General features: G+C 42.1%; 1 protein-coding gene across 1 annotated transcript; it reads right to left on the minus strand.

Moving 5' to 3' along the window:
- Positions 1–36,061: 36,061 nt before the first annotated feature.
- LOC132209100 (probable G-protein coupled receptor 139) lies at positions 36,062–46,513 on the minus strand. The gene is made up of 4 exons (XM_059644288.1): positions 46,442–46,513; positions 40,466–41,302; positions 39,326–39,389; positions 36,062–36,155 (listed from the first exon to the last, which is right to left on the minus strand). Exons 1-4 carry the CDS (start codon positions 46,509–46,511, stop codon positions 36,062–36,064), a joined length of 1,065 nt encoding a protein of 354 aa, XP_059500271.1. The 5' UTR covers positions 46,512–46,513.
- Positions 46,514–72,089: the final 25,576 nt, after the last annotated feature.

Here is a 72,089-nt window from a genome sequence, read left to right on the forward strand (position 1 = left end):
CAGAGGTCGGGGTGCCTGAACTGGAGATGGGGCAGAGGTCCCATTGCAGTGAACATGGACAAAAAAAAACACTTGTTCAAAGTGAAAACAAATGTTTCAGGTTGTTCGTCCATGCATTCTGACTCTGAATGGTCCTTCAGGGCGTAAAACTTCTGGAAGCAGGGATGTGAAGTATTTTAGACAGCGCTGAACAGATTCAGGTGAATGTTGCTGTATATGAGGAATGTCTGCAATGAAGATGGATTCAAAAGTTGGGAATCCTCTCCTTGGAGAACAGAAAAGGTGAAAGCTGGTCTGTTTGATGTCTTGAACAGAGGGTCTATCTAAAAATACTAAAGATGCAGATTCAATCAACATATAAGGGAATTTGACAGTTATGTTTCAGGTATCAATGCGTACAGTTACATGGAAAAGGCAAGCGAATTACACTAAAAGAGACATTCATTTACTCATTGTGGTGAGCAGCACGACTAAGGTGGGCTGCATGGCCTCCATTTGCATTGTGACAAATTATGTGATTCTGAGTGAAATCAGAATGTTCGACTAAGAGACCGTGGGACATTAGATGAAGGTTATGTTTACACAGGTTGGACACATCTGCACAACAACAATGAAGGTTTTTCAATTGATTCTTGAAAGTGCATGCCACACGGCAAATGAAAAGCAGAAAAAGCACATGGCACAAGCAAACTGAGTGGTGAAGTGGGAGTGTGCTGGGCCCATGATCTAGAGTTTGATGGAGCCACCCCATCCTCTGCTGTTCACTGCAGGCACATGGCATTTTGTTCTGCACTCTTTGTTATGATGAGCTTTCTGCTTCATGTGTCTGAAATTAATCATTCATACTGATAGACAGGTGAGGTGACACACTTATCAAGGCCTCAATACATTACTCCTGTTCACTGTCAGTCTCCTGTAAAGTGCTATTAAACGGTGTAGCTGAGACACATTACTTCCAGTTTTCTCCCAAGAAATGCAGTAATTGCACATGCTGTTTCAGGCATGAAGAACAAGACGACCATCATGTTGGAGCCACGTTCACGACACAGACACAGTTCACCACTTTTCGGACAGGTATCACTGATTGTGAATAACTACAAAGAAATACAAGAGGCAGAGAGTTGCCGTGGACTCAATAGGCTGAATGGCTCCTTTTTACACGGGAATCACACCATGGGTTTATGACATTACTGTCCCTGTCTCTTTGAGTGGGGAAGAAACAATGCTTCATTATTAATCCTCCCTTACACGCTGTACTGTTTGCAGCCCCGCAACTCAAGGCCGTTGGGGATGTCTCTCAGTGAGTGAGTGCTTCACTCAGATTCTCTTATTCCGGGACTGTTCGTGTCAGATTTTGAATCCTGCTCTGGATGCAGCAAACGAACATACAACCGCGTTGCTGAGGTGATAGTTGCAGTGTTTCCGTGTGCAAACGTTTTCTGAACACCAAAAAGGCTGCATCGAAAGATCCCATTTTAAATTGCTGAAGGGATGCGACTCCAGTTTCATGTTCTCTTTTTCTTGGCAGTTCTTCAAGCTTCTGTCATTCTCTGGTAAACGTCATTCGACAAAAGTTCCAAATAGCCATTTTCAATTTGCCGCACAAGCCAGATTCCACTGCTTCTGCTGCTTCCATCTATCAGTGCTTGAGAGGGAGTGGTAGAGCATCTGCTGTCTCCCAGCACTGCCCTCCCGTGGAGGAAAATTATTTAATGCATCTGCCAATGGAGAGTACCCTCACCCAGCGGAAGGCAAAAACAGCCCCGTCCCAGGAACAGGGAGACAGAACGAGATGTTTTTTGCTGCTTTCACTGTCTGAAGCAAAGCGGAATAATTGTCTAATCAATATGTTCAGATATGTTATTACGCACCTCTGCAGCAGCTAGGACTTGAACTCTAGTCTCCTACATCTGAGGTAGGGACACTATCACTGTCTGAGTAGTATCTGATTTATTGTTAAGGGGAACATAACTAGACTGATTCGTTGGCCTCGTGGCCTGATTGCCCCTTCAGCTGGATGTTGTGAGTGCGAGAAGTTGCAAGTTTGAATCCTGTATGAGGCCTTGATGCCTTTGACGTGTTTTTTTTAAATCTTTGGGAGAACATGGAAGCTCATTATGAAATCGATTTCAGTCTCTTATCTAAAAGGGTCTTTGCTGCTGTGAATGTATCACATGCACCCTCTTTACCTGATGAAGGATCTGTACTTCGAAAGCTTGTCATTTTAGATAAACCTGTCCATCTGTAACCTGGTGTTGTGTGACTTCTGACTTTATATCACATTCGGAGGAAAATGAATCAAGTTTTAAAAGATGTCTCCTCACTGTAAATTGGCTTCCTCACTGGTGGTGATAAGCGCTATATAAATACAAGCCGGTCTCCTTTAAATGTCCTTGAATGCAAGTAGACTGTTTCCTGACCCTGGTCATTGGAAAGAATTCCACGCTGTCAACTTAATAAAACTGCTGTCAGCACCTCCATCATCAGCCCCACCCTCAAACACTCTCGGACTTTTAGGCTTTTCAAAGAGGAGAAATCGCAAATGAGGGATATGGACAAATGGAGACTGGGAGAACATGAAAGGGCACTGAGTTGGGTGCAGAGCGACAATGTGAGACAAACAGAGATACATACTGAGGTAGACACTGAAAGGAACCAATTCTCCATTCGGCATGGCTACTAACTGACAGAAAAGGAAAGGAAAAGGCAACCATTTTCGCAGAATCTTTCCCCACCCCAGGGCAACTGAATCAGCATGACAGCCGATATAGTCCTTTTAAAGGAGTAATGTTGATGGTTGGAAACTACCGACATATTTTGATAATTATGCTGATTCTACAGATAAAAGTGATTATTTCCCCGATATTATAATGTGGAAGTGCACAACTGATCCGGGTATAACAAAGCCTCAGTGGATGAGAAGCATGAACTCTGTTTCTCTCCACAGAAGTTGCAAGAACTTCTCGGATTGTCGATCAAATCATTTTATTTTGGTTTCAGGTTTCTAACATCTGTTGTTCTTTGTTATAATTTTGGGATAAAATGCATGAAGTCATGAAGAACTAGCAAACCATAGTTTGAAGCGCCTGATCGGGAATCAAATCAGGGCCACGGCGGTGGCAGCACTAAACCCTAATTACTAGACTACAAGCGTAGAGGCTGAGTGCCCTGGCAACTTTTCTCAATGGCATTGTTTTTGTCTTTTCATTTTATTGCTCCTTTTGGGGACAGTTTCTCGCTGTCTTCGAGCTCCTATCGTGAGGAAGAAGACCAATCGGACATTGTGTCAGTGCGTGTCCTTGGGCGTCCATCTATTCAAAGCATTCGCCTTGTGTTTTTTGCTTTGGTTGCGCATTCAGGCTTGTCTGTGTTGGGCTTTACTTGATTCATTAGGAACTAGTACAATGAGCTTCTTTTAACCAAAAGACCCCTTGGATAGCGGTCATCTAGGTTAAAAGAGAAGGAGCATATTGTCCCTGGAGGGGCTTGAAGCACCAACCTTTCAGTTAACAGCCGAACGCTCTAACCAATTGTGCCACAGAGACTGGCTCTGGGAGCACTTGCAAACAGTCAATTGTGTTCTTAATTTTCGAGGGCAAATTAAAATGTGTTTATACCTGTAATCAATGAATGGGACTGACGTTTGAGATGTTAAAACTATGTTACAGCCCCGTTGAAGTAATGATCCTCATGTTCAGCCACAGAGAGAGATACACAAATATATCCCCCGAGAGTGACAGATGCCTCAGGATTATAAGCACTCTGTCTCCTTCGTGTCTGCACTCTGTCGCCTTTCACAATGTTCCCAGACAAAAGGCAGCTTGACGTGGAACCCAAGCAGTTTGCCCTGACAATGGAAACCATTACCATGAGCTGGGATATGTAATGGATAGTGAGCTGAAATAGTTCTACACTCGTGTTGCTCATGTGCGACTTTTAATTTCCAAAACCCAGCGATCCAATCACTTCAGCTGCTGGGAATCTGACAAAAACAGCGCTGGGTACACATTCTGCTTCGGAAGCAACTGTCAATTTGCAAGGGCAGAAAAGCTGAGAACTTCACTCGAGCGAGAGAAGATATAACATTTCAATCCTCCAAACCAAATTCAGACGCTGTATCAATTGCCCCACTGGCTCCACACGACTTGCTGCAGCTTTCATCCTGTCGACTTGTGATGTTAACAGGGACATCAGCGGAAAAAGCATCCTCAATGTGAATAACCAGCAAAGGCAGTCACCTTCACTGCTGCACCTCAATGTTCTCCACCTTGCAAAGCGGTGAATGTCACTGGCAAACGAAACACATTTCAACTCACACGCCTGCTTCACTACCACCTGTTTCTCTGACACCTGTTTCTCTCATGGAACTTGTCATTTTTTTTGTTCACAGTCATTGCGAATATCTTTAAAAAAAATCTCCTTGCAACTTAAAATGCCCCCCGAGTCGAGTCTTGAAATCTCCCACCCGCGGGACAAGACAACTACCACAAGTATTATCTACACGTCTCATTATTTTATAAAATTCTGTCAGGTCACCTCTAAACCTCCGAAGCACCAGCGAAAAAAAGTCCAAATCAATCCAACCTTTCTTTATAAATCAAAGCTTCCATACCAGTCAGCATCCTGGTAAACCTCTTCTTAACACTCGCCAGCTTCATAATATGCTTCCTGTAATTGTGCGACTGAAAATGCCCGGTGTATTCCACAAGAGGCCTCATCAGTATCCTGTGCAACCTCAGTATGACTTCCCAACTCCTAAACACAAGGACAAGTGTGGCCAAAGGCCTTTTTAACCACCCTGTCTGGATGTGACGTAAACTTCAAATAGCCGTGGACCTACACCCTCGGTCCCGAAGGAAGCACCTTAACAGTTATACAAAGTCTGTGGGCGGATGGGAAATAGTTTTGATTTTCTTTGACTTCACGTGCAAAGAAATTTATTGTACACATGCAGCTGAATAAGATTGCATTTTAAATGAAACTGAACTTTTTTTTTCAATTATAAAGTAAAGGTGGATCCTGTCGAGTCAAAAAGTGACCGTTGCTTCTAGTCACAATTCCTACTTTTAAATGGTTCCTTAATTGTTTGACCACATCCTGATGATGTTGGGTGCATGTCATACTGTCTGAACTCCACCCAAGAAATCCACAAACAAGTCTCTGACTTTTTGCATTTGAACCCTCCCTTCTCCCTTTATGATAAGCTGATAAAAATTCTGAACAACATTGAATGTAACATTCGCATACTTCAATGAGATAAATCTAATTCCTAAATAAGCACCAAAAGAACTGCAGTTGATGAAAATCAGGAACAAAAACAAAGTTGTTGGAAGAGCTCAGCAGGTCTGGAAGCATCTGTGGAGGAGAAAATAGAGTTAAGGTTTCGGGTCCGGTAACCCTTCTTCATCACTGATGGTGGCTGGGAAGTCGTCAGTTCATGTGCAGAAATTAGGGAAGTGGGAGGGGTAGGGAGTAAACAACAGGATAGAGCCCAAAGAGGGAGAAAAAATAAACATTTGGACAGACAAATGAGTTGCGAACGATCAGGCTGGGAGGGTGAGTAGTTGTTGATGGGGACTGTTAGTGGCTAACAACAGGGGCTGTGTAATTGCAGGCTCTGTGGTAACAAGGCTTGTTGTGAGGGTGGGTGAGGAGCTGGGACATGTGGGAGTTTAGGCCGTAAAAATATTGAACTCAACATTGAGTCCGGAGGGCTGAAGGGTGCCCAAGCGGGTAATGAGTTGTTGTTCCTCCAGCTTGTGCTAGGCTTCACTGGAACACTGTAGCAAGATGGAGACTGAGATGTTGGCCAGGGAGCAGGGTGGCGCTTTGAAGTGGCAGGCAACAGGTAGTTCAGGGTCTTTTTTTGCGACCAGAACATAAATGTTCTGCAAAGCAGTCACCAAGCCTGCACTTCATTTCCGCAATATACAGGAGACCACATTGTGAGCAGCAAATGCAGTAGCCTTGATTCTGGGAAGGGCAGGTGAAGTGTTGTTTCACCTGGAAGGTATGTTTGCGCCCATGGATACTGGGGATGGAGGGGGTAAATGGGCAGGTGTTGCACCTTCACTGGTTACAGGGAAACGTACCGTAGGGCTGTGGGGAGGTGTTGGGGGTGAAGGAGGTATGTCCTGTGTGTCCTGGAGGGAACGGTCCCTGTGGAAGTTGGACAAGGGAGGGGAGGGGAATATGTGTCTGGTGGTGGCATCTTGCTGAAAGTGGCAAAAATGGTGTCTGATGATCTTCTGGATGGGATGGTAGGTGAGGATAAGGGGAACACTATCCCTGTTGCAGGAGGAAGAGAGGGGTGGGGGCAGAAGGACAGGAGATGGGCCGGACCTGGTTGAGGTCCCTGTCGACAACGGAACTGGGGAATCCTCGGTTGAGGAAGAAGGTAGCCATGTCAGAGGCTCCCTTGTCGAAGTTGGCCTCATCTGAACAAATGTGACAGAGATAGAGGAACTGAGAGAATGGGATGGAGTCTTTACAGGAAGTGGGATGTGGGTATGTATAGTCCAGAGAGCTGTGGGAGTCGGTCAGTTTGTAAGGGATATTAGTGGCCAGTCTATCCCCAGAAATGGAAACAGAAATGTCGAGGAAGGGAAGGGAGGTAATGGAGACAGACCAGGTTAAAGTGAGGGCATGGTGGACATTAGAGGCAAAATTGACGAAGTTTTCCCATTTTTGACGAGAGAAGGAAGCAGCACCATCATTGATGTCATTGATGTATCGCAGAAAGAATTGTGGATGGGGATCGGAATAGGACTGGAACAAACAATGTTCCACACACCCCACGAAGAGACAGGCATAACGAGGAAAATTTCAGGAGTTGAACGAAAAACTGTTGAGGGTGAGGGCAAGCTTGGCTAAGTAGAGGAGGTTGGTTGTGGGTGGAGATGGTTCAGGTCTTTGCTCCAGGAAGAAGCAGAGAACCCTAAGACCGTCCTGGTGGGGAATGCATGTGTAAAGGGATTGCACATCCATGGTAAAGGTGAGGTGGCTGCAACCAGTAAACTGGAACTTTTGAAACAGGCACAAGGCGTCAGATGAATCATGGGTGTGTGTGGGTAGGGATTGAAGTGTGGGGAGAAGACTGAGTCAAGGTAGGAAGAGATGAATTATGTGTGGCATGCGCCAGCTGAAACAATGCGTCTACCTGGACAGTCCTGTTTGTGGATTTTTGGCAGGACATAGAAACGAGCTGTGTGGGGCTGGGTGACTATTAGCTTGGAAGGGGATGGCGGGGGGGAGATCACCGGATGAAATGAGATCCATAAACGTACTGGATACAATGGCCTGATGTGCCATGATGGGATCATGGCCCAGGGGACGGTAGGAGGAGATATCTGAGAGCTGGCGCTCAGCCTCTGCAAGGTAGAGGTCAGTATGCCAGACAACAACCGCACCACTCTTATCGGCAGGCTTGGTGAGCAAGTTAGGGTTAGACCTGAGAGCACGGAGTGCAGTCAGCTCGGAGTAAGATCGGTTGGAATTGGTGAGGGGGCAGTGAAATTGAGGCGACTGGTATCAAAACGACAGTTCTCAATGAAAAGATCAAGTGCAGGTAAAAGGCCGGAGGGAGGGTTCCAGATGGAGGGAGAGTATTGGAGTTGGGCAAAGGGGTCTGTGGGATGGGGAGGGCACTCTTACCCAAAGAAATAAGAACAGAGACAAAGGCAGCAGAAGAACAGTTTGGTGTCATTTTGTACCCGAAATTCATTGAGGTGGGGACTTAGATGGATAAAGCTGAGGCCTTTGCTGAGAACAGAGTATTCAGCATCGGAGAGCGGAAGGTTAGGAGGGATGGTGAATACCCGACAGGAGGTGGTGGATTTTGGAGGGAAGGGGAGGAGAGGTAGGTTCCAGAGAGCCATGGGTACTTTTGAGTTGGTGCATCTTGTTGGCCTTGATGCCTGAAAGAAAAAGAAGAAGTTTTTGTTAGCATGGCGAATGAGCCGGAGGATGAAGTGGAACTACGGACCTGTGCAGCCCTGAGCCAACACGTTGTGGTGTTGTTGGAGAGAGAGGTTGAGAGAGTGCATGTGACGCTGATTGGCACTGAGTGTGGATTTCAGGATGTGGTTAGAGCAGCTGTCCGTGGAGCCCAATTCGTCTCTGTACCTCACGCAATGGACTTTATACCCATTTTCACTCTGACCCGTAAGCAATAGACAGTGAACCCATACCCACTTTCTTCCTCTGGCAATGACCTGTGAGCCCACCCGCAATCTGTTTGCCCAGCAGTGTACCATGAGCACACCGTCACACAGTTCTGCTCGCAACAGTTGTGAAAACATCCCAACTCTGTTCCACTAGCAGCAGCCTGTGAACCTGTCCCCGCTCTTTTCCCCGAGCAAGGGATGATAAACCCTTCCCCATTTTGTGTATTTGCAACGGCCTGTGAACAGGTCCCTAGTCTGTTCTCCTCACAACATCCTGTCAACCCACCCATTTTGGTACTTTGCACAATTCAATCTGAACTCATCCACACTCTGTTCACCACATAAACATTGATGTCTAAGCAATGGACTGATAACCAATCGCACTTCTGCTCGCATTGCAATTGCCTCTGACCCGTTCCCCACTCTGTACTCTTAGTAATGGCCTGGCAACACATCCCCACTCAGTTCCACTAGTAATGGCTTTGAATCTATCATCTGTCTTCTTCTAGCAATGTCTTTGAACTCATCCCCATTCTGTTCCTCTGGCAACAGCCTGAGAAGGCATCCCGACTCTGATGTCCGAGCAAACGCCCATGAATTCAGCTCCACTGTCGCCCCCGAGCAACCATTCCCTCTCTTTGTCTTAGCAACAGCCAGTGAACCCAATGCCACTCTCTTATCCCGGCACCAGCCTGTGAATCTACCCTCAACTGTTCCCCAAGCAAAGGCCTGCGAATATATTCCCACGTATTTCTCAAAGCAATAGCGTGTGAACCCATCCCCATCCTGTTCTTTTAGTAACAGTTTGTGACCCATGTATCCAATCTTTTCTGCTAGCTTGGGACATAGAACCCATCATCACTCTGTTCTACGAGCAATGGCCTGTTAACCCGTCACCCTTTTGCTCGCCTATCAACGGCCTATGAATCAATCCCCATTCTATTCCCCAAGCAATGGTCTGTAAACCCATCTCCTCTCTGTTTTCCAAGCAATGGCCTGTAAACCCATCCCTGTTCTGTTCTCCTTGTAGTGGCCCTTTGAATCCACTCCCATTCTGTTTTTTTAGCAATGGCCAATAAATTCATCCCCACTATGTTCCCTAGAAATTGCCTGTGAACCTACTCCGACTCTGATCCCCAAAAACTGCCTGTGAAGACATCCTCATTGTGTTCCCCTTGTTATGGATTAAGACACCATCTTGATTCTGTTCTCTAAGCAAAAGCCTTTGAATCCATCTCCACAATGCTCCCTGAATAACGGTCTGTGAACGCATCCCTAAACTGTTCCCACAACAATGACCTGTGAACCCATCACTACACCAGCCCAACCAACTCTCTGTGAATCCATTCCCTGCAATTTGTTCCCCTCGCAACGGCCTATGAACTCAAACTCACCCTATTTACCGAGCAAAAGCATGTGATCTCATACCAACTCTGTTCCCCTGCAAAAGCCTTTGAGCCTATCCTTATTCTAATCTTCTTGAAACGGTATTTAGAACACATCACCCGTCTGCTCATCTAGCAATGGCCTATTAACCCATCCCCAATCTGTTCTTCCAGCAATGGCATATGAACCCATCTCCACTCTGTTCCCCCAGCAATGGCGTATGAACCCATCCCCAAACTGTTCTTCCAGCAATGGCGTATGAACCCATCCCCACTCTGTTCTCCCAGCAATGGCGTATGAACCCAACCCTACTCTGTTCTCCCAGCAAAGGCCTATGAACCCAGTCCCACTCTGTTCTCCCAGCAATGGCCTATGATCCCAGCCCCACTCTGTTCTCCCAGCAATGCCCTACGAACCCATACACACGCGGTTCTGCCAGAAACTGCCGGTGAACCCATCCCCGAGTTTTTTTACCCCCTGGCAACAACCTGTGAACCTATCGACAATCTATTCTCCTAGCAATAGATTAGAGTCATTCCCCAGTTCTGAGATCCAAGGAGCAGTTATTTTTTTAAACCATCGTCCACCTGGTCTCCTAGCAATGCCCGAGGAGCCTATCCCCATTTTGTTCTCCTAGGAACAGCCAATAGATGCATCCCCAGTCTGTATCCCCGAACAAACATCTGTGAATACATCCCCATTCTGCTGTCCCAGTCTGTTGCCCGATAACGGTCTGTGAGCCCAGCCCCACTCTGTTTCCAAAAGAATGGTCTGTAAACCCATCGCCAATCTGATCCCCAAACAATGGTCTGTAAACCCATCCCCACTCTGTTCCCCAAACAATGGTCTGTGAATCCATCCCCACGCTGATCCCCAAACAATGGTCTGTGAATCCATCCCGACCCTGATCCCCAAACAATGGTCTGTAAACTCATCCCCACTCTGTTCCCCAAACAATGGTCTGTGCACCCACCCCCACTCTGTTCTCCAAACAATGGTCAGTGAATTCATCCCCAGTCTGATCCCCAAACAATGGTCTGTAAACCGATCCCCACTCTGTTCCCCAAGCAATGGCCCGTGAATCCGTCCCCACTCTGACCCCCAAGCAATGGTCTGCAAACCCATCCCAACTCTGTTCTCCAAACAATGGTCTGTAAACCCATCCCCACTCTAATCCCCATGCAATGGTCTGTAAACCAATAACAACTCTGTTCCCCAAACAATGGTCTATAAACCCATCCCCACTCTGATCCCCAAACAATGGTCTGTGAATCCATCCCCACTGTGGTCCACGAGAAATGGCCTATAATCTGTCTCCACTCTGTTCTTCTTGTAACGGTTTTAAACATATCCCCAGTTTATTCCCCGAACAGTGGCCTTTGGACCCATACACAGTCTGAAAGCCTCTCAACTGCCTGTGAACTGAAACTTACTCTGTTGTCCTCCTTTATTCCTTTACTTATTCTTGGGATGAGGGCACTGCTGGCTCAGCAACATTTATTTCCCATCCCGAATTGCTCAGAGAGCAGTTAAAAGTCAACCCAATTGCTGTGGAACTGGAGTCACAATATAGGGCAAACCACGCAAAGACAGTTTCTTTCTCTAAAGGATATTAGTGAGCCAGTTGTTCTTTTTTCTACAATCGACAATGGATTCCTGGTCATCATTAGACCCTGAATTCCTGGAACGAAATGTATGCAGGGTGTGAGGCAAATGCAATACAGGTAGTTTAGTAGTCCCAGAATGTGCAGGAGTGAGATACTGTGAAGGAGAGTGGAGAAGGGAAGGACATTGAAAGAAGCTATGAAGAATGCAGGAAGAATAAAAGGTCATTGTGAGAGGGGGAGGGAGACATGGAGGGAGAGGTGACAAGACAGAGAGATGAATTCTGCCGAAGCCATGTCAGGGTGAGTGGCTCAGAAAAGAAAGCAAAGTTGGAGTGATTTCATAAAACGCGTGATGTTGGTCCCTGTCCCCTCCCCTTCGCTGAGCACCAGGACTGGGGGCCGAGTCTGTCTCTCTCCAGCTCAGCTTCTTCAACACAAAGACAAACAACAATGTAGCTCAGTCTGCGACTTGACGCTTTTTAATGAGCATTTTTTATTATTTACAAATTGAAACTCTCGGTACAGTCAGTGGAATGATGCCTTTTCTCACTGCCCCAAAGTAGAGAGGAAATTGAAATGTCTTTTTTACACCTGTGGGGAATAACGTCGGACAAAACAAAATCGACCTCAGAATGTTGCATCAGTGTCCGGCTGCTTCATTGCTGAAACATTGAACTGAAATGAGAAAATTCTGGATGGATTGATGAATGAGTGAATTTGATTGATTGATGAATTTGGGTAAAGGGATATTTCAGGACATTCTTCATCTGCTGCCTGAACTTAGTCTGGGTCACGGCATAAATCGCGGTGTTTGTGCAGCAACTGAGGAGCTGCAGCATGAAGCCCAATTCCTGCACGAAGGGATGTACCTGTGCAAACTGAGACCCTGTAGCCCACGTCCGGTTCCATATCGAAAACACCATTAACATTCACCATAACAGGATGAAATTGGCCGAGATCACAAACAGTAAAATAAGGGATTTTTTTTCCGATTTTGCATTTCTGTGTCACACTGACCATCTCCATTGGTGTGAGCCCGGAGTCTCCTGCGGGCTCTGCTGGTCACTAAAATGTGTCTGACGGTGAAAACATTGAGCAGCAGAATCAGGAGAAATGGGAGAGTCGGGGTTAGAATGTTGTGGAGGAACTCGATTGTGACCCAGACACGAGAGCCATAAACATCATCTGTTACATGGCAAAACCAGGGGCTGTTCATCAGCCAATAGCGAGCTGTGAGCATAAAATACCAGAAAATGTTCTTGAAACAGCTCAGCACAGTCACTGTTCCCAGAACCACAGCCGCCGTTTTCTCACTGCAATATTTACTTTTCAGCTTCTGGCAACAAATGGCCACAAATCGATCAAAGGTGAAAGTGACGGTGATCCAGACAGAACAGTCAGTGGCTGCATAAAGCAGGACGGCGTGGATATTACACGCGGGGATGGAGAACAGGAAATAAAACTGTTGCCGATAAACAATGGGAATGTGTCTCAATATCAGATCGAGGGTATAATCAGTAGATCCGCCACTGCCATGGCCCCCAGGTATCACAATCCACAATTCTTACAAAGCAGCAGGTAGATCGTCACTACGTTAACAGTGAGGAAAGAAAACAAACAAATTAAACATCGGCCTGAGGGCAAAGTTACCCGTTTCATTGATGACCCAGTGATATTTTCAAATGTATCATTGATTTATTGAAAAAAAATTGAAAACGAAGTAACAAGTTGAAATGTTTCAATGCTTCCTTTTTCACAAAAAAAATGTAAAACATAAGAAACCCTCCCTCCAGAAAGACACAAATGCAGATCCATTGCAACAGACAGCTTCTTAAACATTCTCACACATTTGATCAGAGGTGGATAGGGATAGGTCACTGCTTTACAGTTCCTAATACAGAGGTTGAAGATATTGTGTTCCTTTAGGATTCTCTCCCACTTCCACTCAGGCACACAATGAGTTTCTATCATTTATTCGAAATTGTGGTAAATTTTTGGTTGGGAAGAAACATGAACACGGGGAAAATATATTCACCCCTTTATCTGACTGAGGGGATTTTGAAACTGTCTTCTTCTCCCCGGAACATGATCTTTCCCCTCCAGATCTAACCTTTTCTTCAATTCACTGACATCCAACCATTCACTAATAACGTCGCTTACAGATTCTTCCCGGGAATGTCTGTTCCAAAATATTCCGGGCGATGTCGGTTATAGAATGTGACGGGGCCATAAAGATCCACATCACAAAGGCCCTTCTGTCCATCAGTTTTGGTGAGACCCACTCAGCCTCGCGGTGGAAATCTCTCCCCAAACTCAACACAACTAGCAAACACAAATTAAAGGCGTTGCCAGATCAGCTGAAGTGGTCAGTTATCTCACATTCTCAATCCACCTCACAGAACCAGCCCAGACACCACAAACACAGATGGAATATCTGTTCAGCATGGAGCACTGTGCAGACCAGGCTAGTGTCCTGCTCAATACAACCGGCAATCTGTCCAGAGTGGGACACTGTGCAGGCCTTGCCAGTCAAATAGATATCAGTGCAGCACGGGGAGTTGTGCAGACCACACCAGTGCATTGATCTATAGGCCGGAATCAGGAATGTCTCCAGCACAGGGGTCTGTGAAGTGAACACCACTGAACTGATCTGTAAACCCGGAGCAGTTACCCTTCCAGCTTGTAGATCAGTACAGACCACCCCAGTGCAGGGCTCGGTAATGCTGTGTTAAATCGGAGCCCAGCTTGGTTTCATCCACAAACTTACTGATTGTGCCTTCTATAATTCATAGCTAAATCATTTTCATAAATGACAAACAAATCTATATCCAGTACCGATCTCTGTGGATCACCGCTCGTCACAATCTCCCAGTCTGAGAAACAACCCTCCACGGCCACCCTGTCTCCTGCCGTTAAATAGCAATACACAGAAACACACACACAGGCATTCAGGGGCACAGACACAGTTGTGTCTTAGAGACAGAGATATAAGTTTTGATTAAAAAGGGGATCAAGGGTTACATTGAAAAGGCAGTAGAATTGCATTGAGCAACGTATTAGGCATGATCGAATAGTAGGGCAGACTGCTCCAGTGTCTTATGCTGTATGGTCTTAAGGTATCAGGAATATTTTCCCATGAGAGCAGTGGAGGCTGAGATTGATAAATTCTTTACTGAAGAGAGTCAACAGGAACGTGGAATAGGTTTGAGAGTGTGAATGGTCGCATCTGCTCTTATTTGTTGTGTTCTTAAAAGAGGAGGTAACTTACTGTGAGGTTAACACGCTTTAAGGAGTCCCCCAATTAACACTGAGATGAGGATATTGCTTTCTCTATAATATTGCCCTGCCTGCAGTGTTCTCATTCCCAGGGAACAGTGAAGACTCGGTTATTGAAGATATTCAAGGCTGAACTCAACTCACCTTTGATGGACAGAAGAGTCAATATTTATTGGGATTAAACAGGAAAGGTGTGTTCAACCGCAAAGAGAGCATTCATGATCTTTCTAAATTGAGCAGCAGGCTCGAGGGTCCAAATGGCCACCTACAGTTCCTATCTGATGTGTTCTCTCACTCCATCCGTCGAGGATGTTACAGGTGTAACGTAAGACCCATTCAATCAGTCAGGATTACTACATTTAGATGGGAGGAGACCATTGTGCCCCTCTCAGGAGTTACATAGGAATAGAATGAAATATTCAGCCTTGGAGTCATAGAGATATACAGCGTGGAAAGCGACCCTTTGATGCAAATCATCCATGCTGTTCAGATATCCTGAATAAATCTAGCCCCATTTGCCAGCAATTTAGTTCATACCTCTCTCAAACGTTCCTATTCATATGTCCATCTTGATGCCTTTCAAATGTTGTAATTGTACCACACTCCACCACTTCCTCTGGTGGCTCATTCAGTCCACACATCACCCAGTTGCCCCGCAGGTCACATTTAAAACTTTTCCCACTCATGTTAACTTTTGTCCTTTAGTTTTGGACTCCCCCCACCCTAGGGAAAAGACCTTTACTCTTTACCGTGATTTGCCATGATTTTACAAACCTCTATAAGGTCACCCCTCAGTGACAATTGTTTATTTTATTGTGTAGGGACTGCAGCAATTTTTCCACACAGCACCCACCGCCAAAAATGTCATTAATCGTTAAGATTATCTGCATTGGTGGGACTGTTAAAGGGACAAAAGTCAACCAAGCTAGCAAGAAATTTCCCCTCCTGTTCAATACATGTCTGGGGAAAACTGAGCACAGCATTGAGAGGGCAGACAAGATTTATTACTAAATCTGAAAGACAGTATTTTTGACCGTGCAGCATTCTACTCGCCTTCGTCTATATTCTATGCTTGTCTTTTATTTGCTCAATAATCAGTATCATTGACAGTATAACCTCTGCCTGATTATCTGACAACAAATGCCCCTAATGGTGGATTCCTGCACTCAGAAACACCTCGACAACCAGCTGCACACCACAGGAGAAGGCCATGCAACCGTTCTAGGCTGCTAAACAGGAACAGGGAGACCTGCTTCGCAAAAATTAAATACAGAACAAAAATAACTACTTACTTTACATTGGAATACTGTGCCGAATGGAATTCCTCAAGTACCAGTGAGACGCCATCAACAATTTACAATCTAGATTAACGATTTTGGAGGTAGTGGCGTGAGTGTGAGGCATAGGGAAACCGGTAAGGCAAGCTTCCACTTTTAAAAACTTAGCTCATGAGTCGGCGGCCTACTTGATTCGAGCAGCGGGATTGGTGAGAGCTCGAGCCGGGAAGTGAACTAATATATTCAAGCATTGTCCGATATTAATGGTTTAGATAAATGCAACAAAATGTATTCTAACTAAATTTGTCATTGATACTAAGATAAGCAGGAAATTAAGCTATCAGGAGGAAGTAGAGAGAATGTAAATGGATAAGCAAAGGACAATTTGGCACATGAAATATAACATTGCTAACTGTAAAACTGTGAGATTTTCAGGAAGAACAAAAGGCTATGTATGACATAAGTGGAGAGAGATTATGGGACCTAGTGATACAGTGTGTGCCAGAGGGTTCTCTCTGAAACTTTGAAACATTATAAGTGTTGTTCTATCATCCCAATGGTCTACTCTCTGATGTTCCAAGTTGCCTCATTACTCTCAGTACACACGGGATATTTTGATGTGGTTGGCTGGTGGTGGGGAGGCGTGACGGGGGGGGGGGGGTTGGGTGTTTTGGACCGTGTATCAAGGGATCAACCTTTATCCACAATACCATCCTTTCGTTTTACATGGAGACGCGAAGATAATGGGAATGGCTGCCTGCTTCTGAATGAAAGGGCTGTGGCTGTTGGTGGGTATTCACCAACATGATGTACTGTGCATGGTCACACTGCAACATTACTGGAGTGAGGGTTCGAAGGGTTCAATCTCAAGAATGAAAACATTAAATGCAGGTCGTTTCAGATCAGTTGAAATGGTTAGTTATATCCCATTCTCTATTCACATCCCAGAAACAGCCCGGAGGCTTTTCTCTGATCACTCACAGGTTGTGGGGTTCACTGCCTGGGCCAACACCCATTCCATCCCCCATTGCTCAGTGGATGGTTAGAGCCAGTGACATTATTGGGTGTTTGAGGTCAAGCAAAGGCCACAGCAGGGAAGGATGGCACTTTCCTTCCCTGCAAGATACGAATGAATTGGATGGGTTTTCCCAACAGTTGCAAATAGTTTCATCTTCATCATTCAACTTTTAATTCCAGCTTTTTATTGAATTCAAATTCCAACATCTCACTTGGCAGGATATGAACTCAGGGCCTCAGAGTATGACATGCTTTTTTTGGATTAATAACCTAGTAATAATACCCTCGGCCATCACTGTAAACACAGATGAAATATCAGTTCAGCATGGAGCACGTTGTAGACCAGATTGTGTCCTGAGCTCCATCTGACAGGAACTTTCAGTCATTCAACTTCCCAAATCCCTGTCACTGACCAAGTGACTCTCAGACATTTTCTTTCACCAGTTATCTTCAAGCACGTGTTCGAGAGCCATGTCTCATGAACATGGGCTCTCCAAACAATACATTACAGGAGCGTTATGTTGTCATGTAATCATAAGTACGCTTTATCCAGTCCAATGAAAAATATACACTTATGTTATGGTTATTAATAGTCAATCACAGTCAGTAATTCCAATTATTTTGCTTGGTCACCGTATTGTATTCAGCCAATGACACCATCTTAACACAACTAATTATGAACCAAAACTTCAAGCAGACATTTATTTTGCCCTCAACCATTATATTGACCGGTATCTTACTTGCACGTTCTTCATTGTCATCAAAGTTTCTATTGTCCCTTATCTTTGACATTGTTATTTGATTAGGGATCTCCAGGAAAAGTTTGCATGATTTTACATGGCAGAACATCAGTTACCTTTCACAATACCATGTTGACTCCGATTGCATGAAGGTTCTCGAAATGTGCTGCAGCACTTTCTTTAACAATGGAATCTAGCAGATTCCCAATGGTGAATGTTAGGCGAACTAGCATATCAGCTCCTGCTTTCTGTCTCCCTCCCTCCTTGGGTTATTGGGCCACAGAGTTATACAATACGGAAACAGACCCTTCAGTGCAACTCATTTGTACTGACCAGATGTCTCAATCTGACCTCGTCCCATTTACGAGTATTTGGCACATAGTTGTCTAAACGCTTCTTATTCAAATAACCATGCAGATGCCTTTTAAATATTGTAACTTAACCAGCCTCAATGTCTTCTACTGGTACCTCCTTCCATGCATGCACCGCACTAGTGTGAAAATGTCACCCCTCGGGTCCTTTTTAAATATACCTGGTTTCATGATAAACCTATACTGTCTAGGTTTGGACTCTGCTACCCTGGGAAAAATATATCAGTTATTCACCCTGTCCATGCCCCTCACTGTTTTATAAACCTCTTTCTGGGCACCCTCAGCGTTTGACTCTCCAGGGAAAAAATGAAGCCCAGCCTATTCAGTGCCTTTCTATAACTCACACCCAATATAATACGAATCCTGCCATCATCCTTGTAAATATTTTCTGAGTGTTTCCAAATTTAACATCTTTCATACAGCAGGATGACCAGAATTAGATGCAGTGTTCATAAAGTGGCCTCACCATTGTCCTGTACAGCCACAATATCAAGTCCCAATGCCAAGACTCAATACACCGACCAAGATCGCAATAGAGGATTTTCAGTTTTGTTGGAACATTCATGGAATACAGAGTGCTGGAATATTTTGAAAAATGTCCCCTTCTTTATGCATCAAATTTTCTCCACTAGCCAATATACTGATAGCTGACCCTTTATACCCACTGGATACTCCTGCTCTCCCGTCATCCCTTTTGTTTCAATAAATGGATCCACTTGATTCGAATTGACATTCAGAGCCTTGGCTTCCACAGTGGTAGTGAATTCCCCAGGTTCACCAGTCTCTGAGTGAACACATTTATTCTCATCTCAATGCAGTGATCTGCTTGTACGTCAGACTGTAACCCCTTCTTTGGGACATCCCTGCCAGGAAATCATCATCCTCCCTTCCATTGTGCTTCGCTCTGACAGAGTTTTGTATGTTTTACTGAGATCTCCATTCATTTTTGCGATTCTCATCGAATACAGGTCCAGTCAATTCAAACTCCACTCACACCAAAACCTCACAAGGATCAGTCTGGTTATACTTTGATATATTCCTCTGGAGCAAGCGTGTCCGTTATTCGGTATGAAGGCTGAAGCTGCACACAATACTCCAGAATATTCACGATGAAAACCTCACCCGTACAGCCACAGTATGACAGCATTACACCTCTGCACGATTCTCTTTGAAATGAATACCAATTGAAAAATTTATCCTGCATTATTCCTTTAAATGGCTGATGTACAATGATATCCAGATCCTTTTCAGCATTATGAGTGCCCACTTGGTGCGTGCTTGTGCACTGACCAGTGTACCAATGCCATTCACAGTGTTGACTTTTAGCTTCAGAAGTCACTGCCCTGCATAGATCTCGGAGGTCTGCGCAGAAGATCACAAAAGAGAGGGAGCACAAGTCCCTTTATAGATCAATATTTTTCGAATAATCCCTTTTCAAATATTAGGCTGTTGTTCTATTACTTCCCACCAAAGTGCACAACATCACATACATTCTCATTGCTCTTCATCTGCCATATATTTTTCCAGTCATTCCAGTTGTCTCAATTGCCTTGGAGAATCTTTACATCCTCCTCACAACTCACAATCCCAGTTTTGTACTGTCAGCAAATGTGGTCACATTGCATTTGATACCCTCAAACAAACTTTTAATATGTTTTGTGAATATCTGGAATCCCTGATTTACACCATGAAACTTTCAATCCAAAACAAAATCCATTTTTTTCCTGCTCAGTTTCCTTTCAGCTCCCGCATTATGACACCATATATTTGGCTCAATTCCATGTGTTTTTACTTTACACACCAGGCTTGGGACTCTATCAAAAGTCTTTCCAAAACTTCAAATGCATTCTATCCATTCCATCTCCAAAATCTATCTCCTGGTTGGCTTCTCAAATACGATTCCCAGATCATAAACTGACATTGACTTTGTTTATGCCAATTAAATCCAGTCGCAGTAATTTCTGCAAATTAGTTTATTTCCTAATTTCATTCTATTTCCGTTTCCCACCACACTTAAGTTTCCTCGTATTGCTCAGTAGGTTTTCTTTTTATCTTTTCTTCTGTGAATACAGAAGTGAAGGGGTTATGTCATACTTCTGCTATTTCCTTGTTATTCATTCTCCACTACCTGGTTTTAGACTGTTTTCTCATGTATTCCCTACTATCACCCTTTAAGAAGCAATTGCAGTTCATCCTTACAGCCTTTGTCATTATAGTCTCCAGGAATCCAACAATTCCTGCCCTATGCTGCTCAATGGTTCAACTTCCACATCCATACAATCACAGAAGCATGGACTGTGTTCTGTAGGAAATACAGTGCAACATCCATTTGTCCCACTTTCGTACACGAGGCCCGTAGCCCTGAATATTATTACACTTCAAGCAATCATCCAATCACTCTTCAATGGGTTGTGAAGTTACCCGTGACAATTCCCTCTCAGAAAGTGCATTTTAGGCCCCAGCACTCTCTCGGAGAAAAAAATCCTTACGTTTTCTTTCACTCTCAAGCCCTTCACTTTAAAAGTATGGTCCCTTATTCTTGGCCCTTTTACTAAAAGGAGGAGCCGTTTTCTATTGACCCTGTTCATACCTCACAATCTTGTATACCTGAATTACTTACCCGCTCAACTTTCACTGCTCCACAGCAAACAACCCGAGATTAAACAGCCTTTTTTTCAGAGCTGATGTGCTCCATCTCAGAGAACATCCTGGTGAATTTCCTCTGCACTCCTTCCAGTGCAATCTCATCCTTTCTGTAAAGTGCAATACCTTATTGCCTCACACTCTCTGTCTCCTCGGCAATACCCCTGCAAAAATAACACTTCATGGAGTCTACACTGTGGACTGTCTCACTCTGGACACTACATCATTTCGGCCAACCTACACCAGCTCCGAGAGCAGTGTCATCCTTCCACCCTCACTCAGTAGTCTCCCTTCCCTCATTCGAGGAGAAACAGCCTGTAATAGGATGGAAACAGCCAAGCCATATGGCCCGGTGCAAGAAATACATACCTTTATCCTCCCCTAGCCCTCCCACCCCCATTGTTGAGCGGACCCTGGCACAAGCTGTAGACGACCGGAGCGACTCATGTGGCGATTTTGAAAGATCAACGCTCCCCCAACTAAGGACCTTTGTTCATTGAAGGGCAATTCTCACATTAAACCCACTGTCATGTCCGACAGGATTTGTTTCACCCCCAAACCAGATAACACATTGCACAGAAATACAAAGAAACATCGGTTAGCACCCCAATATAGTAACACATGCAATACACACATGGAGGTACGCACGCGCGCGCGCACACACACACACAGACATAATCACACGCAAATAGACATAAACACATACAAGCTGATACGTAGATGGACAGCCATAGACACAAGTACACAGACGCATAAACACATGAGCAAAGAGGCACATACACACATACAGACACAGAGACACAGACACTTCTGTATTTAAGAGAGAAATAGATAGTTTTTTTCAGTAATAAGCAATCATGGGTTATGGGGGAAGGCAGGAGAATGATGCTGAGAAATATGGAAGATATTATTGAACAGCATATCAGATCCGATTGGCCAAATGGGCTAATTCTGTTCCTTTTTTGTTCGCATGGTGTTATTCTATTTGATATTCTCTTTCCAAGAGAGCAGTGAAGGCCGAGTTTGATGCATATTTGATTGGAACGAGTCAGTGGTAATGTGAGTCAGGGTTTGAGAGCCAAATGTTTTACGGTTATTCGAATTATTGTGTCCCTATGTCTCGAAAGAGTTGGTCGTTTGATGTTAGGTCAACACATTTAATGAACGTAACAGATCCCCCATTAAAATAAGGATGTCCCTTCCTCTTTGTTGGTGTGCTATCTGTGGTAGCCTCATCCACAGGAAGCAGGGAAGACTCGGTTATTGAAGATATTCACGGCAGATCTTTGCTGAACTGGACAGTCAATGTTTATTGGGAAGAAAAAACAGCAAAGGTGTCGTCAGACACATTCAGATGGTCTGAAACAAATGGAACCGCTATTAGTAACTAACTGCTGCCCCTAACTAATGCATTGTTCTCTCAAACCACCCCTCACGGATATTACAGAGTACAGGACCACCCCATTCCGCCAGTCAGGATCATTGCATGCGATCCATGTTCGCCATGGAGGTCAGAAGCTGGTGGGAATTTTTAACTGATTTAGAACGAAAGTATTGTGGCTATTGCTGGGATTGCAGATAACGTAACATACACTGCAGGATCACCCATGAACTTCACATTAATGTGGTGAGGCTTTATTCAAAGCCTTGATCTCTCTCTCTCTCTGTGTCTCTCTGTCTCTCTCTCTCTCTCTCTTTCTCTCTCTCTCTTTCCCTCTCTCTCCCTCTCTCAATTGACTGGGGAGTGGGGTTTGGGATGGGAGAAACATCCTCAGAGGCAATTAAACTATCCAGCAACCACCCTTCGTCAATAAAAAAGTAAGCCATGGAATTTATCACTCTATCAGTGTCTGTTTAGAAAATAATGACCGTCCACAACCCTCAGGTTTCAATGCAATCACCTTTTATTTTTCACAGTGCTTCAGATTAGTCTTCACTCTTCCTCGTGGTACTATCATCCCAGAGATTAGTCTGGTGAAGCTCCTTTGCATTCTCTCTGTAGCAAGGATATAGTTCCTCATTAAAGAGAGAAAAATCTCTCCAAAATTACCAAAATACTGCCTCAATAACACTCCCATGTTGATCACAATAGTTTGTTGTCCTTACTTGTGCATCTACAAAACAGGCATGAGCCTGAGGACACAGTACGACTGAACATACCGGCCACACTACACTACATCAAGAGCATATCAGGATTGACAACAAGACTCTGAAGACCACGAGGAATCATGGTAGGTCACAAACCCAAAGCCACACTATGACAAGCACTAAAGACCCTATTCCCACAACATGCAGAACCAACGTGGTTTACAAAATACTAGGCAATGGCCACCAGTATTGCTTCGGACGTCCAGGAATCAAATTAGCCATCACACTATATGAACATCAGCTAGAAGCAAAAATGGTGCGATGAACTCTCCTTAATATCTCGACATTCAGACAATGAAGGCCATCAATCTAACTCAGGCAAGGTAACCATAGGAGCTCAAGTCAGACATAGACGCGCACAGGAGTTGCTAGAGGTACAGTTTCTCCACCCATACTTCAATCAACAAGCATACAGAGTTGGAGCCCATATACAAACACAGCATGCAGAACAAAACCGTAAATGACAGCACTAACCATAATAAACCGGACAGTATAAGTTCCAAGCAGTGTAGAATAACATTGTTTCATTGGAGGCTACACTGATATGTTACCTGGCATAGTGACAAAACACCTGAACGAAAACAAACCAGCTTGGCGAGCAAGTCAACAACCTCATCCACAATCCAAGCTACAGGTCTTTGCAAAAACTTAGGCCTCTCTGTTTATTTCCTGTGGTGGGTAAGGCCATTCCTTCTCTATGCATTGCGACTGACACAGAATGTAAAAGCTCCTTGCATGTGTATGTCAGCTTCAATAAAGCCAGCACCAGAGGTGCCTATGGAGATAAACATCACTCTCAAGGAGAGACTCAGTGAGAGAGAATGCACCTGAAATAGGGAATTGCCACTTACCTGAATGGAAATGAGTTGTAGGAATATGGTAAACAGGCGGAGGAAGGGAGCTATCTTTACTTTTGTTCTACTTTCACGTGATGTATGCAGCCCTGGTCATGCCAGTATCTTATACCTATTCTGAACTGAGTGGCTGGTTCAGCTGTTCCACATAACAAGAACGGATAATACAGTTTGCTGTGGGTGTGGGAAGCCACATTACCAGGGAAGGATGACGCATTGCCTTCTCCAAAGAACATCTGCTTGGGCTTTCTTTAAATAACAAAAGTGATGGATTCATTTAAATGTCGCCAATTTCCTTTATGAGATACCAACAGACTTTTATTCTGTGCCTCGAGGGTATGAGTCAATGACTTGAGCACCAGGTACTGTCTTCCCGTCTGACAGATTCTGTGGAGAAAACAAGTTAAACATCTCTGGTGTAATTATTTTGTGACAGATGTGTAGAAGGGACTTGAAAGCTGTGTACAGACTTAACAAAGGCACCAAGGATGGCTTATTTAGAAGTTGCACTGAGGCTGAGGGGGATACTGGGATATAATGATGGTGGTACTGGGAAAGATTGGTGAGTGGGGAGAATAGGAAGTCGTAAATCTGTGCAGGAAAAAAAGAATGGTTATGGAATTTGAGAACAATCTGGCTCCTCCTCGCATATTGGTGAGTAAACTTAAAATAGAAACCTGTTGGTTATAATTCATAAGGAATAGCATTTTTGACTGGAATTGAGCATGTTGAATTCCACCTTTCCAAAATTTACACATAATGAGCAGCAAGTCAGTTCAACCCGGCTCAATAGACAAAAAGACTTAACGGGAACACCAACTATAGCAAGGATGGGATAGTAACTGGCTTGAATAACGATCAGTACATTATGAATACGCGATGCTGATGATAACCAAGGCTGAGAAAACCCATAAACACCAAGGATAAACTCCTGTCCATTGTTGGAATATTTCAGTCTACAGTTCACAGATTCTGATCTCTCTTCCCCTTATCTGGAGCTGTGGATCCCTGTCAGTGCTGTCGGTGATGTTTCCGTGCATAGAATGGAATAACTCGTTGAAAGGAGTCCCTTAATTATAGAACAGGCAAACCGCCCAGTGACACACTTAGGATCCACAGAGATTGACATGAATTGAAAGCACTGAACAAACAGCTCCAATTAACCCCTTTCAATTCAATAATGGTTGATTCAAAATCAAAATAACGTTTAACTTTTGCAAATGTTGGATGGTACATGTGAGGATTGCTGAGGGAAGGAATGTTAGAGATGGTCAACCAATTATGTGCAATCATTCAACTTGCTTTGGATGTGGGAGTCATACCAAAGGATTATCCGAGCATAAACATACTTATCTGTTCATAAACATCCTGTAACTACTGATCAGTCATGACAATATCAGAAGCATATTGAGAGAACTATGATTGTCTGTAATCTGAGGGGAAGATGTGCCTCAAAGAGATAAATGGTATGGATACGTTCACAGAGAACTGTACCTGACAAACATGGTGGAAATAGTTGTTTCAGGTTCAGAGGAGACAGATGACGGTTCTGCTGTTGATGTTATCGAGGTCAATGGGCAGTGATGAAATGTTATTTATTGGAGATCAAGTAAATTGTGATTTCTTTCTATTCATTTGTGGGATGTGGGCTTTGCTGGCTGGCCAGTATTTCTTGCCCATCCCTAATGGCCCTTCAGAAAGGGGTGGTGAGCTGCTTTCTTGAACCGTTGCATTCCTCCTGCTGTTGGTTCACCCACAATGATTGTGAAATTGGAGAATATAAGGAAAACTGAGAATTAGAGGACACGACAGCTGAGACTGGAAGGAGTGACAATGATATTTCCCAGTCATCAGTCTTGGAATATTACTCTTTATAAACTGTATGATGTGCAGACTCAATGATACATCTACAATGAGAAATGAGGAGAAACAATATTAATGAAATGTATTTATTCAAAACAAAATACAGGACAATATGACTTTCCATACATACCAAAATATAAAAGGTACAAAGAGATACGACTACAATAATGCACTCATGATCTCGAGCTATATGAATTGAAATGTGGATTACAAAATCTGGAATTGGTGTGCAAAATTTATCAATCTGATACTGCTTTGCCCTTTGACAGTGATCCTCCTCACTGAGATTCTCTTCCTCAGTCGCTCACTCAGTGTGCGTATGTTATCAGATCTTGCAGCTGTTATCCCAGTCTATTTTAATAATTGAAAAGTTATATTTCGCAGGTTGGGTTCTGTTTAGCTGTTAGCAACTCAGCTCTGTGGTTTTATTGGAGATCTATGATCTGGGCTGACAACGAATATCAGCGTAGTGCTCACCGGGTACGGCATCATACAAAGTGTTTGCACACCATGGGAATTCCTGAATAAAATTACCATCTCTTGCCTGTCTGCGTCTACCTCCTCTCATTCTGTTTTCTGATATATTTAACTTCCACCTCTTCTAGCATCCCTTTCTCTCTCACGTGGTCCGGAGCTCCCCTTTCTCTCCTCTCTCAGTTTATCTCCCTTCGCATCCTTTCTCTCTGTTTATATCTCTCTCTCCGCTTGTCTCTCAGTCCATATCCACAGAATCTCTCCGTTTCCAAATTATACAGTTGGATAGCTCACGGGCCACCATGGGCTGATTGGCGTCCAACTGTGTTGTAATAACTCTAAGGTTTTCTGGTACACAATAAAAACTGTCGATCGCTGGAGAGTAAAGCTGGCCCAGTGACTGTGCACAATCATGCATGATCTCTTCCTATTCTTCTGATGCGCAGCTGCCTAAAAATTCCTGTTAAAATCGATTGAACGAGAGTTGAGTGGGGGGACGATGTTCACCAAAGAATATTTCAATTAATGAAGAATGAGATTGCAGAATAGTACAAACAATAAAACAAGAACACAGCAGCGGAAGAAATGAGAACAGGATAGAACTTATCATTGCAAGTAATTCCAAGTTCAACATCTTGATGTGATAAGTTGTCTGAATTGAACATAAACAGGAAAACAGTGATTCTGACTCCGAACACTATGTCAGAAAAGATTCAGCATCTCCAGTTTAGACTTTCCTATAATTTGAAAGATTGCCAATATTCCACAATGTATTCTTGCTGAGAACTGTGATAAATTTCACCTACGGTGTTGAATTCAATGACACTGGCATCACATGATTGATCCTTTGAAAACAACAGAGTGAAAAAGACAATCATTGTGGAGACAATGTACTCCTCGCAGAGGAGGCTCACTGATGGTACCCAGGCACACAGCACATTATGGGACTGCTGGCTGATACTGAATCCTGCCACTACCTGTATCATAGGGCTTACCATTGACCTGATCGTGAAGTTGAATTGAAATAAAAATACATGGTACAAGAGCAGGTCAGAGGCTATCAATTCTGCAGTAAATAATGTACGAAAGGACCGCTATGACATGAGAGAAAGCAATATATTCCAGACATTCGGCCCAATCAAATCAGCTCCAACATTCGACCATTGTGTATATGTTTCTAATCCCCACTTTTCTGCGTCATTCCATAATGCATGATCTGCTTGCTAATGAAGAACTGATTTATCTCTGTCTTAAATAATGTTGCCAGTGAAACCCTTTGTGGCAAAATGTTCTATAGATTCACCACCGTCTCCCTGAAGAAATTCCTCCCATTCTCAGTTCTCAGGGGTCATTCCTTCAATCTGAGGCCGTGCTCTTGCATCATATTCTCTCTGACAAGTGGAAACATCTTCTACATGCTCACTGTATCCACTGTATTCTGTCAGTTTCAATCAGACCCCTCCCATTATCTTTCAAAACTCTATTGAGTACAGACTGAGATTCCTCATCTGCTCCTCATATGACAAGCTGTGATCTCCAGGCTTATTCCGGACCTCGCCCAATATCAGCACATTCTTTCCTAGATACAGGGCCCAAAACAACTCACAATATTCCAAAGGCAGTCTGACCACAGCCTTTATACAGCCTCAGCAGTACAGCTCTGCGCTTGCATTCTCACCCTCTTGAAATTAATGGTAACATTGCAACCAACAGAACCTGCACGTTAACCTTAAGAGAGAACGAGGAATCCAAAATCCCTTTGATTTCATGAAGCCTTTTAGAATGTAATGTGTGTTCTATTCTACTACCAAAGTGCATAATTTCACATGTTCCCACGTGGTACCCCATCTGTCATTTGTTTGTTCACTGTCCCATCCTATCCAAGTCTTTCTGCAGCCTGCCCACTTCCTCAACATCTCCTGCCCACCCAACTATTGTTGTATCATCTGCAAACTTGGTAAAAATGCCATCAGGCCCTTCTTTCAAATTGTTCATGTATATGGCAGATTGTAAGTCCCTAAGGACTGTCCACCATCAACAAGGTACAACACTCAGCGTGCGTGATGCCATCCAAGTTAAAGCAGTGGCTTGACAGGAATCACATCTGCAAAATTTCCACTCTCTGCCCCAGCGGCACTCAGATAGAGCACATCCTGTCCCCGTTTTGTTGTGAATTTGCCCCTTTGTGGTGATGCAGAACTTTTTGGACCATGGCCCTGGACTATTGATGCCTCTCTGTCTCGACACAAACAGTGTGGAGCTCACACTGACCAGTTCTTCCATGTGATGTTGATGACTGAGGGAGGTGGGTATGGGGAGCGATGTCTAAAATGAATGACTGTGTGAAAAGCACTAATTGAGGGCTGATGCGTGCCCCGACAGCCTTGTGCCCGCTGTCACACTGCAGGCGTCTGATCAGTCCTCCTGGGAGACAACCCAAGCAAAACATGGGGCTCTGACTGTGTTCCCAGCCAAGCACTCAGATCGTGGGAAGGCCAACTGGTGTGAGGTATTCACCAACATTTTGGACCTCCCGGTTCTACAGGCCGAAGTCTCCATTTGCTTCAAGAAGACCACCACACATCCCCTCCCTTTAAGGGACGGAGAGGCACAGGCTCTAGAGACTGACTCCCCACCATTAACCCATTGTCCAACCTCTCAGAATGTAAACCCTGGGGGCTGTCAGAAAACACTTGCCCTTTAATTCCAGTTGAAATCTGTTCCTAATCTCTGGGTTTTAAATCCAGGGAAAGTGCTGTTAATTGGGTGAGATTTTGGAAGTCAGTGAGAAATGGGATCTCTGTTTCTATTTATTTTTGTTTCAAACCATTTTAACTTTGATTCAATCAATTTCTATATCACTCCTTCGATCTTCTTGAAGAATTTCTGAGAGACTGAAGCTTGGACACAGGGAGTGGGAGACACACAGACACTGGGAGTAGGAATGAATGTAAGCCTCTGGAGGAAATAACTTTTCTGCCCTACCCTTCATGCAGAAACACTGGTGCAGTTCTGAGGCAATATGAAACACTTCTGTGAGACCTGTTCTCTGGGTTTAATATCAGGGGCGATGCTGGTTAAGGGAAGAAGCTGGGTGCGAGATGGTGGAAGGATGGGAGATGATGGAAATATTGTTTGGTTTTGTTAGCAATTTTCTTTATTTTTCCCCTGTTGGGGTTAAATAAATAAATTATTACTTGCTGCTTATACAGATGATATCAGGCATTTTATTTCATTTCATCTGTCTTTTTAACACACCATACACGGGGAGGCAAGCTTTTCTAGGTGACTCAGGTTTAGTCATTAGAGAGGAATCTCTACTCCCTCCGTAATGGAATATGGCTTCTGTTTTGGTTCAAATATCAGAGGGATGCCTTTCTTCCTTCTTTAACAGACTGGGGACTCGGGTCTGGGATCTGACCAGTTCATGTACTGGATCTGAATGGATATGAACATATTTGGACAGATTTAAACAGAGTGGGAGATTTGTGTGTGAGATCATTAAATAGAACTTAGGGGAGAAAAATCTGTTTAATTTTGGTTACTTGTCGAGGGTAAAATTAAATGTGAGGGAAATTGCTCTTACCATTACTAAAGAGTTTCTGGGGTTTGGAGATGCTTCTCAAATTTGCCCAAAAACGTTTAGAAAGACAGAGGAAGGGTATATTTTTAGAATGAGCATACAGGCTAACATTGGATTCAAGGGAATTGGGTAGAAGGAAGGCTGAAATTGTAATGGAGTTGGTGAAGCACTTAGGTAATCAGAGAAACAGGCAAGTTCAGATGAATGAGAAAACAAATTGCAAATGAGACAACTGGAGTTAGAGAATGAAAGGGAAGAGAGACAGTTTGAATTATGGTTGAAAGCGGTAGAGAAAGAAAGGGAAAGAAGAACCATGTTGGAAGGTAAAGAAAGGCAAAGGCTGTTCGAGTTGGAAAAGATGAATTTGGAACTTGAAGCAAAAAAATTGAAAGAACAGGAGGTAAAGTACAAGCTAGAAGATGGGATGTGCACACTCATCATTACCAACAGCCTAATAGGGATACATACAAATATATCCAAACATTACCAACATTCGATGAAAAGGATATGGAAGCCTTTTTACCATTTCCTTTCAAGAACTTGCCAGGGATTCTTTGGGTACTGTTTACCTTCGACCACATTGGTAGGCAGGGCGATTGAGGTGTTTGCAGTGCTGTCAGATGCGGTATCAAGAAATTATGGAGATGTCAAACAGGTTATTGTGAGTGCCTACAAATTGGTACCAGAAGCACATTGACAACAGTTCAAAAATATAAGGAAGGAACCTAGTCAGTTCTTCTTTGCGATTGAAAGAATTAAATAAAATAACTTCAATAGTTGGGTGAGAGTATTAAAGACAGAAAAGTCATTTGAGGGGCTTAGAGAGATTATGCTGTTGGAGGAGTTTAAAAACCCTTTTCCAGAAGTGGTAAGAAGTCGCGTTGAGGAACCGAAAGTTCAAACACTGAGAAGAGCTGCTGAGGTGGTGGATGAATGCATATTCGTGTATAAATTGTAATTTAACTTTTGACAGCAATTTCATTCCATGAGGGGTGTGAATAGGGAAAGAAAGGGGAGACCCTTCAATGAAAAAAAGTGAATCACACTGTGACTGGTTTACCATAGGTGAAAAAATAAATCCTTGCGGGTGAAAAGGAGTCAAGAGGCAACAAGTGTTTACACTGTATTGCAGGAGGGTACGGAAAATGACAGCACCATTGGTTTTAAAAAGGCACCGGGCAAAGGCTTTTTCACTGTCATAAGGTGGGACACACGAAGTCACAGTGCTGGTTGCTGAAGAAAGGCACTGGGGAAAAGGATGTGGTGAATGAGGCTAAACCATTGCCATTAGTTGAGATAGTGAAGGAAATCTCAAAAAAAAAATCCCAAAGAGCTGGAGGAGAGTGTGCAGCCGAGTCACAGGCTGGATAGTAAGGTGATGCCTGACCTCTATAAAGGGTTCACCTCTATGGCTAAGGATTACTCAGGAAGAAAAGTGGGAGGAGGGAAAGATGTAAAAATATTGACGAATATGGGAGCTTATCAGCCTCTAATAGTCAGAGATGAATGTATTTGCACTCCTTCTGAACTGTTACCTGAGAGAGTGATAATCTGTGCAATAAATGGAGCGAGATTTGGCGTTCCCCTGTGTAAGATCAGGTTGGAAAGTCGTATCAAGACAAGGGAAGTGACCGTGGGAGCAATTGAAAAAAATGTCAATACCAGGAATACAATTGGTTATTGGAAACAACCTAGCAGGATCAAAGACTGGAGTCACACTCTTGTAGTGGAGAAGCCAAAGGAAAACGAGGGAAGAGATGAATAAAAAGAAAAGTACCCTGGAAACTTTCTGGAATGCATGGTAACAAGATCCCACAGTCATAAATTACAGCAGGAGGAAAAACTAAAGAGAAAGATGTCAGCCCAGATAGTTGACAGCCTGCTTGATGAAATGGTAAGGGAAAAATCTGAACAGGGAGAAGGCGGAGGTGTTTAGTTCTGATGATTACTGGAGCTACAACAAAATAGATGAGACAGTAAAACATACAGATCATAAAGCCTACTCAGGAAAAAACAATCAAAATGTATTCCCAAAGGTTATTACATTAAGGTTAGCATCTAAAAGCAAAATGGAGACCACAACTTGTTCATGCAGCGGAGAAATGGGCAGAAATGCACCAGATTGTGTTGCTGGTAGCGTACAGACAGGAAGTAATGCGGATAGCACATGCATTACCGTGAGGAAGTCATTTTGGAGTGAGAAAGGTTGAGGTTAAAATGCCAAAGCAATTCTATTGACCTGAATTATATGAAGAAAATACAACATCGAACATAAAACATAGAACAGTACAAGTCAGTACAGACCCTTCGTCCCATGTTGTTCTGCCGACCTATTATCCTACTAAGATCAATCTACCCTGCATACCTTACATTTTACTATCCCCCATGTGCCCATCTAAGAGTCGCTTAAAAGTCTCTAAAGCATCTGACTCCACAATCACTGCCAACTGTGCATTTCCACACGCCCACAATTCTGTGTGAGGAACCTACCTCTGACATTTCCCCTATACCTTCCTCCAATCACCATAAAATTCTGCCCCCTCGTAATAGACACTTCCGCCCTGGGAAAACTTCTCTGAAAAAAGAATCTATCTTTGCCTCTCATCATCTTGTAAACCTCTAGAAAGTCACCTCTCATTCTTCTACGTTCCAATGGAAAAAAAAAACCCATCTCCCTCAACCGTTCCTCATCATACCTGTCCTCCATTACAGGCAGAATCCTGGTAAAACTCCTCAGCATCCTCTCTAAAGCTTCCACATCTTTCCTATAATGAAGTGACCAGAACTGAACACAATATCCCAAGTGTGGTGTAACCAGGGCTTTATAGACCTGCAGCAAAACCTCATGGCTCTTAAGATCAATTCACCTGCCAATGAAAGCCAATACGCCATACGCCTTCTTTACAAACCTGTCAACTTCGGTAGCAAATTGGAAGGATCCATGAATGCGTGCCCCAAGATCCCTCTGTTCCTTCACAGTGCTGAGAATCCTGCCATTCAGCCTGTATTCTTCATTCAAATTCAACCTCCCAAAATGAATCACTGTACACTTTTTGGGTTGAATTTCATCTGTTGCTTCTTTGCCCAGCTCTGCATCCTGTAAATTTCCCGTTGCAGCCTAGAACAACCCTCCACAGTGTCCAAAACTCTAAGAATCTTCATGTCACAAGCAAACTTACTAACACAAACCTTCCACTTCCTCATCCAAGTCATTTATAAAGATAACAAAGAGCAGAGGTCGCAGATCAGATCCCTGCAGAACACCACTGGTCACCCAGTTTCAGGCTGAATACTTGCCATCTACTACCTAACTCTGCCTTCTGTTGGACAGCCAGTTTTATATCCAGACAGCCAAATTTCCAAGAATTCTATGGCTCCTTACTTTCTGAATGAGCCTACCATATGGAACTTTATGGAATGTCTTGTTAAAATTCATACACACCACATCCACTGCTCTACCTTCTTTCATGTGTTTTGTCAAATCATCAACGAATTCAATAAGGCTTGTTAGGCATGACCTGACACTCAAAATGCAAAGCTGACTATTTCTAGTCAAACTGTGCTTTTCCAAACCATCATAAATACCATCTCTAAGAAACCTCTCTGATAATTTGCCCACCACAAAATTAAGACTGCCTGGTATGTAATTTACAGTGTTATCCCCATTCCCTTTCTTGAACAAGGGAATGACATTTGCCACACTCCAATCTTCTGGTATTACTCTAGTGGACAGTCAGGACGCAAAGATCATTACCAATGGGCAGCAGTCTCTTGCCTCGTCTCCCATAGTAACATTGGGTTTATTCCATCTGGTCCAGGGGACTTATTTATCCTTCTGTTTTTTTTCAAAATATCCAGCACATCCTCCTTCCTAATAATAACCGATCCAAGCCTGTTTCAAGCTGTCCTCACAATCATCAAGATCCCTCTCATTGGTGAATATTGAAGCCAATTATTCATTAAGGACACCCCCTGCCTCCTCTGACTCTGAAAATAAGTTCCCTCCACTATCCCTGATTGGCCGTACACTCTCTCTGGCCATCCTTTTGTTCTTCACAAAAGTGCAAAAAGCCTTGGGATTTTCCTTGATCCTACATGCCAAGGTTTTCCCATATCCCCTTCTAGATCTCCTAAGTCTTCTTCAGTTCCTTCCGAGCTACCTTGTTGACCAATTCAGCTTCATCCGATCCTTGCTACCTCAAACTTAAGTGAGCATCCTCCTTCCTCATGACTAGTTGTTCCACATGTATCGTTATCCAAGGTTCCTTCATGTTGCCATCCCTTCCTTGCCTTAGTGGGACATATCTATCCAGTAGCTGTCACAGCTACTCCCTAAACAACGTCCACATTTCTGTTTTGCATTTCCCTGAGAACATCTGATCCCAATTTATGCTCCACAGTTCTTGCCGAAGAACATTGCCAGCCCCACTCCACCAATTAAATGCCTTCTCAATACTGTCTGCTCCTATCCCTCTCCATAACTGTAGTAAAGATCATGGATCTGTGATCACTATCACATAAATGCTCTCCCACGAAGAGGTCTGACACGTCGCCAGGCTCATTCCAATGTGTCCTCCCCTCTTGTCACCTTGTCCACATATTGAGGTAGAAATCCTTCCTGGACACAGCTGACAAAATCTGCTCCTTCCAAGCTATTTAAACTTCCGAGTTTCCAGTCTATATCAGCGAAGTTGCCCATGACAACCCTATTACTTCTACACATTTCCAAAATCTGTCAACAAGCTGTTCATCAGTGTCTCTGTTGCTATTGGAACGTCTTTAGAAACTTCCCAATAAAGTGACTGTCCCTTTCCTGATTCCGACTTCCATCCACATTGAGTCAGTCGACAACACTCCTCGATGACCTCCCCTTATGCAGCTGTGATATCATTCCTGATTAGCAATACCACTCCCTCACCTCTTTTTACTTCCTTCTCTATTTCATGGAAATCTAAATCCTGGGACACCAAACAACCATTCCAGACCCTGAGTTATCCAAATCTCCGTAATGGCCACAACATTGTAGCTTCATGCACCAATCCATGCAGTACTTTCATCACCTTTATTCCTGACACTACTTGCGTTAAAATAAACATACTTCAACCCATCACACTGACGGCAAATGTTCCCCATCAACTGTAAATTCCTTCCTCACAGACTTTCTGTATACTCTATCTATCTGTGCACGAACTACCCCATCCTCTAATCCATAGTTCCGATTTCCAACCCACGACCAAAATAGTCACACCCTCCCGAAGGGCACGAGCAAACCTCCTACCCATGCTATTGGTACCCCTCCAGTTCAGGTGAAACCAGTCTCTCTTGTACAGGTCCCACCTTTCCCAGAAGGTAACCCAAATGATCCAGGTATCTGAATCTCTCTCTCCTACAGCAGCTCAATAGCCATGTGTTGCACTGCAGTCGCTCACTATTCCAAACCTCACTGGCTCATGGCAATCCTGAGATTACTACTCTGCTCGACCTGCCTTTTAGCTTTCAACTTAACTCACTGTATTCACTTTTCAGTACCTTATCCGTTTCTCGTTATGCCATGCACTATGATGCATATTACAACTTCTGGGTGCACACTGTTCCCCTTAAGAATTCTGTAGACATGATCCGTAACGCTGGCAACTAGAGGAAACATACCATCCGTGATCTCGCTCGAGAGCACAGAGCCTCCTGTCTGTTCCCCGAACCATTGAATCTCCTATCACGGTCGCTGTCTTATTCTCCCTCACTCCCTGTTGTACCACAAAGCCAGGCTCACTGCCACAGGCCTGGCTTCTTTGGCTTTACCTGAGTAGGATAGCCGCACCCGCACCCCCGTGACAGTTTTTTTTTATTGAGTGGAACGGATATGGTGGATCCCTCCCCTGCCCACCTATTCACTGTCCCTCTCCTGACATTCACACAGATACATGTACTCTCTAATTTGGGAGTAACGACCTCCCTAAGCTCCTACCTATCACACTCTCTGCCTCCTAAATGACCCAGAATTTATCCAGCATCTGTTCCATTTCCCTAACCCGACCATTGAGGTGCTGGTGTTGTGTGCACATCAATGGCCGGGTGAAGTCAGAAGAGACACTAGTATTGACGCTTACCATTCACATCCTGCAAGAGTGGCGTGCAACTGCTGTAGCTTTCAACCCATCTGCTCTAGATTTCTGAAGAAGTAAAAAGAAAAAAATAAGCTTAACTTAACGATCACCGACACAGTTGTTTACGTTTTTCATCAGATGAGGAGAATGGTTTGGAAAAATGACACATCTATTGTTTCAGTTTTAGCCAATGCCCCGATATATTATTTCACCTATCCCAGCTACCCCCTGGCTCACATTTTCACCACTCTGGCCGCTGAATTTGAGAGGGGTGTCAAGCTAAAGGGGCATTGAAAATACATGAAAGATATTCCCCTCTCAGAGACAGGATTATTTTAGTGGATTGCAAAAATTCAGTCCATGACAGAGAGAGAGCTCAGGAGGAAAATCAGAGTTAAAACTGCAAGATTAACAGCTGAAATGGACGATGCTTAAGCGTCGGCTCAAGCTGTGAGGTGTATGAATCGTGGAAGAGGGAAATCCTCAAGTGTGAGGACAAATAAAGTCGCATTGATGATTCAAAATATTGTTTATTGCAGGATAAATAGGAAGCCTATGAGGGGTTATTGAACTCATAAAGCTCGAGGATTTCCATGTGATTAAAGTAGGCCCCAAGAAGTTGCAATGTTGGTGGTTTAGAAAAAGCACTGTGAAGACGAATACATGGTTAAAACAAAGATGAATCAGTGAGTTTTGTTGAAGTGGTAAAGCGAAACACAATGGAAGGTAAAAATCTGCACCAAAATGTGGAAAACTGATCAGGGGTTGCTTTAGCAAAAAGTGTGTGATTTTCGTAAATTGTTTGCTTGTAAGTGTAAGGTCAGCCACATGTGCCAGGAGGAGCATGTGAACAAATTACACTTTTAAATCATAAGGCAACATTAAGGTGACGATGAGAAATGAAGGATTATGTAATTCAGAAGGATTTTTCAGAAAATGTGCTATTATGTTGAATTCTCGGTGAGACAGTAAGTACTCCATTATCTAAAGGGAGGTTGGCATGTCCAGTGAAAAGTGGAGAAGTGATGGTGGGAGTGCCATAGAGAAACCTTGCCTACAAGAATAAAGTTAGTTTTTGGTAATGATATATTTGGATTACAGGTGAGAGTGCTGCCTACGGTGGTTGGAAAGCCAGTAGAAAAACTAGATAACAGAGGTATTAGAGACAATACATCCTTCGATGGCTCCTGGCTATGTGATAGTTATGTTACAAGGCCTCAATCTCAAGACGGAGGAGAAATCAAAGAACAAAGATAGGGAAGTTGATATACAATTATCAGAGACTATGGTTAATCAAATAATGGAGAGAGGAATAAAAAAAATAGGAGGAGCACAAAGTGGATTTTTTTTAGTTCAGAGAAATTAACTGAGTTAAATCAGAAAGATGACAATCTCAAGCAATTGTACGGAAAACGACGTGCACAAAAGAAGAATACAAATGTATCCCAGAATATTACTATCTTTAAACTGACGTCTTGATGAGGAAATGAGACCATCACATATTCAGGTTTATGAGAAATAAGCAGGTGTGCATCAAATTGTAATAAAGGTGGATTAAAGAAAAGAGGTGTTTCTGTTAGCAGATGAATTGCCAATAGGACGTAGTTTGAGAGTGAGGAAAACTCAAGTTAAAATGAAAAACATTTTTTACCGTCCTGAAATGCAAAGGGTTGATTGAATTTTGCCAGACATTTCATACATTTTAAGTAATTGAAAAACCTCAGGCAGTGATAAAACCAGGACATTTAATACCAATTCCAGTATTTTAGGAAACTTCTACAATGGCCTCAAATGTAAGCGTAGGTCCCCTACGTTAAATAAATAAGTGGGAATCAGTATTTGTTGACGATAATGCATCTGCCTGCTCGATTTCCAGAGTCCATCCCATTACACGATTTCTAACTTTAAAAAGAAGTGTAGAACAGTCACTGATATTATTCAGTCGATACAGATTCCCCACACACATATAATCAAATCAGGGGCCAAATTTTGAACGAAACTTATTCAGGGAGTTATGGATAACTTAGTTATTAAAAAATTCAGTTCCAGTGTGAACCCACCAGAATCGCAGCAAGCTTCAGAACAGCATGACCAAAATTTAAATACCTCGTTGATTGTTTAAACCCAAGACTATCGAGACGATTAGAATAAAGAAATTCCATTTGCACCATTTGCAGTTAGGTATGAGCAAATAACTTACCAAATTCAGTCTATTTGAATTTGTTCTGAGGCATGAGGTGAGAGGACTACTGAAATTAATTGAAGAAAAAAGTGCGTTAGAGTTCAGAGATCTTATACTTGGACTATGTGTAAAATGTTAGGAAAGATTAAATAAAGTGGGTGAGATGGCTCGACAGCATTTAAAAGTTACACAGTGTGTGATGAAACGTGAAGTTGACAAGGAATTTAAAAAATCTCACTTCTGGTAATGGAGACAAGGTGTTAGTATTGCTTCCAGTGCTAGGTCAACCTACAAAAACAATGTTTATTGGACACTATGAAACTGAATGGAAATTAATTGAGGTGAATTATTTGATAAGGAAGTCAAATAGAAAGAAATCTCGGAATGTGTATTGTGAATATATTCAAAAGCTATTACCATAAGGAAGGAAAGCAAAAGGAGAATATATTGCCTGTTGCAACGCAGTGAAGAATCCATGCTCAGGTGATTGTGAATTGGAAATTCCTTAATCAAATTGGACAACGAAAAAGTTATCAAAAATTGATATAAATTATTGAGTTACCTTCCCGAGGAAAATCAAAATAATCTGAAAGATCTATTACTATCGTGTGGGGAGGTATATGAGATTATGTTAGGAAGTATTAATCTAATGATACATGATATTGATGCAGGAAATGTTGTTTACTTGTGCAACATCCTTATCGACTTCACCCTCTAAAGTTGGTGCAGGTTTAAAAAAGGAATTGAATGCAAGATCAAACACAACTTAGTCAACACGAGTTGCAGTGACTGGAGCTCACTCATAAATATTAGTGCTAAAACCAAATGGTACGCAATGACTATGTGTGGGCTGTCACAAAGTCAGTGCAGTAACAAAGTCTGATGCATATCCTGTCCAACGTTTGGAAAGATCTATTGAGAAGGTGAGACAAGCGACTTCTGTTTCTAAATTGGTCTTACTCAGAGGATGTTAGCAGGTACGGTGATCCCAAAGAACAAGTGGAATTTTGGCTTTGGTGATACCAAACAGATGACACCAATTTAAAGTCATGCCAGATTTCAAAGGCTGATTTTTTTTTTCAGAATTACACAGGTGTGTAGTTTACATCAACGACCTGGTGATTTTTAGGAACATTTTCAGCCTCCAATAAAATTGCTCAATCGACTTTGGGACAGGTTTAGTGATCAACCTGGCGAAGCCTGAATTCGCAAAAACCCAGCCATGTTGCTGATCCATGCTATTAGATAAGGATAGATGGCCTTGGAATGTGAAAACAAGGTCCTTTTGGAATGTCCCGTCTCGATGGAGAGGGCAATTCTAAAATTTCTGCATTCAATGTGTTCTGTAGGAAGTTTGCAAATAATATTAGCAGCGTGGTTGATCCAAAACTGACGACTTGATGAAGTGCAGGAAATTTCAATGGGCAATGGACTGTCAAAAGGTTTTTGACAGCTTGAATGCTGTGTCAACAACTGCCCAAATGTTCCCACTTCTAATTACACAAAGGCAATCAAGATGGCTTTCTATTTGTGTAATGTGGGTCTTAGTGCTGTACTCTTACAAGAAGATAACGAGAAGATTAAAAAAAAGACACATTTTATATTTTTTCTTTTTCCAGAAAATTGAATACTCACCAAGAGTAGTATTTGACAATTGTGAATGAAGTCTTCAGATTGCTGTTGACATTATTACACTTCACTATTTAATATTGTCATTAATGTGTCTGAGACAATTGCATATACTGTTCATGAAAAAGAAAAAAAAGTTTGAAGGCAGGAGTGACTGGACTGATTGCAGAAGTGAATGTTTGCATGCTTAAAATCAATGTAACATTTATGTACTGCAGCGCACTAATAGAGTAACTTCACAGTATTTAAAAATGAAGCTGTTTTGTAATGTTAATGGTTCATTTCTTTCTATGGGCAGGTTTCAAGATGCTATCAATTTAAGAAGCTACTTTGCACTTTTTCTGAAAAAGAGTTGGTCAGGCAGATGCGTAGAGCTGTCTCTAAGAGAGTAAAAAAATAACTTGAGGTTTGTTTTTGAAACAACTTGGAACAATGGAACCAGCGTGGGTGTGGCCAACTTTCAAGGCAAGCTTTTGTTTTCAATTTTTAATTTTAATTTTAAGCAGGTGCCTCCAGGATCTCAAATGATTTGGAAGTTTTGACAAATATCTTCCAGCTACTACTATCGCTGAATCTTCTCTTGATGTTTTTGTACATCCAAATTGGAGCACTGCATGAGGGAATCTGTGTCTGAATTTGCCTTTTTGACAAAGGATGTGTTATGCGATTTTACTACAGTGGAACAGTTAATTATTCGTAGTTATCACATCTATTATTCAGTTTTTTTTCCCAATAGTTAAGTTATTCCAACCCCTTCCTTCTTCAGTTTGTATTTTAACTCTCGTGTTCACATAAATTGCATTTTGCATAATGTCGAGTATTAGTCTAGTCACATTGCATCTGAAGCAAAACATTTCACATCTACCGTTAACATAAGAATAATTAAGGGTTTACGCTACATAGGTAAAATATTTTGACCTGATCTGGTCATTTTCATCACACTGAGTCATTACAGCAGTCAGTGAAAAAGATTGAAAGCATTTGTTATTTGTCATCGATTTTGTTTAGTTACTAGACAAAATAGAGTATGTGACATAATTCATCGTAGAGTCCATGTCAAATTTTGATGTTGTTAACATGTGAATACTCCAATAATTAGGTTCAATGGATATTTTACCCCGTTCATCAATTCCATTCTGAACTTACGTTGAGTGCCAGCGTAAATAAACGGGTTGATACAAGAACTCAATAATTGAAGCATGTATCCACTTTCTTGAAGAATAAATATGAAAGTGCTCTGATCAGAACCTGAAGGATACGTCACACCTGCAACTCGGACATAAGGGATCGTTAAAAAACATAACAAATTTAACAGAATGAAACTGCCTGAGATGGCAAAGAGTAAAACAATACTCTTTCTGCGCTTCTCTATTTCTAGGTCTTTCTGATTACCTCTAGTGTTTAAGTTCCTGAGCCTCCTACGGGCTTGATTTGCCACTAAAATGTGTCTAACAGTTAGAACATTGAGCAGTAAAATCAGAATAAACGGGAGACAAGGTGTTAAAATTGATCGAATCCAGTCATATGCAGTCCATGCTGGTGATGTATAAAATATTGGTTTTAGGGCGCAGAACCAAGGCACATTGTTCTCTAGATACATGGGTTCGTAATAAAAATACGTGAAGGTATTTTTGACACAGGAGAGCACGAAAACAATTATTATAACACGTCCTGCCATTTTTTCAGAGCAATATTTAACATTCAGCTTCTGGCAAGAGATTACAATAAATCGATCCAAGGTGAAACTGACTGTCAACCAAGCAGAACTAGCAAGAGCTGCATAATTGAAGGCAGAACGAAAACTGCACAATGGCGTAATGGATAAGAAACTGATTGGGAAGTACATCCCAGCTATCCGGTTTAATATTACAGCTGTGATAATGACCAAGAGATCCGCCACTGCCATGGACACTAGGTAATAGATAACACATCCAGACAGGCAACATCTGTTTCGAGACAGAATGACTATCACTGCCACGTTTGCTGCAATAGAAAAAGAAAGATTTTAAAAAACCAAGAACTTTTACATGTCAGTCAGACCAAGTACAGGAGGTTTACTCTTTCAAATCCTACCAGTTTCACTCATGCTGCAGCTACCTACAAGACACGTAGACAATATGATATAACGCCATGTTTGATGCCAAAGTTGATGCAATCTTTTTTAAAGTAATTATCCAGTGTTGACATAAGAGAGCTGATCCTCTAACAAGTTGAAAATAACCATGAGTTCAAATGTCATGAAGTAAAGAAACACACACGCACGCGTGCACACACACACACTCTCTCTCTCTCTCACACACACACACACACACACACAGCGCCTTCAAGAACGAACAGTGGAGTAAGACTTCACTTCAGCAAGGAAATAGGGAAATATCTGAAATGAGTAAATAACTATTATATTAACCATACACATAAAAACAAACGGGAGAACAGGTTATATCTACTGAGGAAAGAAAAAAAGTATCTTCTAACAGTAAAGTTTTGTATAATTCACTCCTTTTTGGAAATAGATGTACAGCCAGTTGGCCGAAAAATATTTGATGTTGGGATGGAAGAGACTGGAGAGTGAGCTTTCCATGTCATTGAGGGCGGTTTTTTTTTCATGATAAAACACGGCACAAATCACATGATGTCTTTAGTGCGCACCCTGAGCTCTGCAGCTAGCAGGTGACCATTGTGATTGGAAAAACGCCTTATAAAATGTAACAGTTAGATTGTGGTGTACTGCCAAAAAATGTAACTCGTGTTGGATATTCAAATCAGACTAAAAACGAAAAGGCTTGTGGATTCTGTAAATCAGTAACAAAAGTAGAGGTCATTGGAATGCTCAAATGTTCCGGCAGCATCTGTGAAGGGAAATCCAAGTTAACGTTTTCGAGTCTGGTGAGCCGTCTGGTGAGTTATTAGGAAGGCTCTCCAGACAGGAAACATTGACTTATTTCCATCCTGAGGTCATTATCTGGAAGATGAGTACTGCCCGAGGCATTGCTGGCCATTGCAGAGGCATAGAGTCCTACAATGCGAAAACAGGCCCTTCAGCCTAAGCTGGTCTATGCCAACCAAAATGTCCATCCATGCTAACCCTATTTCCATGCACTTGGCTAATTCCTTCTAAACCTTTTTTATCCATGTCTTCGTGCCAATGAAATGTAAATGTTGTTAATGTACCCTCCCAACCACTTCTGCTGGCAGCTCATTGCACACGCATACCATTCTCTGTGGAACAGAAACTTGCACCCCACCTCCCACTTTGCATGCATTCTCTCCCCTTTACTTTAAACTGATGCCCTCTCGTCCTCGGTTCGCAAACCCTGGAAATAAGATTAAGTATATTCAACCTATCCATGCCTCTCATGATCATATACACTTCTATAAGATCCCCCCTCAGTCTATGCCTATGGAAAAGAAAAACTCTTACTTTGTCCAACCTCTCCCTCTAACTCAGTTCAGTGAGTCCTGGCAACATCCTTGTAAAGTTATTTGCACTCTTCCATTTTAATAGCATCATTCCTGTAACAAGGTGATCAAACCAGAACACAATACTTCAAGTGCAGCGTCACCAACATCCTATATAACTGCAATACAACTTCCGAACTTTCAGACAGAATGTTCTGAATGATGGGGAAGTGCGCCAAAAGCATTCTTCACCTTCGTCTACCTTTGGCTCCACTTGTAGAAAACCGTGCACCTGAACTCCAATGTCCCTCTGTTCCGTGGCAATCCTTAAGGCCCCACCATTCACAGTGAAACTGATTTGAATTCCCATAATGCATTACCTCCCACTTATCTATATTAAAGTCCATTTGGCATTTCTCAGCCCACATCCCCAGCTAATCAGGATCTTGCTGCGTTTCCTGATAACCTTCGTCACTGTCCATGAAAGTGCCTACTTTTGTGTCATCCACAAACTTACTAATCATGCCTTGTACATTCTCATCCAGGTCATTGATATGGATAACAAATAATAACGGACTCTGCATGCTCTCCTGGGGCACACCACTAGTCACAGGCCTCCGGTTCAAAAAGAAACCTCCATTATTATTCTCTGCTTCCAAACACCAACCCAACGTGCAACCAATTTTCTAACTCTTCCTTTCCTTGATTCCAATTGATCTACAATCCCCAGGGCCAGACCAGATTTATCCCAGGTTGCTCCGGGAAGCGAGAAAGGAGTTTGCTAAGCTGCTAGCGATGATCTTTGCTTCCTCACTCTCCAGGGGAGTCATACCAGAAGATTGGAGGGAGGCAAATGTTGTTCCTCTTTTCAAGAAAGTGAATAGGGAAATCCCTGGAAATTACAGACCAGTCAGCCTTACGTCTGTAGTCAACAAGGTTTTGGTAAGAATTCTGAGGGATAGGATTTATGACTATTTGGAAAAGCACAGAGTGATTAAAGGGAGTCAGCATGGCTTTGTCAGGGGAAGGTCATGCCTTACAAATCTTATTGAGTTCTTTCAGGAAGTCACGAGACAGGTTGACGAGGGTCGAGCAATGGATGCGGTGTACATGGACTTCAGAAAGGCATTTGATAAGGTTCCCCACGCAGGCTCATTCATAAGGTCAGGAGGTATGAGATACAGGGGGATTTGGCTGCTGGATTCAGAATTGGTTGGCTGACAGGAGGCAGAGAGTGGTTATAGATGGTAAGTATTCTGCCTGGAGGTCATTGCTGAGTGGTGTCCCACAGAGCTCTGTTCTTGGGCCTCTGCTCTTTGGAGTTTTTATAAATGACTTGGATGAGGTTGTTGAGGGGTGGGTTAATATGTTTGCTGATGACACAAAGGTTGGAGGTGCCATTGATAGTATCGAGGGCTATTGCAGTCTTCAGCGAGACATTGACAGAATGCAGAGGTGGGCTGAGAAATGGCAGATGGAGTTCAACCTGGATAAATGCGAAGTGATGCATTTCGGAAGGTCGACCTTAAATGCTGAGTATAGGATTAACGGCAGGATTCTCGGCAGTGTGGAGGACCAGCGGTATCTTGGTGTTCAAGTGCATAGCTCCCTCAAAGTTGCCACCCAGGTGGATAAGGTTGTTCAGAAAGCATATGGTATTTTGGCTTTCATTAACAGGGGGCTTGAGTTTAAGAGCCGCGAGGTTATGCTGCAGCTCTACAAAACCCTGGTGAGACCACACTTGGAATATTGTGTCCAGTTCTGGTTGTCCTATTGTAGGAAAGATGTGGAGGCTTTGGAGAGGGTACAAAGGAGTTTTACCAGGATGCTGCCTTGACTGGAGCGCTTGTCTTACGAGGAGAGCTTGACTGAGCTTGGACTTTTCTCTCTGGAGAGAAGGAGGAAGAGAGGTGACCTGATCGAGGTGTACAAGGTAATGAGAGGCATGGATAGAGTCGATAGCCAGAGACTTTTCCCGAGGGCAGGATGGGGTCATAGTTTTATGGTCTTAGGAGGAAAGTGTAGAGGAGATGCCAGAGGGAGGTTTTTCACCCAGAGAGTTATGAGCGCATGGGATAATTTACCAGTGGTAGTCATGGAAGCAGAGTCATTAGTGACATTTAAGTGACTGCTGGACATGCACATGGACAGCAGTGAATTGAGGGGAATGTAGGTTAGGTTATTTTATTTTTGGATGAGGATTATTCCACAGCACAACATCGTGGGTCGAAGGGCCTGGGCTGTGCTGTACCTTTCTATGTTCTATGTTCTATGTTCTCTCTCACCTTCCAGAGCAGCCTACCCTGTCGAAACTTATCAAAATCTTACTGAATTTCACGTAGTCTAAGTTTATCACCCTTCACTCAACAACCTTCCTGGTTACTTCATCAATGAACTAAAGCAAACTTGTGAGGCATGGTCTCCCATGTATGAAACCAAGACTACTACTGCTAATTGAACACTACTTTTTCAAATGTAAATTATGTACCACAAACGTCAGGGTTGTTGTTGAAAATTGCAAAGTGTTTCTTTGCAACCCTTCTTGAATAAGGACAAAACTCGACCCTCCAGTTTTCTAAGACCTCACCATGGCTAACGATGATGCTGGTTTATCAGCCCGCACATGCACAGTTGCCTTTCTAGCCTCTGTCCGGATTCTTGGACATATCTAGGCAGGACTTGAAGAGTTATGACCTTCATGCATTCACAGAAGGGAAATATTCATTGAAGATCTCGCCCATCTACTGCAGCTCTACACACACATGCTCATTTTGGTCATCGAGGGTCCTATTCTCTCTCTCGTTAATCTTCTTCCCTGAATGTGCCAAATGAATATCTTGAGAATCACTATAATCTTCTCCGCCGTGGCTGCCTGCTGCCCCGTTTTTGTCTTGCTAATTTCTTTCTTCGTTAAAGTGATAATACCTCAACGAAATCCCACTCTCATTACCCCTCAATTTCAGTAGGAGGTCCTATCAAAACGTGAATTAAAGCTGAAGCAGCGAACATTAAACATTGGTGAACAGAAACGCCGACTGTTAGGTAGCAGAAGAGACCAAAATGTATTAAACTGTACCTGTAAATATCAATATCTAAATAGATATATTTTTACATGTTTATTGCAATGTGTCAATTCTCCTGTGGACAAAATGGTATCAACACAACACAATCTTATTTTCAACACAGTATTGCTTGAGTATCAACACCGAAGTAGAACAGTGATGTCACCATTAAAATTCCTTGGCAATTCAACCACAAATCCATTTTAAACTGCTAAGGAGAAACTAATTCACTTCCAGTAACTTCGACAGTAAAATAGTTAATGCTTAATGGGAGAAAGCATTTCTTCAAAGCGGCCAAGTTGTCTCTGGCATTGGAAATTATCATTCCCTTAAAGGTAGCAAATTATACAGGCGATATAATGATACCTGTCTGTTAAAAACAAACTGTAATTCCAAACCTGAATAATAATGCCAACACAGCGAAGGTGTGCCAACGAATGGACGAAATTAAATACCAAATTTAATACCGTAAGTAATGCTGCAAACAAAAGAGGATCATTCCAATTAAATGTTGTTCCTTATGCCTGCAAACAGGCCATTATATACAATGAAAAGAGTGAAAAGGAGCATATAACGTGAGCAAGTGTTATTGGCTAAATCGGAGAATTGTTACAGTTAACCCCTACTATTTGCGCAGCTACAAAATTACAAATATTCTAACCTGGAACTCCGATCGCTGCAATGAATGGATAGTAAATTTCAAACACCAGGCCTGTTATTATTTCATGCATTGTGAACAGGGCTCAGAACTTCTCGTTATTCAGTGGTTATTGCTGATATTTATACCTTATTTTAGACTCCAGGGAAATAATTAGTTGTTTTGAACATTTATATTTATAACTTACAATTTAAAAATACAACAACGCAGCTGCTGCTTCGCAGAATGTTTATATTTTGATGGAATAGAACAGATTCCACTGTTCAAAAGTGAAAAAATAAATTATATACTTCATGTATATTATGCACTTAAACTACTTTGAACGTGACCACCGCTAATTTGCAACTATGTTCCAAATTCATTCTAACTATTCACTCATTTAACACAACTGGCCGTATAATTCCTGTAGAAAAGATCCAGTGAAATTTGGTTCCGATTAGTTTGTGCTGATGTAGCTCTTGAAGACAACATTCCTCCCTGAATCACCCAGCTCATTGTCACTATGTCAATTCTGAGCAGATTCACTCAACAATGCAGTCTTCTTCTTCCTATTTACCAACGGTTCCGTCATGTAAATTCATCGAATTCATCATCACTGTGACCCAAATTGAGGTAGCACAACTCAAGTAAGGCCACATTATTTCAATATGGTCTGATGCTGTTCATGTCAGGTTATCTTCAGCTTCCTTACATTCTGTGTAACCAGGTATCTTTCCATTTCGTTCTGTTGAGTGGAATGGGGGCAATGTATATTTCAGTTCATTTACACTTATATTTTGATTTGAGTTCGTATTAGTTATTTTCACTCAGGGTATATTTTTTTTTAAAAAATCTTACACTCACTGTGTTATTGCGAAAATGAAATGGCTTACATTCGTTTCCCATACAATGAATTGTATAATGCTGCGTTGATGCATGCCTGGTTCTGCTTCCTTACATTTAGAGTGCATTGATTCAATTCCCTAAGGATGTATGCAGTGTGTGAAAGTCCATTACAAAGCATTTTCATTTAGCTAACACATGTCCTGTTCATAGATTCATAGAAACATAGAATCACATGGTGCAGAGAAGGGTCTTTGACCCACTGAGTGTGCGCCAACGTAACTACAACTACAAATGAGACAATCTCAATTTCCTGCTGACATATCGTTGAATGTTATGATTTTTGAAGAACCCGTCACATTTTTTTTTAAAGGCTGCAAGTTTTCAAACCTCCAAGACCTTTCTTGGCCGTGCATTTCAGAATTCGACAACGGGCTGATTCAAAGATTCTGTTTTCCCAAATCCCTTCTGAATCGCCTGCCCCTTATATTAAAACTATGCCCTCTTGTGATTGACCTCTCTGTAGGAGTTAATACCTGTTCTGTTTTCATCCTAGCCATACCTCTCATAATCTTATAAAATGCAACCATATCCATCCTCAGTCTTCTCTGATCGAAAGAAAACAATCCAAGTTTATCTACTCTGCCCTTATAGCTCGACTTCTCCATCCCAAGCAACATCCCAGATGAATCTCCGAAATAGCCTTCTTGTGCTATGACATCCTTCCGAAAGTGAGGTGACCAGAACCGCACACAATGCTTCCTCCTGACTCTTAAACTCTCTGTAAAGTCATATGTGTGATATATCTTATTAACTGTCCCATTAATGTGCACTGCTGACTTTAGCGATCTGTGAATAATTGCCAAGATCCTTTTATTCAAAGTGTTTATCTTTTCCTCTGGTAAAGCAACTTCATCTCAGTTAAGCCAATGTCCATCTATGTCAGAGAGTATTGAAAGAAGGAAAATTTGGTTGTAGCTTGAAAAATGCAGACATTCATGAGAGTTTCTCGAGGCCTGATTTTCAATCACCGCCGCGAAAAACAAATATGTGAAAATAGACTACCCACCAACACAGACCAGGCCATATAAATTCAGACTGAGACAGAACAACACAGCTTCAATGGAGATTAGTTGGTGCTGAAGATGTCTCCAAGAAGGGAGAAGAAACTTGTGCTTGAAAACCAGACAGCTCAGCGAGCCAGCTAACAACTCCAACAAATTTGTTTAAAATTACCACCCCTCCGTGCACCACCCTCAACACCACCCCCCCGACAAACACACACACACACACACGCACGTGCACGCACACACACACACACGCACACACGCACCGTTCATCAATATCGTCTCTGCAGATAACAAACAATAAGGGACACATTTCAGATCCTGTGGTAGGCTGCTTTACACCGATCTCCAGTCACACAAACAGCCTTCTACAACTATGTTTAATCTCGTATTATTAAGCCAATTTCTGATCCATCTTGCTACGTTTCTCTTAATTCCATTTTTTTCACCTTCTCAATTAGTATCCCACTGACACCTTGTTAAATGCTTTACTAAAATCCATATAAATTACATCCATTCAACTTCCCTCAGACGATGATATGATCATTTTGTCATAGCATCCAGGACATTTGATAAGCATAACTTTCCTCTGCTGAAGACATGCTGACTATCCCTAAATAATGCATGCCTTTCCATATGAGTTCAGAATTTTTTCCAATAGTTTCCCTACCACTGAGGTGGCACTCATGGCTTTGCAATTTCCTGATTAAATTCTGCTGCACATGTTACAAGTGGGACCACACTGGCCATGCTTTAGTCCTCTAATACGTCCCCTGGTAACAAAGAGGACATAGAATCATGTGTCAGAGCTCCAGCAAATTCCCGCCTCTCCTCCTGCAATAGCCTGGAATGCAATTCACCCACGCCAGGAGATTTTCAGTTTTCAAGCTAGAAAGAGCCTCCAACATATTCACGTTTCCCACGTCAAACTGTGCAAGTTATTCCCAGTCCATTCTCCGGAATTCTGTACCTAAGTGATCCTTTTCCAGAGCGAAGACAAATAGAAATATTTATCCTACACATGTCCAATGTCTTGAGCTTTGCACACAGGTTGCTTCCTTGACCCCTAATTGGCCCTACACTTTTCCTGATTAGCCTCTTCCATTTAAAGCTTTTACAATATATCTAGGGATTCCCCCAATCCTATTCACAAGGACTTTAATACCCTCTTTTGTATTTCTAATTTCTTTCTTAATCTTTCCTCCTGAAATTGCTACGTTCATCTTGGACTGCAGGTGAATTGCTGATTTTGAACTTGCTCAAAGCCGCACTGTTCTTTCTTATCAACTCCTGAATTATTCTAGATGCCTAGAGTTCTCTGAACTTTTTCCTCCCGCATTTACCCCTAAAGTGTATATATTGAACGTGTAATTTTCCCAGCTCGTATTTCAATGTTCTCCATTGGTCTCCTGCCGATTGACTCTCAAGGAGCTGTTCTCAGTCTTAAAAGAAAAGATCATGCTTTATTTTAATAAAATTCGCCATCCTCTAATTCAAAACAATCTTTTGCAACCGATCTATTTCCTTGTCCGGAACAAACTTGAGACATCCTATTTTGTATTAATTATCATCTAAATGCTCCCCTAACACCACATCAAACACTTAACCAACGTTTCTTTTCTTTTATTCCCCCCCAGAACTACAGCTAGCACTTTGCTATTCCTTTTTAGTATTTCTCTGCATTGGCACAAAAACATGCCTGCATACATTTCAAGAAATCCACTCCTCCTAAACCCTCAAACTATGATTATTCCAATTTATGTTTCAAAGATTGGAATGCTCTAGCAGAATCGATCGTTTATTATTCTTACAACATCTATTTAAACTATTTACATATTTGTGCCTCTATTTCCAACTGATTCTTTGGAGTCTATAACACACTTCGAGTAAAATTACTATGCCCTTCACATTTCTCAGTTCTAAATGCAAAGCCTCGTTTCAGGAGTCTTCCAAAGCATCATCTCTCCTTATAAAACTAATTGACTCCTTACTTAATTGTCCAACATTGAATACCGTCTCCATTGTGCCCAAATGCCCAACACCCCAGAATGTTTACTTGCCAGTCCAGCCCTTCATTCAACCTCGTTTTTATGATGGTCACAATATCATGCTTCCATGTGTCAATCCATGCCATTATACACACAGGTCTGATCTGCCACACTGCTAGCAACAATGTAGACAACACATAGACTTGCCGTATTCTCTTCACAAACAACATGTTAGAATTAATTGTGAATTTGTCCCTCTGCTGCGGATCGATGTGTCTCTGCTTCATTGATATGTTATGTCCTCTCCCCGTCCCAGGCTGCTCTGAACGCATTTTTCATATTGTAGCCCTCTGTCGAACAAGATGGCTTTCAACTCAAATAACTCTAACTGCAGATAGCCACTTCCAATATAGGCCCATTAATGTTTCTTTTATTACACAATGTGTAACACAATCCAAAACAATGCATTTTTTAAGTATCTGTTGGACAACAGATGCTGGTCAGATTGATTAAACTAAGGTACATAGAAAACAGGGCAGGAGTAAATCGTTCTATACTTAGAACTTCCTTTGTCATTCAATGTAGTCATGGCTTAATATTGAATTTAGTGCCCTATTCCATATTTGTCCAATTTTCTTCACAATTCTTTCCATTCCTGCCTCCATCTTTGATTCCTTCCTCTGCAGCTTTGTTAGCTGTTCCAGTGATATATGACAAAGGATTTCCTTGTGGTCTAATATTTCTAGCTGAGGAGATTTGCATTAAATGTACAGAGGGAAAGTTCAACTTCCAACAATCAGTTGCAAAGTGACATTTCTTTCAGCAAAGGGCCTTGAATTTAAGATAATAAAATGTGAGGCTGGATGAACACAGCAGGCCAAGCAGCATCTCAGGAGCACAAAAGCTGACGTTTCGGGCCTAGACCCTTCATCAGAGAGCGGCCTGAAACCGGCCATGAATTTAATATAGTTTAATTAAAGGATTATTAATATATTCACAGCACTTTTTACAGAATCTGTATTTGGAAATGAAGAGGCGTTCACATGAAATGGCCGTCATTTCAAGATGACTGCATATGTTTTCAGCATTGCAAATTGTATGTCCTTCAGCGACAGTTACAAGGAAGTGAAGGTAGTAGCTCAATGTGAAGTCAAGTCAACACATTTGAGCACAGAACAAGAGAGCTTGAAACATTTGGGAAGGTATAAGCTACATTGACATATTGGTCATAATTATTTCAATTAATTTAGGCAAACCGAACGCGAATATGCCAAGCCTTCATTCCTCAGTTGTAAATTCAGAATGATAAACTGAAATAATCTTATTGTTAGAATCAGCAACATGGCACAATATAAATGTGGAATTCAGAGATCTTAATAAACAACGTCTGCAGGATGCAAATTTCATCTTATTACTTCACCCGCAGAGCAAGTTTAAATTGATTTTCAGATGTTTAAGGTCAAGGCGATTTGTGTTTCCATTTTGATTCAGTAACTACATCGTTCTACTTGAAATGTGAATGGTTTGATTATCCTCAAATTCACAGAGTGATGATGGTGCTGTCAAAAATACACAGAAAGAAGAGGGCGATGAAAGGGAAAGCCCACGTCTTGATGTATTCATTATCATCCTTGTACATTTCTAATCAAATGTAATTGTTCATATCTACAAGTATGAAGCCAATGAAATGTATCTGGTTCATTTATTTATCCTATCTGGTATATTGGTGTATAAATATTGTTACTGACGACTGTTGTATCCTTCCAAACTATTAGGTTGTTCTCCAATTTGATTCTCTATCCGCATCTCTCATTGAATTAGTTTATCTAAACAATAATTCGTTGGTGCTAGAACTATATCTTTACTTTCCTGTATCAGAGAATACTGTATTATTTCTCTGTATCATCCATTATTGGAGAAAATTATTAATAGTATCATTCAACGCTTGCTATTTGGTAGCAATTATATCAAAAACATTAGGATACATCAATTTTAGATTCCGATAACTGCTTATTTTGAAGACTATTGGCATTACTGGGTAAGAGCTTAAATGTAATTTTTCAGCGAGTTATTGTTTGTGGTGGAAATGCTTTGCACAACATGAAAGTAAATTATTTTCACAGCAAGGACATTGTTCATTTTTGGTGACATTCATATTAATGGGCTTTTAATGATTACGTTTTTTTCAGTGGTCGCAGCTATGAATATAAATTTTGAGCATATCTCAATTTGCAAGTATCAATGCAATAATATATTTTATACATTGATACCAATGTTCAATTGTTAATACCTACGGGAACACATGCCTTTGTGTCTTTGCTTTCTAATATATGTGCTATTGTATCTATTTGAAATCTTATCAGCCTTAAATTATTTTCATATAATTGTTTCATGTACGGGTTTCAATATGTTACTATATGCTTCGATTGATGTTTATATTTGTGTGGTGAAGTGTGTTAATATGTCAATGCCTAAAAATCCCTACATTAACATGTCTGCACAATTTAGAGAGGAATTTTCATTTTCATGTTTGTGTCATTTTCTGGTGCTTCTTGGAAATTCTACTGTCTGTTGCTCTGTGCAATCATACTCCTGTATTAGTCTTAAAATGTTTGTATCTCTACCCATATGCGTGCACTAATGAATACAAGATAAGAATGAGTTTGTTTGTATTTTTGTGCCGACAGTTGTGCAAGTGTGTTCATGATGACGTTTGGGTTTATGTTTGTGCTCACAATTTCTCTGGCTTTGAAACGACGTGCATATTTCTTTATGTGGATATACTTGCATTCATGACTATTTATGTGTTAGCTTCTGTATACATCTTTCCTGGTTATTGGTGTGCACAATGTTTTTCCTGTCATTTCACATATATGTGAGCTTTTGTGAGTGTGTTTATGGAGAGTATTTTATGGCATATATGCGTTCTCAGAACCTGCAGGTAGGTGTGACTATATATCTGCATGTATGCGTTTATGCACGATCATCTGTCTGTGATTTAAACGGTACAGTATAAAAGTCGGCCTGTGTGCATGTGTTTGTATTTGCCGGCTATGTCGAGAGTCTGCTTTTATGCTTTTACTCTACAGGGACTTTTAAAAATATATCACGATAACTGAGTGTCACCCTGGTGGTCATAATTTATTGTGTTCATTGGTCAGAAAAGGACAGTGTCAGATACAGTCTCAATGGAATTAAAGCAGGAGAATATACTTCACAATATCCTGCAATGAATGTTTTTTTTTTCTTCTGCCGCTAACCTGCGGTGTATCTGAGTAGTGAGCACAGGCTATGCACAATGCAAGTCCTTGACCTGATCGAACTTTAACTGCATGGATAGAATATCAGTGAAGAGGAAAGGCACAATTAATCACACGGTGGTGTACTTAAACTGCAATCGGAATAAAGAAATCCATGATTATTTTCATTCCAGTATTATATTCCACCAACAGATGTTTTTCTTTTTTATTAATATAAATTAATGGGGTCGATCAATTCGAGGTAAGTGTGCACAAAACCCGATTTACCACTAGAGTTAAAACTGTTCTGTTGATTCAGTTGAAAGTAATCTGAGTAACCTCGTGAATCTATTCTCTTAAGCTACAAAAAACCGAGAGAACTTCGGACGCTGTAAATCAAGAACAAAAACAAACTTGCTGTAAAAGCTCAACAGGCCATTAACAACTGCTCACCCTCCCAGCCTGATCGTTAGCAACTCCTTTGTCTGTCCAACTGTCTTTCTCTCTTTAGGCTCTATCCTATCGTTTACTCCCGACGCATCCCACCACCTTATTTTCTGCATATAAACTGACGTTTCCCCAGCCACTATTACTTCTGAGGAAGGGTCACCAGACGCAAATCGTTAACTCTGCTCTTTCCTTCACAGATGCTGCCAGACCTGCTGAACCGTTCCTGCAACTTTGTTTTTGCTCTTACTACACGATGTGGAAGTGTGAGTGAGAATGGGAACTGCAGATGCTGGAGAATTCAAGATAACAAAGTGTGAAGCTGCATGAACACAGCAGGCCAAGCAGCATCTCCGGAGCACAAAAGCTGACTTTTCGGGCCTTGAACTTTCATCAGACAGCTCTCTGATGAAGGGTCAATGCCCAAAATGTCAGCTTTTATGCTCCTGATATGCTGCTTGACCTGCTGTGTTCATTCAGCTTCACACTTTATTATCTTGATGTGGAAGTGTCCCTGTTGTACTGGGTTGGAGCAGATCAGAAGTCACAAGATACCAGACTATATTCTACCACATTTACTTGAAGCCAAAAGCTTTGTAGCACGTCTCCTTTTGTCAGGTGAAGTCGAGAGAAATGCACAGACCCATCATTTATATTCACAGAGATAACAACATGATAATTCCAGATAATTAAGCTCGTCAAAAGATAAATAAAATGTTGCAAGCGGAGTATCAACAAGTCTTTTTTGCAGATGATCAAACGTGTCAAGCAGACGGAATAAAGCGTGAACAGATGAATAGCGAGTGAAAGGATGACCGTTGACTTGATTAATAATTACAAAACATCAAAACTAGTATGGTACTGAAGGCACATCGCTGGAATAACATAGTAGACATGAGTTGTGTGATGAATGTCTAACCAAAGTCACAAGCAATCAAAAACTGTACAAACTAATGGAGGTAAAGGGATAATAATATGTTTGGAAAAGTTATCAAGGTGATGGCGTCAAAATAGAACAGTCAGGAAGATTTTACACGGAATGGTGTGGTGGTTACATGTAGCACGCCTTGAACCCAAGATCAGGTTTGAGGCTGTCCTCATGTGTCTGAAACGTGGATGCCCTTAGGCCATGTAGAGGCTACAATAATGGATGAACAGATTGGACATACATTTGCTAGGTAGTAGTGTTCCATTTCAGAGATAATGGGAACTGCAGATGCTGAAGAATGAGAGGTAACAAAGTGTGCAGCTGGATGAACATAGCAGGACAAGCTGCATCTTTGGAGCACAAAAGCTAACGTTTCGGGCCTAGGTTCCATGTCAGCTGGCGCACACTTGAGATGTCAAAGACCCTCAGTCTCATATCATCGGATAACAGTCCTTCAAGGTGGACTTCGAGGTACATAACAACACGCTATCTCTGAAAGGAAACAGATTACCCAATCCCATACTGATGAGGACAGCCTCAAACGTGATTATGGATTTATGTTGTTCTGTCTGTCATCATCCCACACTGTTCTTCGTAATTTTTTTTTCTAATGTTCTGTTTAGACATCATCACAGTGATACCTCAATGTTACTACACCGTTTACCTCAATTAATCGCTACAGTTTTGGATTTAATTTTGCATTAGGTAGACACTCGTCATGCAACCAAAATACTATCATATTAAACCAGCTACGTCGTTTGTCTCTAGCATCATCCTATTTTTATTTTGTTGCAATGATTAAGCGAATCATGCATCATTCCTTCATTTGCTATTCATCTATTTAAATTTTATTACACAATTTGTCTCTTTTGATAACCTGCAAAGACTTGTTATTCAGCCTGACAATTCCAATCACACCATTTGTATTAATCATTTAACGCTCTTACTTGCAATGAATTGTCTTTCCGTTATCTCTCTGCACATAAATTAAGCACCTGTCAGCTTCGTGCCACTTCAAGTGATGAAGAAACAATGCTCCAAAATCTTGTGATTTCAAATAAATCTGTTTGATTAAAAGCTGGCGACGTGTGACCTCTCACATAAACAATATTTGAAATACATGGAAACAATTGAGTTGATTATCCGGGCAAAAAAAGTTCCATCTTGTGGTTGAATACAATTCTGCTTCTGCTGTTGCTGTGATACACATCACCACATGAATGCCCAGTTTTGAACTGCAACACGTGGAATGTAATTGTACTGCCTGCCCCCAGTTCAGACAAAGTCCCCATCACCCCTGCACACAGTGACCTACTCTGGGTTGTGATGTAGTCACACTTGCTTTTTAAAAATCTTATTGTTCTGAGGGTGTTGCCTTGGTGTCACGTCTCCAATTTGTCACACTCCTCAAAACCCTTTAACATATTCATCTGAACCTATTCCCTTCCAGTGCTGTCATCCTCTGCATTTAAATTGAATGCATTCTCCCTGTTTATCTCGCTGATCATCATTAAGCGCTCTGTAGTGTCAGTGAATCCAGCCTTATGTAGTTTCAGAACCAGTGAATGTGTGCACCTTGCACTGTTATTCACTTCCTGGTGTCATGATGCTCGATGTTGGACAGGGCGTTTGACACACTTTTTTGGAATTTATTCACAAGCTCAAATTGTTCTGATGGCATCTGTATAGTGAAAGCAAAGTTAATCAGCTGAATCCAGTGACGGTTTTTCAAAGCTCGCAGTTTCTCCAGCAATTTGTGTTTTTGTTTCCAATCTCCAGCAGCCACGGTTCTTTGATTTGTTGAGCAATTATTTTGAGCGGATTCATATCTGGAGAAAAATAAAAATCAAAAGAACTACGGATGCTGCAAAAGAGGAACAAAAAAGAAGTTGCATGGAAAAGCTCATCAGGTCTGGCAGCATCTTCAAAGGAGTAAACATTGATAGAGAATTCGTTGAAGAGTAGAAAGCAAACAGTAAGTGTAAATGGGTGTTTTTGTCTGTCTGGCTGTCAATGGCTAGTGTTGTAGCTAAGGGATCAGTTTTGGGACCCCAATTGTTTGCAATTTACATAGATGATTTGGAGTTGGAGACAAAGTGTGGTGTGTCAAAATTTTCAGATGACATCAAGGTGAGTAGTATAGCAAAGTGTGCAGAAGACACTGAAGGTCTGCAGAGGGATATAGATAGTCTAAGTGAGTGGGCAGAGGTCTAGCAGATGGAGTACACTTTTGATAAGTGTGAGGTCATCCATTTTCGTCAGAATAACAGCTAAATAGACTATATTTTAAATGATAAAAGATTGCAGCACGCTGCTGTGCAGAGGGATTTGTGTATCCTTGTGCATGAATCACTAAAATTAGTATTGCAGGTGCAGCAGATATTGAAAAATGTCAAATAGACTTGTCTGTCATTGCTAAAGGGATGGAGTTTAAAAACAGGGAGGCTGTGCTGCAACCTTTTCGGGCCCCTACTGAGGCCACACCTCGAGTACTGTGTGCAGTTTTGGTCTCCTTACTTCTGAAGAGATATACTAGCATTGCAGCATGTGCAGAGGAAATTCACTCGGTTGCTTTCAGAGTTAAGAGACTTGGATTATGGGGATTGTCATGGTAGGCTGGGATAATATTCAATGGAATTCGGAAGAATGAGGGAAGATCTTATAGAAACATAGAAGATTATGAAGGGAACAGACAAGGTGGAGGCAGGGAGGTTGTTTCTGCTAGCAGATGAAACTAGGGCTAAAGGGCATTGCCTCAAAATAAAGGGAAGCAGGTGTAAGACTGAGGTCAGGAGGAACTTCTTCACCCAAAGGATTGTGCATCTGTGGAATTCCTTGCCCAGTGAAGCAGTTGAAGCTACTTCGCTAAATGTTTTATTTTAATGCAAGGCTAGATAAGCTTTTGAACTGTAAAGGTAATAAGGGTTTTGGTGAGTGAGCAGGAAAGTGGAGCTGAGTCTCAAAAAAAGATCAGTCATCATCTTATTGAATGGTGGGGCAGGTTTAAGGGGCCGAATGGCCTACTCCTGTTCATAATTCTTATGTTCTTATTTTCTTAACGTTTTGGGTTCCGGTGACCCTTCCTCACAACTGAGGAAGTTCGAGGAAGTGCCACCAGAACTGAAATGTTAACTCTGTTTTCTCCTTCACAGATGTTGCCAGACCTGCTGAGGTTTTCCAGAAACTTTGTTTTGTTCATATCTGGAGAAACTGAGCAGGCCTGACTGCATCTGTGGAGACAGAGAAACAAGAGTTAATGTTTTAAGTCCAGCATGACCCTTCTTCAGAACTGAAAAGGTTTGAAAACTGGGCTTTTTCATACCTTGACAGAGGTGGAGGAGGGGTGACAAGCACAGAGGGTATAGATGGGCAGTGCTGCAGACAATGGGCTTTCAATTGCGGTGAAAGAGAAACAGATGTAAATAAAAGTGTAAATGGGGGAGTTGGGTTCTCTCCGTTGAGTGCAAAATAGCCACAAAAAAGACAAGCTCCATAGGGAACGAGGAGGGACAATATGAAAAAGAGAAAACAGTGATAATGGGATCAGGCTGTGAAGTTATGGAATTGAACATTGAGACCTACAGGCACCAAGGAACAAAGTGTAAAATGAGGTGTTACTCTAACTTGGAATGTCCTTCATTGAAACATTGTGGGAGCTCAGGACCGAAATATTTAGCATGAGAGCAAGATAGTTTGAAATTGGAAGCGATGAAAATGTGAAGGTTACTCCTACTGACAGAGTGGAAGTGTTTGACAAAGCAGTCTCTGTCTTGTCTCATCAGAATAAAAGAGACAGCATTGTGAATAACAATGACAGCAGACTGAATTGAAAGTGTACAAGTGAAATGCTGCTTCGCCTGCAAGGTGTGTTTTCAGTTGCTAGGAAAGGAGGAACGATTCTGTGATCTTTTCAAATATCTGGCTTTATTACTTTTTCAATATCGACTGCATGTTGTACATTGGGACCTGTGCAGCAACTGCTTTAATTGTGCCTTTTAGAATTTTTCTAGACAATTTGCTCGCAAGCTGCTGCCTGCATCCTTAACTACTGAGCCGAGGCTAGAGTTTATTTGTCATGTATGTTCCTGTCTACTTTAAACTGATATCCTTCATTTCAAATGTACTTGCAAGTCTGCTGTTTGTAATAGAATTTTTAAATATAACCTTTGTTATGCTGCAGCTTAATCAAACAATTTTCAATGTCCTCCACAACTTTCTTGTTTTTATACCTCAACTCATAAAACTAAAGATACAGTGAGCCTTCTTCACAACTTTTTTCACTTGCCCCACCGCCTATAATTTCCAATCTCCTGTGTCCCTCTGTCCTTAAACAAGAAGGTTATATTTGCCTGTATTCTGGGACTTTTCCTGACCTGAGCAATTCCTGAAAGATCACCTGTAAAGCCAAACAACTCCTCACCTATCTGTCGATGACTATGGCTTGCAGTCCATCTGATCTGGTTAAAATATCTACCTTCAGATCTTTCAGCTTCCCCAGCACCTTCTCTTTACTGATGGTCACCACATCCCTCTGCCCTCTGATTCGCTTGATGTTCTGGCTGGCTGCTGGTGTCTTCCACCGTGAAGACTGATGCAAATTCCCTATTCAGATACTCTACCATTTCTATGTTATCCGTAAGTACTCTAGCCTCATTTCCAGCAGTCCCGTGTAGGGTCATCCTTCCCTGTCTTCCTTCTCACATATCTAAAGGCCTCTTGCAATCTTCTTTTATATTATTAACACGCTTACCATCATATGTCATCTTCTACTCCCTATGACTTTTATTATTTATCCTAAAATGGAATTTCAAGTCTTACTAATCCTTTGGATTTCCAATAGTTTTCACCACTTTGAACGCTTTGTCTTTTGCTCGTTTGCTGTCCCTGACTTCCTGTATTACCGACAGCTGCCTTGTCCTCCCCTAAGTATGCTTCTTCTCCCTTGGGAGGAATTTGAAATGTGCCTTGAAAATTATCCCAAGAAACTCCTGGCATTGCTGCTCCACTGCTTTCCCTGCTCGGGTTCCCTTCACATCATCTCTGGCCAGTTCCTTCCTCCTGTCTTTGTAGTGAAGTTCCTCAATTATAATCATGTCACATCCACAAATGAGCAATGCGTCTAACTGAAAGAGGGAGGTTTGAGAGATGTGAAACCGAACACTATTGGAAGATTTATTAATAAGTTATAAATAGAGACAGAGACCGAGACAGAGAGGGAATATGGATGAAGAAGTGTAAAAATAGAGAAAAATAAAGTATTGGCAGAAGTAAATGTACTTCACTACTTTGGCAATTTCTGTGTGCTGTGGTCCTCTGAACAAAGTGTGTACAACAGAATAACGTATTGACATTCTCTGTCTGATGCCAGAAATTTTATCTCCATTAATATGACAGAGACCGATCATTGACAGAACCTTGCCGGTCAGTATATTTATTTTCTCACAGTGTGTTAATTATTTGAAATAAGGTGGGACACCCAAAGCAGGAATTTATAACACACAAACTGAGAGATGACAGCTTGGAAACCCAGAGAGGGGAAATTCTTGAGAGAAAGGGAACAGAACACATGAGCTGAGAGTAAAATAATATTTCAACGTTTCATAAATATTGTACATCGTATGCACTATAATTTGTTAACCATGTCTCTGTTGTTAACTCTGAATGTCTCATGCACACATGAACAGTCTTATCTACCTGCACACTCTGACAGAGAGTATATATCAAACCATTTCTCCTCTATTCCAAACTATTGTGTTTTGTTTATATTGTCACTCTCCATTCCTTCAGCTAAATAAATTCTGTTTCCTTCTCTGCATTTTAGTTTATTCTGTCTATAAGAAGATATTGGTGTCTGGGGGAAAACGCTTTATTCCTGCCCAGTCTCCACAGCCACTGTACCCTATTCATTTCTGTTTGTTAACCACTCACATAGATGCTGTCTCTGACTCTTTAATTCCAATAAACAAGGCAATTTGAAATGTGACGCATACTTTTGAGCTAAGGCCCAATAATATGGTAAAGAATAGGTGTATAAACTGCTCAAAAAAAGTTTGCAATTTTCGAAGCAAATTATTAATTGCTTTGCATTCAGGATAAAATGTTGCCATGTCAGAGCAATAAGAGGAAAATTCAATGAAATCCACACTTCCTGTCTTTCTTCAGGGCAGTTGTGGCCAGAGACAGTGTTTAGATTGGCAGTTGTAGTGGAGGAGACTTCAGTGCAGTAACAGCCTCTCGATTGGCTCTGAGGAACGTGGTTACATCTAGTTTCTCACGTGGATAACACAAAAAAGTCTTCAAGCCGGTGCAGAGAAAGCATCACCTTTCTCCTTTGTCTCTGTCTTTGTGAGAGTAATTGGAGATGGGCACGAAGACCAATAACAGGCGATGTCAGCATCCCACCCAGACCAGGTATTGTTGTTACATTAGAAGTGTCAGACTGTAAGGGGTTAACTGGGGCTATTTGTTCTGTGACTCGAATTAATGTCAGTCTCCACGGATACTAACTGTGTCACTGGAGGGTTTCCCTCTTCTATTCATAAGGGGTTTCTTCCAATGTGTTATCCCATAGTATCAGTGGCTGTGTCATCCTCAATACAATTGGGATCAGCAGCTAAAGAGAGAGGCCAAGATCAGAATCTGTGACCAGCAGATTGGGATTTTCCAATGATGGATCAGAATGTGAGAACAATGGAGTGGAATGTTATGACAACGTACCAGCATCTGAGAGAAATCGATTGGAATATTTCAACAATGGACAGGAGTTTATCCAATGGCCTTTCCCGACTTTCTTACTATTGGTTACCTTTACCGCAGCTGATAGAACGGGTACTGAGGTATATTCAAGCAGGTTACTATCCCATCCTGGCTATTGTTGGTGTTCCTGGTAAGTTTTTCTATCTCTTCCCATTTATTAATTCCGTAAGCCTTTGTGAACAGCATCTCAATATCTGTGTTCTGCATTTTGCAAAGATGAAAACAATTGTATTCACTTTCAACTACAAACTCAGTTCTTATTCCATGGCTTCACTTACAAACATCTGTCCATTGATTCCTTGTGTCAAACTTGGCGAACAGCATCACAATTTCTATTTTTTTCGGCAAAGATGTAAACTATTGCATTCCCTTTCAATTACAAATTCAATTCTTATTCCATGGCTTTTTTCACCTTCACTGACAAACATCCGAGGAGGAAGAAAAATGTTCATAACCAGCATTGGCCCATTTTGCCCTGAGCTGATTTATGTCACAATATTCCCTTTATCACCATTAATATCCCCATTGTTCACTTCTGCCTCAGTGCTGTTTCTGAATAAACTATATGTTCTCCTTTTCAGTTGTAGTTCTCTTCTGGCCACACTTGCAGTTACTAAAATTTTGATTGAATTCTTATTCATAGCTCTACCTGGACCAATGCCAGTTGCAAAGTTTGAAGCCAGTTTGATTCTAAAAGGAGGTGGTCACAGCTTTGTGTCACTGGTTTCGGCATAATCAATTGATGGCCATCAAATGACAGTTCATTGAACTGTTTCGATTCAAGAACTTTCCAAGTAGCAGTGGGTGCCATGCCCATCATCTCCTAAGTGCAGTGATCTGATGTGTTTACTTGGTGATAGAGGCCATATCTCTTCATCTCAACCCCACTGACTTACTGCTGAGTGGAATGCATTACTCCTGTCTCCTCAGAAGAAGATACAGAAAATCTTCCAGAAATTCCACAGGACAGAGAGACTGCGAAAATGAGATATTGTTCTAGGTAACAATTCATAAAGAAGAATTACTCAAAACTAATTGAAATGACGTTTGGTACATTGCTCTGGTCCATCCCAGAGTATGTATGGAGATGGCAATAGAGCTAGTGAAAGAGTTACAGAACACTACAGCTCTCCAGTCGAACCAGCCAATGTCAAACATAATCCCAAACTGTCCTAGTCCCACCTGCCTGGGCTTGGCCCATATCTCTCCAACAGTTTCCTGTTCATGTACTTATCCAAATGTCACTTAAAACTTGTAACTACAAGAATGATTCATTACCATTAAAAATTATTTAGCTTCTGGAACTTCTGGTTCCTGCTGAATGGAAATGGCTGTTGTAACCCAAATAAAACCTGCAGTTAGGGAAATCAAAATAAAAGTAAATTTTGAACAACTTGATGTCTGTTATGAAGAAAATAATGGAATATTTTATGAAGACTGGGAAAATTACACACTTGGGGAATCATGATATGAGCTGGCAGAATTTACTTCGATTCAGGAAAGGGAAGTCATCTTTGATAAACTTTTGGAATTTAATTTCATTAAACCATCCACAAATTTCAGATGTGTGTCCAATTTTTCCCCAGAAATGTCTTCCATTGCTGCCCCACCATCTTCCTTGCTAAGATTCTATTCCTGTTAACTCTAGCCAGATCCTCCTTCATGCCTTTGCAGTTTCATTACTCAGTTATAATCATGTCACATCCAAATATGTGCAATTATTTAAACTGAAAGAGGGAGGTTTAAGAGATAAGACATGGAGAAAGATTGGACTATTTATTAACACAATATATGTTATCTGTTTATGAGAGAGAGAGAGAGACAAAGAGAGAGAGATTATGTGTGATGAGATGTAAAAATAGAGAAAGCTAGATTCTGGACAGAAGTAGATGTATGTTCCTATTTGTTTTCGCAATTCCTGTGTGTTGTGTTCCTTTGTCCGGTGAGTGTACGACTGAGTAATATGTATTTAATAGTTGAAACATCCACACATAAGAACTAGTGGGAGTGGTGTATTTGAATTTACAGAACACTTTTGATATGGCTGCACACAGTGAGTCACTAAAGTTGGAGTCGCGGAGTAAGGGGAGATATACAGCATGGATTGAGAATTGTTTATTTGAGACGAAACAGAGAGTTGAGACCTTTCCAGAATGAATGTTGTTACTTTTGGTGAATCACATGTATCAGTGTTTGGACTACAGTAATTTGAAAGGTATACAAACAGTTTGGATGTGACCAGCAATAGCAGAAATCTCATTTTGTAATGATTAAATGGTGTGCGGTTGGGAAGTGTTTTTGTCCAAAAGGACCTGCATGTCCTTGATCATAGGTCAATAAAATTAGTACACACAGGGGTATCAGTAATGAAGGAAGTAAATGGTATGTTGTCCTTTATGGTCAGATGATTCAAGAATTGAATGAAACCATATGTCTGCACTTTTAGAGCCTTGACGAGCGAGTATTTAGTGGCATTATGTACAGGTTTGATCTGTTTTGTAAGGAAAGACCTCCTTGCCACATACACGGTACAAACAAGTATCACCAGTCTAATCCCTGAGATGATGGTACCATGAAGAGTGAGTGAAGAAACTGAGTGTTTAATCTGTAGCGCTGTGAGAATAAGAGATTACTGCATTAAAAGTTGAAGATTGGCAGTGAACACTTCTATGCACAAAAGACATTGATCGGATGAGAAATCCCATACGTTACCTATCTAGGTACAAGATAACGAGGTGTAGAGCTGGATGAACACAGCTGGTCAAGCAGCATCTTAGGAGCAGGAAAGCTGATGTTTTGGGCCTAGACCCTTCATCAGAAATGGGGGAGGAGAAGGGGGGTTCTGAAATAAACAGGGAGAAGGGGGAGGCGGATCGAAAATGGATAGAGTAGAAGACAGGTGGAGAGGAGACAAACAAATCAAAGAGGTGGGGATGGAGCAGGTAAAGGTGAACACAGGGAGGGAGATAGGGATGGGATAAGCCAGTCCAGGGAGGAAAGACAGGTCAAGGGGGTGGGATGAGGTGAGTAAGTCGAAAATGGGGGCGTGGCTTGAGGTGGGAGGAGGGGAAAGGTAAGAGGAAGAGTAGGCTAGGGAGGCGGGGACGAGCTGAGCTGGTTTTGGGATGTAGTCGGGGGAGGGGAGATTTTGAAGCTTGTGAAATCCACATTGATACCATTGGGCTACAGGGTTCCCAAGCGGAATATGAGTTGCTGTTTCTGGAGCCTTCGGGTGGCACCCTAGTGCCATTGCAGGAGGTCCAGGATGGACATGTCTGTGGAATGGGAGGGGGAGTTGAAATGGTTCATAACTGGGAGGTACCGTTGTTTAGTGTGAACAGAGTGTAGGTGTTCTCCAAAGCGCTCCCCATGACCCCACTTGGTTTCATCCATGTAGACAAGGCAACAATGGTTATTACTGATGCAGTATACCACATTAGCAGATGTGCAGGTGAACTTCTGCTTGATGTGAAAGGCCTTCTTGGGGCTTGGGATGGGGGTGAGGGAGGAGGTATGGGGGCAAGTGTAGCACTTCCTGCAGTTGCAGGGAAAAGTGCCGGGTGTGGTGGGGTTGGAGGGGAGTCTGGAGCGGACAAGGGGGTCACGGAGAGAGTGGTCACTCCGGAAAGCAGACAAGAGTGGGGAGGGAAAAATGTATTTGCTGGTGGAGTCGGATTGCAAATGGCGGAAGTGAAGGGGGATGATGTGTTGGACCCGAAGGTTGGTGGGGTGGTACGTGAGGATGAGGGGGATTCTTCTTTGGTTGTTATTGTGGGAACAGGGTGTGTGGTGTCTCCGATGTAGGTGGTGAGTTCATGGACCAAGGGGGAGAAAATGGAGTCGAGATTTCTTTATATATGTGGAGATAAGTTCGGTGGGGCAGGAGCAGGTGTAGTCAACGGTTCGACTAGGGCAGCCAGTGCAACTCATCCCTCACACTCCGTGACACACAGAGCTCACATACACACACGTGTGCGTGCACACACACACATACATATATTTGATGACAAACTGAAAGTTAATGTGAAAGAACTTTGTCTACATAATAACTGATCTCATGATAAAGGGAACAATGTGAGAGATTGTCCCAAATGTTGTTCTGCTTCCAAATTTATTCTGCTCGGACAAATTGTTAGCAATGGGATTACTTCCCGGAAACATTAGGTTTGGCTGAATTCCCTTTGCTTCAGGCAGTGGGAGATTCCAATGAATCCCCATCATGAAACCTCCATGAGTGGTAAAGATGATTGTTACGTTTTTAGCTCTCATACACTGATATGATGAGGAGCAAGAAAAATGAGGGAGCAATAGGCTGTTGCTTGCAAGGCAGGCGATGTTTTTATTTCCCTGTCTGAGTTGAATCGCACAATAATGTTATCCGAAACCAAACTGGAACATGTGAGGTCTCCTTGAACATTGTCCAAATGATATGTTTCCATCACATTCCCTGCTCCATGTAGGCGCATCGTTGCTGCTGTCATACACAGAGACATTCCCTTAGCAACAAAAAGTCCCACTTGATTTACGAGCATGTTTATATGTGCCTACATAATATAAAAATAACAAGTTTACTGTCTTCACAACATCTATCATAAAACAAATGTGTCTCAATCCTAAAGAAATACAGAAATTATTGGAAAAGCTCATCAGCCTGGCAGCATCTATGAAGTGAAATTAGAATTAATGTTTCAGGTCAAGTGAACCTTCCTCAGAACCTGTTCTATTTTTTAAAAAAATTTTTCCCCAGTTTTATTCTCCCAATCAAGATAAAATATCTATCAGGTATTCACCATTTACAATCTCATCAGGATCTTATATCATCAAGAATATTTCTCATTCTCAGGCCTAAGCTGCTAATCCTCCATAACATGATGCCTTCATCACAGGACAGTATATGGAGAACTATCTTTGAAAAGTTACAAAGTCCATTGTGTTTTTTTTTAACTTGAGGGCATCATAACTACAGACAGAGCATTAAATGGAATCGCAGCAATGCCCTGCACAGATGCAGGGAAACGTGCTTAAGATCATACCTGGCACTCTTTGCAAGAAACAACACTGTTCCATTTACTTTCCAAATCACTTGTGACATCTTCAGACTAACTTTATGATTTATGTACCAGGACACAGAAATTCCTTTTGAGCGCCGAGCTGTGCATTTTCCCTCCAGTCACATAATTTACTGCCATTTAATCCTTTCCCTAAAACACAAACTTCCCAGAACCTATATTGTACTGTTTTATTTGCATTGTTGAAAATTTGCTGACTAACTCTCCCTGTCCAGACATTGGTGTAGCTGCTCTGCCTCAATTTGAAATCTTATTGGATGACTATCATGGTGTACAAGCAAATTGAGCTCCAATCTTATCAGACCTTTTTCCAAATCAATATTCGAGATTCCAAACTGTTGACGACCTCACACCGATCCCTCAGGAATTCTATGAGTTGCAGCTTTCCAACCTGAAAATAAATAATTATCTCTACTCTGCATTTCCTGTTAACGAAACAGGACTCCCTGTGTAGCAGCCTAGAAAGGCTGCAGGGCATCTCCTGTTGTGTGCAGCTGGTTATCGAGGTGTATCTGAGCTCAGCAACACACCATTAGGGCTATTTGTTGTCAGATCATCAGGTAGAGCTTGTACTGCCAATGATTCTGATCTTTGAGCTTTTAAAAGACAAGCACAGAATATAGACGGACACGTAAGTAGAATGCAAAGTCAAAATATTGTCTTTCAGATGCAGCAATAAATCTAGTCTGCCCTCTCAGTCAGGTACTCAATTTTCCCCAGAAATGTATCGAGGAGGAGGGGAGATTTCCTCTCAGTCTGATTAACATTTGTCCCTTTAAAAACACCACAAATACAAATAATCTTAATGGTTAATTTCATTTTTGGCTGTGGGTATTGTGTGGAAAAATTACCACAATTGGTACACAATAACATATTTTTTTAAAAAAAATGTCTTTGACGAGTGAACTTAAAGAAGTTTGCAAAGTCATAAGGGGCACAGATGTGTAAACAGCCAATGTATTTTACCTGCGGTGGGGGTTCGCAAATGAGAGGGCACAGCTTAAATGAGAGAGGGGAAAGGTTTAAAAGGGACTTAAGGGTCAACATTTTCATGCAGAGGGTGATATGTTTAGGGCATGAGCTGCCAGAGGAAGTGATGGAGGCTGGTACAATTATAACATTTAAAAGGCATCAGGATGCGTATATGTTTGGGAATGGTTTAGGGAGTTATGGACCAAATGCTGGCACATGGGCTAAGATTTAGTTGGGATGTCTGGAAGACATGGAATGGCTGGACTGAAGGGTCTGTTTGCTTGCTGCATATCTCTGTGTCTCTACGACTCTGTGTCTGAGTACTTCGTTCTAGTCCTGTGTAACTCCAGCAGGGAGAAGAATGATCTCCTATCTCATTGTAACAACCATGACTGTTTGAATGGGGGTTTCGTTTTCCTCTGTAACAGCTTCGAGGAGAGGAGTGAGAGAACAAAACACAGGACAGGAACTGCCGTTGGCCATTCAGACCCTCGCACCTGCTGCTCAATTTAGAAAGATCAAGGCTGATCTGTTTATGGCTGAACATCCTTTTCCTGTTTATTCCCATTAAATATTGACTCAGCTGATCACGAAAGGTCAGATGAGGTCAGTACTAAATAATAACTGAGTCTTCAATGTTCCCTGGGGATGCCAACACCACAGACGGCCCAATATTAAAGATAAAGATATATTCTTATCTCAATTTTAATGGGGAGACTCTTTAATGTGTGTTAACCTCAAAGCAAGTTAACTCCTCTTAACAGAGCACAACAAATAGGAGCAGATGTAGGCCATTCATCCCACTCAAACCTACACTGTATTCCGATTGACTCTGTTCAGAAAAGTATTTATTAATTTCATGCATCACTGCTCCCTTGGGAAAATATTCCTGATGCCTTCAGACGAGACTGCACAAGAATTTAGAATAGAATTATCCATTTGGCCCAAATAGCCTGCTGTGCTGTTCAGTTATGCTTGACATGTTTCTCACAACAATTCTCTTGCCTCCTCACCGTAACCCTCGATCTGCTTATTAATCAAAATGTATCTATTACCGTATGAAAGTCACGGCTGTGTCTGTCTCTCTGTCTCTCTGTCTCTCTCTCTCTCTCTCTCTCTCTGTGTGTGTGTGTGTGCGCGTGTGCGCGCGTGCGTGCGTGGTGCGTGTGTGAGTGTGTATTTCTGCTTTATGGCAGGAGACAGGGTGGTCATGCAGGATTGTCCTTCAGACTGGAAGCCTGTGACGAGCGGTGATCCACCGGGATCGGTGCTGGATTTATTTTTGTTTGGCATTAAAATAAATGTTTTAGACAAATGATTAAAATAAATATAGATGACATGGGTAGCACATTTACAATGACACTGAGATTATTTGAACCATAGACAGGGAAGATTACCGTAGATTACAAAGAGGCCCTGATCAATTAGATGAATGAATCATAAAGATGTACAGTATGGGAATAAATCCTTTGGCCCAACGTGTCCATGCTGACCTGGTATACGAAATTAATCTGGTCCTATTTGCCAGCGTTTGACCTATATTCCTCTGAACCCTTCCAATGTATATACCATCCAGAAAACTTTAAAATGGTGTTTTCACAAGCTACCAGCATTTCATCAGGCAGTTCATTCATGTGTTTTGTAAATCTTTCCCTCGCACCTTAAACCTGTGCCTTCTAATGTTTGACTCCCCATACTCTGAGAAAAAGACCCTGACTATTCACCCTATCCATGCTCTTCAAAATTTTATAAATATATAAAAGGTGCACATTTTACTCCAATCAACACGAATGGCTGTGCTTTTTGTTATCGCAGGCCTGATTTATGAAATTCAACACTGATACTGCTTCCTTCTCGATCAAGTCACAATTCTAGAGAAAAAAAAATTAGCTAACTTATTCAGACATTTTATGAAACACTGCTGTTGGATTTGAATCTAGACCTTTGGGCCTAAAGGTGGAAACACTGCCACCACACTGCGATGGCCCATGAATCTGCAACATTACTCTCCTGTATACTTGCTCATCAACCTGTTCTGACAGGCTGTGACACACCTCTGCGGCTGGCAGGACTTGAATCCAGAACTCTTGGTCCAGAGCTCGTGGCATTACCACAGGTTCAGGGATGGGAAATGAATCCAGAGCTCTCTCAGTGAGGCATTCTATCCATTACACAAGACTGAAGTCATGCCCAGATTTTGAGTCACATTTTGCGTGCCAGATTTCAGTTGAATTTAGATTTATCATGTTCTGAATTACACAGGGAAGACTTTTCAGTGTTAAACAAATCCAAGGTACTTGCCTCAACCATAGGATGTTGAGGGCATGTGCTGTTCCATTGAGATAAACGCTTAACATTTTTCATTGTTCGGCTATGATTTCCAGCTGAAATATTTATTATCTGAAACCCTCACTCTACTGACGCCTTCTCCTGCCTCCTACGTACCTCCTCCTCCAGGACACCACCACAAGGCCTTTGACCCATCCTCGACCTCTTCATCTCCAACTGCCATCGAGATATTAATCGCCTCAACATCTCCACCCCTCTCACCCACTTCAACCTCTCCACCGCAGAATGTGTTTCAACCACTCCAACCCTAACCTTGCTATAAAACCCATGGGCAAGCGAGGCACAGTTGTACTATGGCACACAGACCTCGACATCGCCGAGGCCAGAACTCAGCTCTCTGACACCTCCTCTTCCCGTTTGCTGAATCATGACCCCACTCCCAACCACCAAAACATCATCTCCCAGACCATCCACAACCTCATCACTTCAGGTGACCTACAGCCTCCAACCTTATTGTTCCCCAACCTCGTACCGCCTATTTCCATCTCCGTCCCACAATCTACAAACCTGACTGCCCTGTTCGACCCATTGCCTCCAACTGTTCCTGTGCCACTGAATTTATCTCCATTTATCTCAACTCCATTTTCTCCCACTTGGTCCAGGAACTCCACGCCTACGTCCGTGACAGTACCCACACCCTCCATTTCCTCCAAAACTTCTGATTCCCTGGTCCCGAACACCTCATCTTTACCATTAACATCCAGTTCCTATATACTTGCAATCCCGGCGCAGATGTAGAATGCACCTCCTCTCACCCACCTTACTGTAAAAAGGCCATCCTCTATTCCCAATTCCTTCGCTTCCAGTGCATCTGCTCCCAATTACACTTCCAGACATTCCAGATGTCTTTGTTTTTCAAGGGCCGCAAATTCTCCTCCACAGTGGTCACGAGCCCCCTCGACCGTGTCTCCTGTGTTTCCCACAACTCATCCTTCACACCCGCTCCCTGCAATAACAACAAAAATAGAATACCCTTCTCCTCACATAACACCGCACCAATATTCGGATCCAATGCGGCATCCTACGGCACTTCCACCACCTGCAATCTGACACCACTGCTCATGGCATTTTCCCCTCCCCACCGTATTCTGCTTTAAGGAGGGACTACTCTCTCTGTGACTCTCTTGTCTGTTCCATACTCCCCACCAGCCCACCACCTCTGGCTATTTTTTTTCCTGAAGCTGCAGGAAGTGGTGCACCTGCCCGTATGCCTCCACACTTACCCCCTTACCAGGCCACACGAAAACCTTCCACATTAACAGATGTTCACTTGCACATCTGCTGATGTGGTATACACTATCCGCTGTTCCCGATTTGGTCTTCCGCGCATCAAGGAAGGCAAGCAGAGGCTTGGAGACCATTGACCACCTATGCTCGGTTCGCGATAAACAACAGCACCTCCCAGTCGCAAACCACTTCAACGACACTCACCACCCCCCCAACACCTTTGACATCAAATCCATTCTGGGCCTCCTCCAGTGCCACAAAAATGCCACCTGAAGGCTGCAGGAACAGCACCTCATATTTTGCTTGGGAACCCTGCGGCCCAATGGTATTATTGTGGACTTCACAAGCTTCAAAATCCCCCCTCCCCTGACTGCATCCCAGTAGCAGCCCAGCTCATCCCTTCCTCCCTAACCTGTCCGTCCTTTCTCACACCTATTCACCTCTTCCACCTCAACCCTCACCCCCACCTCTTACTCACCAGCTTCATCCCCGCCTCCTTGACCTGTCCGTCTTCCCTTGACGGACCAACCTCCAACCTAACTCCCCGCTTACACTTACCTTTACGGGCTGCTTCTGCACCTCCTTGACCTATTCGTCTCCTCTCCACCTATCTGTTCGTTTACCCGTCTTCCATGCACTCCCTTCCTCTCTCTATTTAATCCAGAATCCCCTTCCCCTCCCCCATTTCTGAAGAAGGGTCCAGACACGAAACATCAGCTTTCCTGCTCCTCTGATGCTTCTTGGCATGCTGTGTTCATCGAGCTCTATACCTTGTTATCTCAGATTC

Source organism: Stegostoma tigrinum, unplaced genomic scaffold (assembly GCF_030684315.1).
Source record: "Stegostoma tigrinum isolate sSteTig4 unplaced genomic scaffold, sSteTig4.hap1 scaffold_66, whole genome shotgun sequence".
Classification (NCBI taxonomy): domain Eukaryota; kingdom Metazoa; phylum Chordata; class Chondrichthyes; order Orectolobiformes; family Stegostomatidae; genus Stegostoma; species Stegostoma tigrinum.

Coding starts and splice junctions, on each gene's coding strand:
- LOC132209100 (XM_059644288.1), bottom strand. CDS start 46,511: ATGCATGAAATAATAACAGGCCTGGTGTTTGAAATTTACTATCCATTC. Junction 39,390..40,465: donor TATTTACGCTGGCACTCAAC/GTAAGTTCAGAA, acceptor AATATTAAATAG/TGAAGTGTAATAATGTCAAC. Junction 36,156..39,325: donor ATTGTCAAATACTACTCTTG/GTGAGTATTCAA, acceptor TCGTCTTCACAG/TGCTTTTTCTAAACCACCAA.